We start from the raw sequence: 72,089 nt of genomic DNA on the forward strand, positions 1-72,089 counted from the left end.
ATTTTGGTCTATTTTAGTCTCATAAAACCAGCACCAAACTAGCATAGACCAGCACAGAAACTATGCTGGTTTTCCCAGCAGGGTACCCTCACCTAAACTCATCCACCTGTAGAGTGACATGAAACTTTGATATAACAATTCAATGTATATATTTAATTAGCATCGTGGCCCTCAACTCAATTTCTTTTTAACTCAACATTTTAATTTCAACACATTTTTCTCGACCGTGGCTCATTGTCTTCTAAACCAATTAAGATGTAACACACCTTCACTGGCAAGGTCACCGTGTGTGTGTGGAATCTACATCTGCGAAAGAAGATTTCTGAATAGCTAAATCACAAAATGGAAATAGCTAATTTGCAGTGAGGGATTTAATAAGCCCAGGAAAAATGTAATTGTTGTTGCATTCAAATGAAGCACATCCTCTGGGGGTTGGCTGTTTATCTAGCTTTGTGCCTCAAAGTTTGTTGGACTAATAGGCATTGGCCGTGGAGTTATCGTATATTGACAATATGAACAAGTACAAATAAAATATCTAAAACACAGAGAGAGGGAGTGTCTGTATCCTTAGAGAAATGACATGGGCCATTTTGTAAATGTTCAGTCTGGCATTACAAACAAATGTGTTTCCTCTTCCTTGCATGAAAAATATGAAAGATAATCTGAGTCAGCCTTTAAAATAGGGAACCAGAGTAGCCCAAAAACCTCTTCGGCGTAATATGCTTTCTATGGTTCTCTCTCCTCCTCCCGCCTGACTTCCCAGCCCCTTTTACCATCCTTCTCACTGCAGCCCTCTGATCATGTTTAATTCCCCACCTGTTCTCCCTAGATTAACGTCTCCTCATGTAATCCCATTAAGTGTCCTGTGTTTCCGCCTGGTGCTCATTACTCCTCCACCGCACCACAGTGGAGTCTGGAATTGACTCAGGCCTGACATCACGCAGTGCACAGGGCCATCCTCTGTTTCTTCCCCCTGCTATTCAACACTTTGCAAATCCCAAACTTCACCTTGTTGTGTCCTTTTGGACGCAGACAGTTTTGAATCACATCCCAGGCAAAGACGAGGGCAGCGATGCAGAGACTGAACTTGCCTAAGAACCTGCGTGAAGCCTGAATTTCTTTGACCGTAGTATCTCTCCAGTTTTTTCAGAATGACAGTACTGTAATGCCAGCTCCGCAAGGTACGCTTTACCGGCAACCTTTCCTTTACCATTTCACGTCCCTTTACAGCTATCAGAAAGCAGCAGGGGTCTAATTCATCTCCAGTTTCCAAAAGGAGTGATACTGACAATGTCAAGCCACACGTGTGTTGCACACATCAGGTCTACTAGTCATTATGTTGTGAGCACCTTTCGAGCACATCAAACTTTCCCATTGGATTCTGCATTCTACACTGTGAGCTCTAATTCCAAAGGCATATTGGAAACATTGAAAACATTTCACACCTACTACGTCAAACATCGTAAATGTATTCAGAGTTCTCTTTCCACTAATAAATCCCCCAGGAACCATCTGTTCCTTCCCTCTCCTCCAGTGTCGCCATCCAAACGCTGCATGAAAAGGGCTACGGTTAATCAATGGCAATATTCTTCTTAAGGAGTCTGGCCAAAATAACAGATGGAGGTCTGCATTTTTAATTGCAATTCAGGAAGGCGACTTCATCCGCGGTCGCTTTTATGTCGCGATGCAAAAACAAACAACCAATTCCTCACCAGATTGTCTGTGTGTATGTAGATCAGTATAATCTCGAATGAATTAATTGTTGAAATACCTTCAAAACCACCTCTCATTTTCGGACCAGTGCACCCTTGGGCACACGGAGAGATAGAAAAACACTCGCTATCATGCAGCACCGTGAGTGCGGGAGAGGAAAATGTGTGCTTTGGTGTTCACGCCACTATCTGCCACTTTGCATTCTAACTTTTTTTTGCTGAGGCGTGAAAGACCGCCACCTATTCTTAAGTTTGTTTTGTCTCAGTCTCTTGCTTACAGTCCCTTACAGATTTTAAATGTAATTTTTACAAATGGGAATCATTCCTGTTGTACAGGGAGAGGAAATTGCTCAATCACCAGGCCTGGCTTATTGAATAAATAGATAATCAACAAACATTTGCTTCCAGAAAGTGGTGACAAAAGTGATAAATTGCTGTCATAAACTCGTTCAGCGCTGCCGATGGTGACCGCACAGCTGCAGGACAAGCAGTGCTCAAACTGTTTTTTTTTTTAAAAGGAAAGATTGGAGTGTGAAGCCACCTCCACAGCTTCAATAAACTCCACATTGTGTAATACAATAAGCATTTATCAGCTTGTTTTCTCAAGCACTCTCTGTAATGGCTGACTGTCAACTCATGTTATCTCTCTCATATATCTGTCTATCTGTCTGTGGAGTTTTCCCCCCAGTGTTGAGAAAGGATTTAATGCGGACAACACCAAGATGGGTGACACAAACTTATCTCTTGGATTTATGGGGGTACGATTCAGATGTTATCACGACTCTCGGTTCGCACTCGGCGGCATGGTCATGCAGGACTTTTCTGCAGCCTCAATATTATCAGCGCAGCACAATGTTTACCGGTTAACGCAACACATTCTCCATTTTATTTAATATTCTCTGCGTGTCCTTGATGCTGTCTTCTCATCTGACCATGAAGGATAAGAGCTCTCTGAAATAAAGTTACTGTGGACCGCGGTTTCGAGCATGTCGACTTCCACGCTGCTCGGCGTTCCTGCCTCGCTATCTAGCGACATCATATTATGGGCGCACGAGAGTGAAGAATGCTGGGAAAGCGAGTCCTCCTCTGCGCACAAGTGTGATTTATGAGTAGCGAGAGACCAGTGAGAAGTTCATAAAACCTGACAAAAACGTCTCCTATGACGCGTTCAAGGTTGGCAGACAGTCAATGAAATAGGGCTCAAGGGTCAGTCACTCAACTTAAACACTTCAGATGAGTTCAGTCATACATATATATATATATATATATATATGCTGTATCTGCAGTCACACAATTCTGTCCTCTGCGCCTGGGAACCAGCAGAACTCTTTGAATGTTTTTTAATGGGTACATGCTGAAAAAACACATCCCCGCTGGACCAGCATCCAGTAACTAACTCCCACTGTCTTTAAAATCTTGGCCAGCAGGAGCACTCGTTTTCCCAAGCATCATTAATCTTACTTTTCTTTGGCCTGTCCTCCTCCAACCTCCTCCTCTCCTAGGGTGGTCTCCCTTGGGCACTACTTTACCTCCCTGGCTCCTTTTACTTTTATAAAGGGCACACATGCATGCAATAGCAGACAATAATGTCTTCTACAGTATGTAGACCAACCCCTTTGTCTCTCTCTCTCTCTCACACACACACACACACACACACACACACATACGTTTTCGGGACATTTCATAGCTCAACATTAATTTCCTGGAGACTTGCTTAACCGTTACATTTACCCTTAACCACTCAGCCCAAATCTGCCTTTGTCTCTAATTAGACAAGCTGTCCCTGATTAACTGGTCTTTAGTCTGAAATTTGTCCCCAAAGGAAGCTTCTGAATAGCGCGCACACACACACACACATTCACACAAAAACTACCTGTTATATGAGAAAGTACTGGGCCAGATGAGTATTCTCATGGACACAGACTGTGATTAAAAGAAAGTAGAGAAAAGGCACTTTATTGTTGCAGCTTCTCAGCTAAATTCAAACATGCACTTTACCACCTTTTCCAATCCCTTGATACTTTATACCACATGTGTCAAACTCAAGGCCCGGGGGCCAGATGTGGCCCGCCACCTCATTTTATGTGGCCCGTGAGTGATTAATTGGTCTTGAAAATCTGTGTTAAAATAGGTCTATGCTGGTTTAAGGCGTGCATTGACCATAAACTACATTTCCCACAATGCATGGTGATTGTGTTACCCACAAAGTGACGGCACCGCCACTCCATCGCAGTGTATCATTGTATATGCATCATGCGACGAGTGAAATGGAATAACTTATAAACACAGAAAGTTATTTAGCAATATTTTACGAGTAGTTACCTTTATTTTACATTATATGTGGTTACGTTTAGTTACATTTATTCTGTACGACAGTTACATCTGGCCCTCTGAGGGTAACAATTATGCTGATGTGGCCCTCAGTGAAAATGAGTTTGACACCCCTGCTTTATACCAAGATGTTTGACATTCATCTACTGCACAGAAGCCACAGTTTCAGTACTTGTTTGAGTGTAGGAAGTAGAGGATGTTGACAGTGAAGGTCCAAAAAAAGGTCTGCACTCAAAAAACACACCGCACAGAGTTGCCTTTTCCAAAAAAATAGAGCACATGAAAATATTTTGTAGTTATGTTTGAGTTGAAATATGTTTGCAGTGAAACTTTTGTGGATATTTAAGACATAATGCGTTTAAAAATGTGGTGAGTTCGATGAGTTAAGGCTACATCAAGCTGCACCTATTTCGAAGATAACCACCATGTCAAACTTAACTTCACAAAGCAAACGCTCGTGTTACTCCTCGTGAACTTTGCCGCCTCGCTTCTCTTCCCCCACAGCAGACGAAGAAAAACAACCCGCACGTACAAATTAAATGTCAAGAATTACATAACTACGGGGCTACTGTACAAATACAGTAATATCACAGCTAATGTATGGAGATTTAGATTCTTGGTTCCGCAGCGCTGTAAGATGTGCCCTTGCACTCACTCACTCGCTGAGCCATGTTGAAGCTTTTATTGGATTAAGCAGCCAGCAAGGATATGCACGAAGACAAGCCGCAGACATTTGCCTCTGCTTTTGATGCGTAGCGCGTATCATGTCACGTCATGAACACGGCAGAATTAAATGTGACTTTTTCTGTGATACTCTGACCAAATATTTTATCCGACACACTGATGAACTACTGTGCATTTGCTCTTGGGCCGGGGTCTGCAACATTTAGAATGAAAAAAGCCATTTGTAGCCCCCAAATAAAATTAATCTGTTGCCGCAAAACCCATTTGAACCATAAAATTAAGATAATATTACATGTAAGTTTATATATCTATATCTATGTATATATAGATATAGATAGATATCTATATATACACGAGAATAAAAGTTTGTTGCATTAATGCAAATTTCAGAAATACAAAAAGACAACGGTTGACATTTCATTACCCAACCTTTTGCAAATTGGAGGGAAAAATAAATCAAACAGAATTATGAAGACCTAGTCCTTCCATTGTTTGTGGAAAATGTATAAAATTAAAAGTAACCCACTTTGAAATAAATAAAGCATTTTGTGGAGTTCATGCTTGACAGGTTTCAGACCCTTGCTCTAAGGGCGTAACGTTGCACTGCTTTGACAAACACGCTCACAGGAAAGGGAAAAAGGGACTCGAGATTGAAAGACCTTTGCGCCATAAACAGATAAATAGAATGGTGGTTAAAATGCAGCGCATAACTTTTTAATATGAAGAATAAGTAAATGAGTGAGAATGAGAATACAATGCTGATTATCAGCTCCACACCTCTCTTTCTGTGCTTCTCATTGTAACAGTGTTTAGATCTTTAGATCATTCCCATGCTGCACATGAGAAGAGATGCACAAATACTATTAATAACATTCTTATGAAATACCTGGAGAGCTGCACAAGTAAGGCGAGGGAAAAGGGCTGAAGCTTCGGGATGGACAGAGAGAGTGTGATTGAGTTTTATTTTAAGTTTGGGAATGAGTTAAAAGATATTCTCAAAAGGCAATAAATCATTATTAGCAATGTAACCCCAACTCTGGCTCGCTGAATGCATCCAAGCTCCCACAGCAGGGGATATAAATCCAGTTGCTTTGTCACGATACTTGCAATGCAGGCTGACCTGGGGCATTCATATTTTTCCTTTTCAATGTTGAGAAGAATCATCTCATTGCCATTAAGGCTATTTTAGTATTTCTTCATGTAAGTGGTGTATATGTAAGATTTTTTTGTTACCTGTGGAGCAGCATTACACCTCTCACTTTAGAGCCTGCGGGAAATTAATGGAAGAAGAAGACGAATGTCAGGATTCTGTATAGTGATGATGTGCATCATTTGGTTCTGGAAATAGTTTAACTATAAAGCTTTTCTCGGAAAGAAATGAAAAGAAATCAGGGAGCTAAGACGCTTAAGTGCATTTAAAAGTTCATTTTGCGACGAGATGTGCGGCTTCCTCTTAGTGTGGACGCTCATCAGGTGCCACAAGGTGCTGAAATGAAAAGCAAGAAGTTCGGCACCACAGGCACGACGTACAGACGAGGACCAGACTGAGGCAGAATAATAATAACGTCAGCAACAAAATAGAGAAAGAGTGACACACTTGGGCTTTAATGCAGTATACATTCGTGCAAGTGGTTTGTGCTTTTACCAACAGAGGGTGAAGAGAGATCCCGTGCATTAGCATCCTCTCCACAACCATCTTAATCCACGGTTGTAAAATTACAACGTTAACTTTAGCCATCCCAAAAAACAATCTGTTGTATTTTATATGTTTTATTTACCACATACATAGTTATTGGGTCTTATTGTTCAGTCTAACAATGTTAGTGGATGTTACATTTGTTTATAAGTCCTGATTTATGGCCATGAACGCACACAACTGTTCAAGTTGTGGAGTCAAGCGGACCGAGACCACCTCTTTTTGGTGGTCTCGGTCCGCTTGATTTGGTGCGGACCCGAGTGCGATTGATGCTTTCACACCAACGAAAACGAAACGAACTAGAGTTTTTGGTTCGAATGGATCGTTAGATGCGCACCAACTGCTGTTGGTGTGAAAGCGTACTGAGTCATGCCCAGTTCAGGACCAGCGATCAGATTGTTGAAGTGGCTTTGACGCTGCTGCAAAATATTGTAGCAATGTACACTGGATATACCACAGCAGACTAGTAATAAAGTAGATCTGCTTCACGACGCTGCACACATCCAATTCTTCTTCTTCAAGAAGTACGGTCTTGCTTTTGTCCTTTTGTTTAAACAGTCACTGTGTTGTATGTTTTGCCTCGGCAGACACCACCTTTATCTCCTCTCCCAGAATGGACACCATAGTCCTAACATAGTCCGAGCTCGTTTGAAGGCCTGCCTTGGACCTTGGTCCTATAGCCAATGAGGAGGTAATTGTTCTACCACCGCAACCAGATCTTTTCCGTTGCCCCAGTAAAGCTCTTTTCTTCTTGTTCAGCTTCTTTTATTTTCTGGTGATCCAAGGCTTGTTAGTGCATTTAAATCACAGTGGCCTGATGGGGCTGCTGTTGTTTAAATAGACGTTTATGTACTCCATTATACAGCCCGCCGTGAGTGAATGTTGTTTCTGTGGGGCTCACAGAGCGCATTCCAGTCTGCGGCCTCAAAGCACATCTGCAGGAGTCTCATTAGTTTCCTGTGGTCCCAGCTTTACAGTCGGAGGCTGTTGCTGGATGATGGTTGTGTGGGTGATGCTGAGAAGCACCGCTTTGTGGTTGCAGCTGCTGAGGGAGAATCTGCATACAGGATGCAACCACAGTTTAGTTTACTGTGTGAACGTGTCCTGAAGGCGACCACTAAAGCATTTGGGTGTTGACCTATCAATCTAGACATGACCAATATGATCATGTCACACACTGACAGATATCAAGCAGCAGCAACAATAGTGGCAAACATGAACTCCACCATAATAGAGTCTGTTCTTTACGAACATTGCAATCCCATCCCTTTTTCTTACTGCACTGCCTGCAGTCTTTGTCAGCCCATATACTCTCGGAAAATAAGTGACGGTGGAGTCAAAGTACATAATGTCAACACCAAGCTTGTCCTCTTTTTTCAGCGAGACCTCTTCTTTTCCATTTCCAACCGTATTCAACTCTGAATTTCTAACTATGAAAGTCTTGTTAAGCATGGGCTCTTAGTCTTTTTCGCTATGAGTTGAACAGGTTCATCTTATGACCACTTGATGAGGTAAGGAAAACTAGTGAACTCAAGGAATCTGAGTTTAAAAAGCTCCCCATCTGTGCACATTTGTATTTGGAGTTGTGCTGCCAGCCTTTCCTTGTTGTTGTTGTTATTAAAGTTTCAAGAACCCCTATACATGATGTTCCTGTGTTGGATTTTGTAGCCTTTAATTCAGTTGCTGAGATACTTATTTACTCAGCTCAGGTTGCCTGTATTTCTTGATAAGTCATTAATTTGCTCATTCATTGATTTATCGGTCACTCTTCGCCACTTTAGCAGCTTTTGTCATGGTGATGATTGGTCTGATAATTCTTTTTTTAAGAATCTCAGTGAACACAGTTCCATTTCCAACAGAAACAACATCTAAAAGAGAAAGTCAATAGTGGATTCTATTGTACGAGGAATACTGTGGAAGTTGAGAAACCCGTCTATTTCTGTACAGTGTTCAGGACTACGAACCAGTACCGGCACTTGGCTTCTAAATTGAGATTTATTCCTGCGCTGTGTTGTCAGAAAGCCTCGCTAAAGAAGCAACGCATGAGAGCAAACACTGACACAATGAGATGAGAGTGTGAATCGCACGGCTCCCTGGGTTAATTATCCTAAACCGAGTGTTGTTTTGTTGTGCTGTAGGTCTTTCTTCATTTCTGTAATACAGCACTGGAGAGCGATGTAGCAAATATACGGATATAATTACAATATGACATTTATACACATTTTCATGTCAAAGACACGTCATTCTGATCATTTTAAATACATGTGCGATACGTCGCGTGTGATACGTCATATCTCGACACAAATGTCAACTTTTTAAACGTATGCGGAAACAGACTTTGGTGTTGTTTGTTATATTTAAGCAGGGTTTAAAATTTCGATTTATTTGAGTATTTTACACACATTTTTTTTTCATGGTGCCCTCATTAAGAATGTGAGTACCACAGTAATTACTGTATATCCAAGGTGACACAAGGTGTCAGAAAAATTGATTAGTTCACTACCTTTTATTTATTCTATTTCCTTAATGAATTTATATCAGTTTTATGTGCACTTAGATTACGGGGTTTGGTCGATAATAAGTCTTGGTCTCACATATTATCTGTACCAAAAGGAATCCTTAAAAATCTGTCACAATTAATTTATTCACTTCATAATTGTGCATGATTCTGTTCCCATTTGCTGGGAGGTGGCAGTGTCTTGATTTTTGGGTCATAACTCCCCTGCTAATTATCTCAATGACTTATGTGGCCTGGAGTCTTGTTACAAATAACATAAGCTCGCCAAAACCTATGCTTTAAAACATTCGGGTTGTTTTTTATTTCAGGGCCATATCGAAAGGCTAATTGATGCGAGCATCTATGCACTTGTTTGGTTAGCGGAGAAATGTGTTTTAATGGCCTCCTTAGGGCAAAGTCAGTTACAGCTGCACAATCACGATGATTATTAAAGAAAGTGAAGGTCACTCGGAAAGAAGCCAGATGACTGGATGTTTCTTAGAAAGCACAGTAAAAATTATATCCTGACATAGATTAGATTTGTGTAATACAGAGGATAAGGATTAAACCATTACGGATGAGTCATATTTTTCGTATTTAATGTTTTCTTTATTCCTATTTTTCTCTGAAAGTAAGATTAAGGTCCTGTATGTAGTCCAATAGGATGCAGAGACATCAGTAACATTTTTATCACAATATGATAAGATAATATTATATTATTATATTATACATACTGTCATTTGGTCAGGCAATCCATAATCCAGCATGCTCCAGTCCTTCACTGGTGTCTATATATTTTTTGAGGCATTCGAATTACTTGTTTCTCAGCCTATATTTTTGTTCCATTTGAGCTTGAGTTTTTATGTATTACCTCCAAAAGTTAATCAGTTAATCAGGAGTACGGGAATTTTATAAAAGAGGAAGTGAGCAAGGTTCCTTGAATACACCCAAGGGCAGAAAAACAACTTGACAGCTCGACATTTGCAGATCCAGATAAATCATTTTTTTAGAGTAAATATTCATGTGTGTATCTTGGCATTCTTCCCTTTCATCATTTCAGCAGCTTAATTTAACATTTGCAGAATAACATCCGCAGCATTCAGCATCCCACTGTTCCATTAATTACTAATAGACTACTTTTTCCTTTTTGAGTTGCAAAATATTTGTAGTCGTTCCCATCACCAAATACCTCTTTAATTAGAGGGGGGGAGGGGTAGGTCGATCATTAGAGATCCATTGTTTAGCCAAAGAGCAGCTTCAAAAGCCTGGAAAAATTTCAGGGTCTATTCAAATTGGTGCAATTAAAGCTCCCAGTGGCTCCCACTAAAACACAGTGGTGTACAGCAAACACAGAAGATAAAGATTTAGAGAGAATCAGATCTTCAGCACGAAAACAAGAAATTGCGAACTATGGATTTTCACACAATTTGATCGCCTTATAAGTCATTTGTGCAAAGCCTGTGGTGCTTTAGACAAGGACAAGAGCTTGATTGCCCCCAGATGAGAAGAGCCACAGGTACAGCATAAGCCTTAAACTTCTGTACTGTGTTTGTGTGCACTGCAGTTGTCACCCATTCACAAAATGCAGATACTCAGATCTGCACCAGATTGTCTGCATTCTTTGATCTTAGCCTGTAATAATCTCTGTATTATTTATCAACGCATTCTCACAACAAAATCCCTCTATGGCAATGGGAAGTTTTAGAAAAAAAGGTTCTCGACCCAGTAATAAATGACTTGGCTCACGGCCCACTCACCACAAAGTTTCAGGGGATTTGGTTAAGTGGTTTTTGAGTAATTCTGCCATACAGACAGTATACTGGTCTATCTATGAGGTGCTGTGTGTAACATTTTGCCACATCTAGCTTCAAACAGTGTTTAATAACAGTGTTGTGAATTCTTTATCGTCACCTTTTACTTCATTTACAGCAATATTTGTTAACTTTGAAATATATTAAATAGTTACACCCTAAATAATAAACGTAACACCTAAATGTTAACTCTAAAATCTGAATCTAAATGTTAAAACAGAATCATCGATGTTATATCTGCCCATTTTACAGTCTTTAACCAGTTAGTGTGCGCAATGAAGTTTGTGTGTTTTGCTAACAATGTTCATATAACAGTAATAATAAGACAGTCAGTCGTCTTTATATTCATAATATTACAACTTTATTTATTCTCATAATATTATGACTTTATTCTCTAAAGATAACGACTTTATCCTCAAATTATGACTTCATTCTTGCAAGATTACGACTTTATTCTCATATTGCGACTTGATCCTCGAAAGATTACGACTTTATTCTCATAATATATCGACTTTATTCTCGAAAGATTATAACTTCATTCTCATAATATTACGACTTTATTCTCATAATATACAACTATTCTCGAAAGATTACGACTTTATTTTCTAAAGATTACGACTTTATTCTCATAATATACAACTTTATTCTCTAAAGATCACGACTTTATCCTCAAATTATGACTTCATTCTTGAAAGATTACGACTTTATACTCATAATATTATTACTTTATTATTGAAAGATTAAAAACAAATTAAGTATGCCGCTAATACTCCATTGTACAAGTACATTATGTTCTGGTGATATTTAATTAAAGGTGCCATATGTAAGAATGTGGCCAAAAACGGCTATTACATTCAAATTCACAATACTGAGGTCTTTTAGGTTTCGTTTTCTGACGTAACTGGCAACCCGTGGTTGCTCGGCAGCTGAGACTCTACTGACTGCAATGATTGGTGGACGGCGGTAGGTGGCGCCACATGCCAAAACATGATTTCAAAACATAAACATGATTTGCAGTCTGCAAAATATTTTTTTTAATGCAAATATTTTGGCTGTACTGTTGTTGTTGGTGAGTTCAATATGTTATATGAACACTATTCCTCAGTCTCTGTGACATATTAGGAGGATTTTATGGCCAGTTGCTTTAGATTTATTACATAATGCACCTTTAACAATATGGGGAATAAACGATGAAAATAGATTCCCAGGTGTGAGTGGTCACCTGACTATACCAAAAGCCCTCGAATTGATACTATTTTAAGGCGGAAGTGGAAGTGATCTGGTTGGACAGACTGACGGAGGAGGTGGAGTAGAGTTGAGTGGAGTGGAGTGGTGTGCTGTGCCTAAACAGTGGGTGACTGAAAATGCCTGAAACTGTCTCGTATGAACACATCTGCCCCAAAGTGTCCACTCTTTGTTGCCGAGAGAGTCATTGTGGAGAGTGGGTTGTTGTACCTGTTACATGAGGCAAAGGGGACTTTGTGCACGCGTGTGTGTGTGTGTGTGTGTTGCAGCCACGGATGGAGAGAGATAGATAGAAGCGCGTGAGCTGAATACGCTGCATACAGTCAGTGACATATTTAAACGGGGTTTTCTGAATAATCTACATCTGTAGATTAAATATTTGCAAGAAGTAGAAGCAGCTTGACCAGAGTTGACTGCATTGTTTGAACAGTTCAAACTTTTTCTTGCATCAGAGGAGAGGGAAATCAAACAAAGGCAGAGTTAATTGGACACACAACAAAAAGGGAATAGAACAGCACCACTGAAAAATACATGGAGAGAAATCCGTGAAAAATACAACTTTAAATAAAGTTTAAAAACTTAAAAATAAATCAGAAAAAAGCCCCAAAAGTATCAGGCCGTGACGATATTCACAGAGTGAGGTGCAATTGAACTGCTTAACTGTCAGAAAAGCTCTTCAGCTGAAAATGATTTTGGATTTTAATCCATCAGTGTCAGACCGGTCTCCCATTTATGTTCCATTCACCGCTGACACATACATTTCACAGTCGTGTTCTGGCTGGTGGAACGGCATTGTTCTTGACAGAGTTTGAGATGTTTTTTACCTGAAGTACACTGTGTCTTACACTGATCCGCAGCATCTCGCAGATGCTCAATGGGTAACATTACAGGTCAGTATATGCAGGCCAAGGCAGGACAGTGTAAGTGTAAGTGGACCGTACAAATCAGTGCCCAACAAGGTACAGATGCACAGCTCACAGCTAACTGGAAGCTGAGGATCTACTGTATATTAAACGGCCTATTAAAGAATTCAGACAGCCATACGTTACAACCCATAAACTGAGCTTTAATAGCAAGCGGTTGTGAGGGATATAAAATGTCTTAGGGTATAAGTTATTGCACGGGGGATAAGTCATGATGTGTAAGTGAATAAGAGAACAGGTTTATAAGTGATCACTCATGCTGGTGGCACTAGTTTGCAGAGCAGGAAAAAATAACTTAATTGGCTGAATTTATGAGGCGCTTGAGTTTACAAGGTTCACTGTCGGCAGGAAAAGAAATTCTTACAAAAGTAAATAACACCTGAGGCTTAACCACAGGGAAAGAGCAAGCGATGAGCACAAAACGACTGGAATAATTGGTAGATAGTGACACATTTGCTAAAACAACACTGTTACTGTTCCCCAACAGCTGCATATTACAAGAGGAGATGGTGGAGCTCCTCTCTCTCACATGTAATGCGTAAACTGAAAACCTTGTATCTGTGAATTCTGCAACTTGGGGAATGTGGCTGGCAGTGAAACATTTAATTTCATCGCTGCTCAAAAAGAATGAATTGACTTTGTCATGTTCCTCACTGTAGTACATTCGTTAACCCTTTTGTTTACCTCCGGGACAAAGTTTTCCTCAACTTTAATAACCTTTGTACCGATGCTCCAGGTCTCACTGTTGTGTTGTTTTTTTCATTCCACAATGGTGGAACGATGGCGGGGATGAATAAATGACAAGTGCCGGCTGCTCATATCATTCCCTTCCATTCTTCCAGCTGTGGCTTTTTCACCTCTGACTGGATGTGCAATCCTAAGTGATAGCTAGCCAGGTAAAGGTATGGAAAATCAGACATCAGGCAGTCTGATTGCACAGCTCAGGGTGAGGAACAGGTGAAGGGATAAAGAGACGGAGCTGAGAAGGAAGGGTCGGTGGAAGACGGTGGGCAAAGGGCAGAGCGAAAGAAATCCCAGTGTTTCTGTCTGCTTGTCCTTCTCTCTAGTTCTGTCTTCACTCTGTTAGTAACAGGAAATAATCTCTACGGAATGATCCTTTCACATTCGGCACATAAAATCACTTGAAAAGTAGATGGAAGAAGTCAGAGGTGTTTTTCAACTGGATTTAATACTTTTTGCTGCTGATTCACTGAATTTGTTAATGCATTTTATGAAGTAAAAATGCAAAGACATTTTTACTTCAACTCTTCATCAACTGATTCAGGGGCTTCTTCTGAATGATGGAGGTTTGGAACTTATTTCAGACCAGTTGTTTTGGACGCATTGAAAAGTTTTGATATTTTGTGTGTGCACACACGTCTGGCACTCGCCACTGAAAACAATGTATAGCATATTATGTGTGTGCAGAAGACACTGTCTGTTAATGGCTCCTTGTTTTGATATCTGATACAGTACCACCTGCAACTTAGCTCTACTCATTTCCACATTAGCATAATACCATTTCAGTTAATCTTTGTTTACATAGTGATATGCCACACCTGGGCGTCCTTCATGAGCACATACTATATGTGTTTCCGATTAATATATTTTTGATGCGAAGAGACAAAATTAAACCCATGTTATTATTATTATTGATAATTATGACCCATGTCCCCTTTTTTAATTTGAATTTGAATAAATGCTTTACATTGTCCAGTTCTCTTAGTAGAGCTCATGACTGCTGATGTTGATGTTGATGTTGATGTTGAAGAACAACTTGGTTAACAGGCAGAACAGGGCACAGGGTGTACATGTCAAAACTAGTGTGTCAGTTTGCTACATAAAAATGATATATAAATAAAATGAAGTCCTGAAGTAGGAAAAAGCATCACAACGTGCAAAACAAGAGATTTTTCTACTTCAGTTTGATGCATCTCGGCTTTATTTTTAGATGAGTGGTGTTCTTCCTCCTCGAGATTTTGATGAAACCCGGAAAAGAAATGGACAAAGAAAAAAATCTGTTTTGAAAGCAAATTATTAATAGGGTAAGGGTTAGCAAAGTGTCTAAGCAAAATCACTACTTGTATGAGAGGCACATAAAATAAATGAAATTGATGAAAGATTTGCTGAAGACATGCAGTACTTTCCACAGTGAGTTCCAGTATGGCTTGGCCAAATTCAATAATTGTAACGCTGGTCAAGGTACAATAGTATATTGGGAATAAGCGCACACACATATGGCACAATAAGAAAGCAGCAGAATAGCATTCAGGAACAAACATTTTTTTTTTTTTGAGTACCCACACCTGTAATTAGAGGACATATTGGTTGACAAACCAGGCAATGCCCTTTTTTGGTCGTCTAATTAATGATAGGCCCACTGTTTTGGTGTCTTCACTTAGGGGCACAAAATGTAAATGAAGAGGATCATGCATTAGATGTAAAGTAGCAGTGGTACACACGTGGAGCACTGGCGTATTAGTCACCCTCCTCGAGCTACTCTTTTCCCTTTTTTTTTAACATTTCCCTCCATTTAGGCTTCCACAATTCTGGTGCGCACTAACCAGGTGTCCTTTGATGGACTGAAAATACACATTCAAGACATAATCTTCACTGAAAACCTCTGAATTGTTATATTTCGCCCATTTCATTTCGACGAGAAAACACTTTTGTGTTTACACGTTCCCCGGTGATGCAGTGTGTTTGTTTTTGCGTGTGACATTTCTTACCTCCGTCACACCAAAACAGTAGGCAAGCACCGCATTAATCAGGAAAACCTCATTTCACTGACACCGCTTTTTATATTAGGCAATTATACGACTTAATGTGAATGATGAAAATACGCTGCAACTATTCTCGCGGTGGTCATTAAGTGCTGTAATCTGTGCTTGTTTGTGAACTTTGTATTCACGTGAGAGGGATAGAGGAGACATCTGCTGGAAATAACACATAAAAGCCATCACAATCACTACTGTGCTCTATCTGGTATTAGAAATGATGAAACTGACATTTTGTGTGTGAAACTCCAGTGATTTATTGATATATGTGGGACAACTGGGAATTCTTTGGTTAATTGTGTTGTTTGGATGCTAGTTGATGATTTGAAACAACAGACATGAGCATTGACTCTGATTTCCTTGTGAGTACAGATGGCAATGCAGGACTTGTGCTTACAGAGTAGTCAAGAAAAATTAGCATTATTCTGTATGATTGAGTTGCATCCATTGTAACTCCAATAACTGTAATATGGGCAGTTGTAGGTGGCCAGTAGAGGGGGATGAATGACAGTGAAATGTGTCCTTTTAGGTTTGATCGAAAGCTAGATTCTGAAACCGTTTTAAGCATTTCAGATCAGGCCTAAATGTGCCATAGATTGAACCTTGGATTCAATTTTTGAAGATATTGAAATACTGGTTAGGATGACTATCTGTAGGTGTGTTATCATCATGGTTCAGTTCAGTTTGGTGCAGTACAGTACAGTTTGGAAAGGTAAAGCCCTGGGTCAGGCTGATGCTTTGACTAAGAACAGTACATTTACGGGGTGTGCATTGTGCCTGATGGCAGTGTCAGTGAGATATGTTCTGTCTAACGTTGCATCGGTGCACCAACGACGAGCAACGACATTGAATGCAACACAATGGGCAACAATGGAGTACATCCTTCAGAGCTTTTTTTTCCTGCTCAGTTTGTGGCCGTTTGTCTCAATAAGACGTCAAGGTTTGTATGAGTACAGACTGCATGTGTTAAAGAAACACATGTTGCAAGGGAGTGAGGCTTTTCTGTCGCTAACACCACCTGACATAATGTACCATTCCAGGGAAAGGGTACCAAAAACCAGTTATTTTGGTAATAATAAAAAAAATACATACTGAACCTGTTCCACTTGATGGAAGCACGCCATTAGATTAGTTTATTTGACGATGGTTTTCATTTTTCCATGTCATTGTGTCTGAATGACGAACCAAAATTTGGCATGTGACCTGGCAGAAATCACAGATATCGCTGGGTATCATCTGCATATAGCAGTTATATGTGAGGCCATGTTTGCAGATCATTAAATAATAATTTAAGATTGCCCTATAGGTTGTGCAAAAAAAAAGGATATAAGACACTCTATATTACATGTTCTTATAGCCTCTGTATATACATTTTAACATAGTTATGGGGGAAAACACCCTAATTGCTCTGTGATCTAAGGGTTAATTGGCTTAAAAGTTAACCTTGAAGGGCAATTTGCCCTTAAATGGTGCGATAGACCATTGATTGATTTAGAGGTACAGCTACAAGTGCCATCTTACACAGTACAATATCTCTACAAAAATCTGATTTATTTATTCTGTCAAACTGAACATAAGAGCTTGAGGATAATAAGTATGCTGACATTCATATGAAATATATATATCGATTTGGACAGTGGCACAAGGAGAGCAACTGACAAAGACAATAGCACAAGCTCAAACTTCAAGAATAGCAAGGGTGAGGCTGCGAGTTCGACAGTGAGGTGCGTGTGCTGTCAGGAGACAGTAAGTCAGATCGGAGGAATATTTTTATTCCTGAGGAGCAGGGGGAGAAGGAGAGGTGAGCCACTGTCATAGACCCTTCGGTATCATAGCCTTCGCAGACACCGGTGGTTGTGATTAATGAGGCGGGGGTTTGCAAATGTGCCTCTGAGAAATATATGTTCGTATACAGTGTGTGGTTGTGTGTGCTAGTGTGGGTTCATGTATTAGGTAAATATGAGCGGGGGAAACAGAGGCAATAATAACTAATAAGTTAACTGACTATAACGAGTGCTATTATATCAGATTAAATCCACGTATACCGCATGTAAAAGGTGTCACTCACATGACAACAGATAATTAACACCCGACTGCAGAGTTCTTCTCAACTAAACAGGGTATTTTTTTACGTATTTTTCAGCTCTTCTTCATTCTGAGAACTTAACTCATGTGTGTCTTTCGCTGATCAGCATATGTTACAAATGTTTTCAATTAAAAAAAGAAAATGTACAAAACTCTTTGTACATGTCGTGCCCAGTTGTCACAAAAAGCTTCACAGTCAGATTTGTTTTCGAAATAGAGTCGGTTGGATAGGTCTTGGTCTTGCATTTGCCAGGTCCTTTATCTGGCATTCATTAAACCACAGTCTACTAGAAACCATCCTATAATTAGAAGCCTGGAGAGCAATGGGGGGTTGGGTACCTTGCTCAGGGGTTCCCCAATCCTTTTTTGACCTGGTGGGGACTCGACCTGGCAACCCTACAGTTACAAGCCAAGTTCCCTTTCCACTTGGCCTTGGGCTGTGCGCAAAATACCGTGAGATAAAAGCCTTACATGCATATCTTCACTGTGTTTCAGATTGTTTTTGCTACACCACAGGCCTGATATAGGTTATTATTCTGATCATTTAACATAGGCCAAGTCAGTTAATACAACAATAGTAAAATAACAAACCAGTGACGATGCTTGAATCTCCAAACCACATGCTGTTTGTAATAAACTGTTGCCCCTGAAACATGCAAAGTAGTAAAATATTACTGTAAAAAATGTGACAGAAGTATAAGGACTATGGTGTCACTGATAAATCAAATGCCCTCCACTATATGCAGGTACACTCCTGTATACTCATTTGTAACACTACTGTTCCCATTTATATCATTTGCACCCATGCTGATTCTGTTGATGTTTTCTTGTTCAGTTGATCATGTCTTGGTAACCACATGTCACATGTTCATATGAACCTTACAGACATTGATGTGCATATTGCATGTGTGTGTGTGGCATACTTCAGGGACGAATCTCAGACGAAAGACCGGTTAATAGGCTGATTTACATGTACACCTTGCTGTGCTGGTCTGCCAATTTAGGAGATGATTTACTGGTAATTTTCACAAGCCTGTTGCATTTACTCCCTATTAACGTGGCATCAATCGTGCCTCACATTGGATTTCTTGTTATGTCGCTGTTCTGTTGCTCTTGTCTTCCCTGAGACGCAGCTACAAAAAAACTAAAGTGAGTACAGTGAAGCGGTAAAAAGAGAATAAGATGCACACACACACACACACACACGCGCGGAAAAAGTGTGCGCCCGTGTGTGTGTTCTTGTTCAACACAAGATCGCTTGACCTTGCTGCCGATATTTTCACACAACAGACTCACATGGTCTTCACTCACCTTGGAAAGTACAAGCTTAAAAAACTGTACAATAGAAAGCAATTTATTTATTCAGTATGCACGACCGACACCATTTTTATTCAGGAAACTACCGTCAAATACTAACTACACACGTCAGTCTGTCAGACATTTGTTCATATGTTTATTGCATGTTCTCCTTTTTTAAAGAATGCACAAAGCACCGTGCAGTCGTCCTTATTCGCAGTAGCAGCTGCCTTCATACGTCGTCAAAAACTCAACACACACAACAAAAAATGTCCTTTAACCAGCCATCCATCCGTTATCTACGACTTTTTCCTCCCCCCCACCGAGGGTCGCGGGGGGGGGGGGTGGTTCTATGCCTATCTCAGTTGACATAGGGCGATAGGCGGGGTACACCGCGGACAGTTCACCAGTCCATCGTAGGGCCACACATAGAGACAAAATTAATCAGCCATTATGTTAATGTCAACGTGTAATTGAGACAGACCTTTCGGTGTGCTTAATAGTGAACGATAACATGAAATTAACCCTGCGCAAATAATTAACGAGTACAAAGTTCAAAGGGAATAAATGAAACATCTAATAATTATATTACTTATATACTTTTACTGTATAAATATAGCAATAGTATAGTTAAGTGTAGATATATAGACAGAAGTCAGGCTCACAGAGTCTGTATTTGCTCTTTTCTCTTCTACCTATACCGTCCTTCAGATGTTGGAAAGTAGCCCAGCACTGAACATTCAGTGAGTAGAGTTTTGAGAAATGCTACTTTCTTTTTCTCCATCTTTCTATTTTATTGCTTCTGCTCCCCTTCACATCTCAAGATGAAATACTGTACTTTCTACTCCATTACATTTATATCATTAAGAAATGTACTTGAGATGGATGGATATTATGATTTCTTTTTAAGAAAACTGTCATTTCCAACTTTTGGGCCTTTTTCGACATTCTATATAAAAAGCAGTGTCGCATTTCGAGTTGTGTGCAGCTCAACCACAGCCGTCGCCTTCTTCTTCTTCTTCTTTTCGGCTTCTTCCTTTAGTGTCGCCACAGCAGATAATCCGCCTCCATCTTAATCTCTCCCTTGTGTCTTCTTTTGTTACACCAACTGTCCTCATGTCCTCCATCACAACCTTCTCTGTGGTCTTCCTCTTTTCCTCCTGCCTGGCAGCTCCATCTTCATCTCCTCTGCATGTGATCTCAACCATGCCTCTCTCACTTTATTTCCAAACCATTCAACCTCAGCTGTCCCTCAAATATGCTAATTCCTAATACTGTCCATCCTGGCCACTGCCAATGGAAAGCTCTGCATCTTCTTCTCTGCCACAGTTTCACCACGGTAAGAGACATTTTTTTTTTTTGCCACAGTGCTTTTTCCATGGTTTAATTTCAAATGGTCCAATATCTCGCCAAAAAGAAGCACAAGACAAGGGAAAAACGTTGTGTACTTTTCTATTTCATCTCCCATTCATCATCTCAAAACCCTTCAGACTCATAATATAAAAACTGCCTCCATCTCCAGCAGCTTCAACTCAGATATTCCGCTTAACATGCTGATGCTTCAATATTTATCACAGTTCGGTGTAGTTATCCCTGTAGTTATCGTATAGTACTGAAACGCATGCTTATGAGTAATTTTGGCTTGTGGCTGGCTATTCTTATATCTTGGTCAGCCATTGCTCTCTTGACCACAAGTCACATCATTTCTAGGGCTGTCAATATAGATCATAGATTACAAATTAACTAATTAATCTCACATTTTGAAATTAAACATTTGCTTTTCTTCTAATGACTAAATGAATGTTCAGACAGTGTACACGATCAGTGCCTAGAGTGGTTATTTTGCTGCTTACTTTCGATGTATTAGTTGGCGATGTCAAGAAATTCCTCTGCGTAGGTCCCAGCAATTAGTCGCCCATCTGTTCTTTTGACAATCAAAGGCAAAGGATCGCAACTTCCACTCACTGTCAATAAATTGTGCCATGACACTTTTTGTTTTATCGATGGTTCCGTCGCTAAACTTCTTAAAATGAAACTGTCCGCCCAATCTGGTTGGTGACTGTTAAGCCCAATTTATACTCCTGCGTAAAGTGCTCTACGTAGGTTACGCAGTGTCCTCTGCGTCAAGGGAGAGCCTCTCGGAGAGTCTCTGCGTCGTCTCCGGCTGCACAAAATATTTTTTAAGTGTCCGTCACGTCACTCCATCAAGGGACAACGGAGACGGCAAGAGCTGCGATTGGTCCTCAGGACAGGCCGAGCGGAGCTGCTCTGTGCCGGCTCACAGTGAGCACCGAGCGTCCACAGAGGCAGGGCTGATCACCGCCGACAACGTCGCTGCCAAACTATTAATACGTCATATAACACACACAGCACATGTTTAGAGTCTAAATGGCCAATTTCTCGCCGCAAATTATCTTAAAACTGCGTTCCGTGACAGAGAAAAGTGATAAACGGCCACTTCATCAACAACAACAGTCTTTCTCTCTCTGTCTCTCTCGGACGCCATTGCTCACTGTAGCCAAAAGCACAACAACCTTGCGCAGCGACCTCTACTGATTGTGAGGGAAATTGCAGTATGTAAGTATGAAGGCTCGAGTGGTCTCCGTGGTTACGCAGTCGGAGAAGTATAATGTGGCCTTTACGTGATAATTCCCAGCTTTCATGTCAGAAGTCAGCGCACACCAGAAGTAAACAAACCTGCGCCAAATTATTTCATCCTGTTAATCTCGGTGGTATTAAGCGCATCGATTAACTCGTTAACTTTGACAGCCCTACTTATTACGTGTGACAAATAAACCTGATAAATGAATTGCTTGATTAGTGAAGATCACATAGGTTACGTCTCAGTGTGTTGCACAGCTTTGCAAACTTTATGAATGCTTCTAAAACAGTTGCAGACCAAACGTAGTAAGTTCCTGTATGTTCCAGCATGACTTTTACCTGTGATGAAGAATTTTTATTCTGCTGTTTGGGCAGTCTTACCTAATTAAAGGATCTGAATCCTTCTTTCACCACTGCCACTTTTTCCCTGAAGCCCAATTCTTTACACTTCTTACACTTCTTCTCTTCCCTTCCTCCCACTCCCACTATTCATCTCCATTGTTACCTTTATCTCCTTCACACCCTGTCTGCTATATATATATATATATTTCCCACTCAAAGAGTACATTGGTGATGCAGATAAATGTAATGGTCTGCTGGCTCTGGGCCCGGACTTGGCAGATGCTCCTCCTACTGTATAAATATACTGGGCTCTTTTTTACACCTTTTTTTTTTTTTTTTTTTTTTTACCTTTTTCATTTTTCCTCATGCAGCGGAAAGATGTTAATTCACAGAGGAATGGTCACCATCCACTGAGGCTCTGCAGGTTTGAGTGACAGCTGTGGACACATAACTTTCACTTTCATGCAAAAAAAAAAAAAAAAAGACGTGGACCCTCTCAGTCTTCCTGTCAAAATGGGGAGACAGGGTGTTTTAGGGGAAAGTTAAGAATAAGAGAAGAAAGTTCACTTTCCTTAAATTTTTTAGGCAAAATCATTAATATCTCAGACAGCAGCAGGGTGGTGTTTTACTGAGTTTTGTGCATGTGTGAGCGAGCCTGAGAGAGACATTTTGGATAGTCCTCACAACTTCAAAGAGTATTTTAAAGGTTTGAATTTGAGTTCGGAGTTAGGATTAAAGAATTAGATTTAGCCTAATGGTTTCAGTTTCCCCTTCATTTACTCTTGTAATTATTTTTCGATTAATTTCAATCATTTTATTCTATTTCTAAAGACTTGGCAGCCACCAACAGTCTGTCACCTTTATGGACTTTTCATGGAGCAAGTCGGAGTAGTTCACATTGATCTTCAACAATCGATCTGTAGTGGGTGTGCAATGATAGCTGGCACCACAGTTCATCTTTGCCTGTGACCGCCATGAAAAAAGAGTGGGAGGCACATTGGATCCACCTGATGTCCCTTTATTGACCTTTATTCTGTCAATGAAAATGTTCCTTGTCGCTTAATGCATTTTGGCAGGGTTCTCAATGTACCTTTTTTTTTAATAATGTCTCCTTATCTGTGGCTCTTATTTAGTCTGTAAGGCTGAATGTAGTGAACTTTTGCCTCTGCAGATATAATCAGCCAAAGAAAGTCAGGGTATTTCAGTGTTAGAATAAAAATGATCCTGTTCTTTTTAATAATTCATTATTTTTCAAAGAGTATTGCCTAAAGCATACCTAACAAGCACCTGTAATGTAGCAAAGACTCTCTGAACTATGGTTTGACCAGTCCTTATAGAACAAATATAATACATTTTTGCACTTGATATGTAAGCCTAATTAAGGAAGGCTGTTGTTCATTTTTGATCCTCCCTAAATAAGCTTTATTTTATTTCTAAAGAAGAAAATAATGTGTTTCATTTTAATGGCCTTGTGAGCCAAGCAAGCATGCACAAAACCAGGGCCATGATTGTCAATGTGCATGTCATGTCGACTGCTAAAAAACACCACACAGCAAGTGGGACTGGTTAACAACCTCACCTCAGATTTAGACCTGTGGGTGATTTAGATTCTCTAACAAACACGACCTGCACGTCTGTGTGCTGTGGAAGGAAAACGAGACCCTGGAAAAACCCACACAAAGTTCAGAGAGAACCTGTAGACTCCTTACAGGCTTTTGCCAGCCAGCAGGTTCGAACATCCAGACTTGTGTCGTGGTAACAGAGCTAACCACTGCACGACCATCGCACCAGGTACACTGCTTCTTTTTGTCTGCCGTTTGACATTTCCACATTTTTTGTGTGTGTGTGTGTGCACACACTTGCACCCGTGTCAGTGCTGCAACCAGTTTTGCTCCGGTGCGCACAGGAGAGCCGATCTTGTCTCTTTCTGGAGTTTAGTCAGAGTCCTTGGCATTTCACAGATGTCATACACTGCTCCAGATATGGGTGCTCTCAAGGTCGCCCAGTGCGCATATTCATGTGAATCCATCTCAAAAATAAGCTCCAGAAATGATCCCCAATGTTTATTTGTATTTAACAGAGCAACACTGATACAGATGGCAAACATAAAGAAAATAACTCTCACAGAAATAATAGCATATGTATGAAAAATAATTAATTTTGAGCCTTATGTCGCAGTAACCCTGTCAATCACCCCTCCTTTTTTTTTCTGCCTACCCCTTTCATCACGCTCGCCCAATAGTTATCACTTGGACGGATTTATTTCTGTCACCGTGCCCAGTAAATACAACAACAAAAGCACAAAGTGGCTTTGTTCCAGTAAATGAAATGTCTCACTGATAGGAGGAGGAGAATCAATCGCTGTTAGTTTTACTGTCCGTAGCCAATGTGGAGACTCTGTGACAGTGGCCATGGAAGAGCTATCAGGAAATGTTCAAGATCAATAGCATCAGGATTCAGGCGAGCACATCAGTGACAGCGCTGAAGATGGAATGGGAGCAAGTGTGTTTGCGCGTGTTTGATCCGCCTCCAAACACACTGAAGGAGTGTGTGCGTGTGTGTGTGTGTGATTCCCCAAAACAGGAGTCTGCTGAGTCTTCATATTGTTTCAGAGAAGTGAATGAACCCCCGTCTCTGACACTGATGGAGACATGACTAGAACCTCAGTTGGTCACTTGAGATTCACATTATTCATGATTTGCTTGGATTCACACATCCAGCTTTAGAAATACACACTCGCGAGTATGCACTGAGACACATAAACAAGTACATGGACAAACAGTTTTTCGCAGAAAAGTTAATTTATTACCAAACTGTGCACTCATTCTCACTAGTTATTTTATTTTCCTGAATATTTTAACAAACATGCCTCCTCTCTCTGCTCGCCTTAACCTCTAATTCCTCAAAATGCTCTGCCCCACGGCTCTTCAGCAGCATCTCATCTCTCTCCTGCGCACTGTCTACACTGTGCATGCTTTAGTTGAATTAATAGAGCTTTCGCATGGGCTCATCACAGTGAAATGGGTGCCATGTGCTGTGCTGTCTGCCCCCCTGTAGTTCATGTATAATGCATCCTGTCTTCCCCTTCGCTCTTATTCAATGGAGGTGAGGAGACGTTCGCTGAGTGGATGCCAAGTATGACTGCATAGCAGATGTGCAGGGGGTCAGCCAGTGGGAGTGAGACACATACAGCAGATTAAGTAAATGGGAAAGAAACAGAGAGGAGAGGGGGGACAGGTGGATGACAAATAGCACATGACAAGGAATGAGGTAAAAGCAAGTAAAGGGAGAAGAGTGTATGAGGAAATTGCAAATCCCCGAAGAATAGAGAGGGTTGCATCACGGTTGCGTAAAGTCGATGCCAAATCAACAATGCATTAAGGAAAGAGGACCTATCAAAATAAAATAAAAACTGTCTGACATTTATTTTGATAGGTAACATAATTAAGGTAATTTACGTAAACCTGCATGCTTACCTGTGATGAGTTACAATAGCGATTTAAACCAAAGATGGAAAAGACAAGAGTGAATGCAAGCAGTGGTTCTGATCAACGTGTTTGGAGAAATAAAAAACCCTATGAAAATCTCTGAAACATTTACAAGACTTAACAGTTTATGGGAGTGTTAAAAAGAAATGATACTGTTCATTTTATTAATTCATTAGTTTCAGTATTGCCTAAAGCATTCCTAACAAACTCGAGAGACGATCTTGTCTCTTTCTGGAATTTATTCAGTTTCTTCTTCAGAGTTGTTGGCAGTTGTTTTCCGTGTACTGAATCATTAGAATCAGTTCATTAAAAAGATTAGTTGTAGTACTTCCTGCATGACTGGAGCACAGACTCTGACACAGTCACTGAGCGAAAATATGTCAGACCGGGTTGTGATTTTTTTGCTTTTGGCAGTGCTGTCGCAAAATATGCCAGACTCCTCTGTTAAATGTTTAGATTTTCGAAGTCGTTTAGAAGTCGAGCTTGAACTGTAGAGTATAAAATGCACGATTAGTAATTCTGCTCTTGCATTCGTCTTGGTTTATTATTCCCTCCTCCTCAAAAACCTAACACCAACCATCATAACTTGGATACTTAAAGGTGCCATATGTAAGAATGTGGCCAAAGACGGTTACTAGATTAAAATTCAAAATACCGATGTCTTTTGGGTTTCGTTTTCTGACGTAACTGGCGACCCGTGGTTGCTCGGCAGCTGAGACTCCACTGACTGCTATGATCGGTAGACGGCGATAGGTGGCGTCACATGCCTAAACATGATTTGCAGTCTGCAAAATATTTTTTTAATGCAACTATATTGGCTGTACTGTTGTTGTTGTTGGTGAGTTCAGTTTGTTATATGAACATTATTCCTGAGTCTCTGTGACATATTAGGAGGATTTTATGGCCAGTTGCTTTAGATTTATTACATACTGCACCTTTAACCCCAGTTTCATTCTCATGTATTGTCATGTCATTGGTGATAGCTCTCCTCACCTCTTGGCTTTAATGTGTCACAAAGGTAATTTCTCACCAATTATGTGTAGTACTGCATAATGATCTTGGAGTCACACTTTGTGTTGAGGATTTGCGCACGCCAAAAAAAAAATATTTTTGCATACAGCTACATTCCATATTAGCTTAGCTGAGAAATTGGTGCACTCATGAAATGTATGGATTCAAAAATAGGAGCAATAAGCAAGTCATGTCCAGAAGGTATCACTTAAAAAAACATATATAATATCCCCAAATGCCACAAATGCTGCCTAAGGACGACATTTAAATTTAATAGAAAATGTGCCTTATCAGGGATTATGTAATTCTAGCAGCAATGCAAGTAAACAATAGCCTTAAAAGTTACAGGTGACTTTTACAAATCCTGACTCTGTACAAAGTCAACGCTGGAACAAACTGTGTTATACCCTCACAGATAATTAGCAGTGTAGATGTAGTTCTGCAGGAAGTATTGTATGTTCACTTCACAGCAGAGAGTCTAATTGTAGCTTCCTTTTTATAATGAGGGGGAACAAAAACCCCCAGAAGTTGTTGTCCGTGCAATCTGCTTTAAACCCTCTTCACTATACTGCAACACCCCGACCATGTTTCTCTCCATTTCCTCGTATTGAATATTCCACGTTATCTCGTGGTGTTGTTTTTCTTTTCTTATCCTGCGACTTGAAGGTTTCTGTCCAGTGTTAGGGCTTTTTATGTGTTTTTCCCTTTGCAATTGATTTGAAGATTTACCAAACTGTAGAGCTACCACACTCTGGTATCTGAATTTACTTCCCCACTTTTCTCACATTTTTTAGACAGTGCTGTATATCAAGGTAGCCTAGAGAGGGGATCGTTTTTCAAGTTATTTTTGTGACAGGCTCTATTTTTTTTATATATTACAATCGTGATTGCAGCCTTGAGGGCACGAGCATGAGACATCTGTACATCAGTTTTTACCAAGCATGTCTTGAAGTACTGTATTCGAAATGGCCTCATTCACTGTATTTGACATGATACTGTGACCATGTTACAGTTTTGAAAATCTCGGAATCGTTTTTTTACACATAACACATTCAGTCGCATATTGACGGAAAGTTAGAATCAATCATGGGTGTGAACCGATGATGTGTAATATGACAGTAACAGTGGGATGTAATGGAAAAGTGTGACAACGAGAATGAGCCAAGCGATGACCGTGGATCAATTACTTTTACAGAATGCAATTTATTCCATCATGTTCAGCAAGAGCTTTCATGACACAAGCTAATCAGAATAAATAATAGACCAACGCAACAAGTAGCTCCGGAGGTGTGACAAGATTTCCACACATCAACTCCAACTGAGTAGTGTGTCATTGTAATTGTACTGTAGCTTAGCTCTGTAGCCACTCAATTAAATACAAATCGGCCTGTGATATGACCCACATGGAAAATCAGGATTCGAGTGCAGGGCAGGGGTCTGAAACGCAGACGACCTGGGGGCCAATGAGGGTCCCAGTCTGGTCATGACTGCGCAGTCATGGGGAATAAAGGTTCAACTGTGTTGGAAATCAGCAAAATATCATATTTGTATATTGTAATCATGATATTCATGATGATAGTTTACAACATTTTCAAGTAAAATTGTTTGTTATTACATGGAAGATACACAATTCACAATCAAAACACATATTTTTGATTCAAATTCAAATCAAAAATGTAATAGTAATTAAATGTATAATTATACATTAAAGGTGCCATATGTAAGAATGTGGCCAAAAACGGTTACTACATTCAAAATTCGAAATACCGACGTCTTTTAGGTTTCGGTTTTCTGGCGTAACTGGCAACCCGTGGTTGCTCGGCAGCTGAGACTCTTCTGACTGCAATGATTGGTAGACGGCGGGAAGGTGGCGCCACATGCCAAAACATGATTTCAAAACATAAACATGATTTGCAGTCTGCAAAAGATTTTTTTTAATGCAAACATTTTGGCTGTACTGTTGTTGTTGGTGAGTTCAGTTTGTTATATGAACATATTCCTGAGTCTCATATGAGTGACATATTAGATTGTATGATTTTATGGCCAGTTGCTTTAGATATATTTCATAATGCACCTTTAAATACATTAAAACGTTTAATTCATATAACCTTTAATAACGTTATTAATTAAAAATTATAAATAGTGCTCACTGTTCATGACAATAGCTAACAAATATGTTTTAGTGTTATATTCTGTCTATAATCTAGTTACAGGTGGAGGAGGGCCGCATGAAATCAAGTGGGCGGACCACATGTGGCCCAGTGTCCACGGGTTTGAGAAAAAACATTTTGTGTGTTTTCAGTGTTTTTGTACATGTTGTTATAAGGTGGCGTACACAAAACAAATTACGTCCGACCTTCATCGTGCTCTCTCGGAAGCTCCACCCCCACATTCACACACATTAATTAATCTGAGGCGACTTCGTCGATCCCTTTATTGATAGTACATGGTGGAAAAATTGTTATCTTATTTTGTCTAGAAAATAGACATCCTCTCTTTCCCTAGTTTTCATACCGTAGCTGTTTCCCAAATAGAGAGCCAGGGGTTTTGTATGAAAACCAAAATATTTTTCTGTTTACTGGAAACAGTTAGTGGACCTTGAGGAGATAAGAACAGAGGTAGACAAAATTACACAATTGCAATTACATTGTTGGGGCACATTTTCTAACTCATCTTATCTACTTTTCTTTCTTTCTTTTTTTTTAGTCTCTTAAAATAACTCACGTACATCTGACAAAAGCAGAAACTGAGACAGCGAGTGAAGAGAATAATAACAATGTCTAGGTAAGTAAAGTGCAGCAGAATGCAGCGTGTACATCTCACTCCGTTCGGGTTAATCACAAATTGCAAACCGTTTGTCAAGAAAAATACAGTTTGTTGATTGTTTTCCAAGTTTGATGGTCATGAATGTATTAGCATTCCTCGGGAAGTCGCTGACCTTCAGAAAAGTTAAACTTCATAACACATGGCTGCACACATACGTACAAGTCTTGCAGAGGGTGTTTTGTTGCATATTCAGTGTATTCATTCAAATTTAATAAGACTTAGTTGACCAAGCAAGCATCATGTATAATGCAGAGCAGGTTATGAGGGTCAACCTAATTTCAGTCATCTAACTCATCTCCATACCATCACTTACTGGTAGGACATACAAATTTCTGGGGGGGGTTTTTTGGAGAACACAGTGTGATTTACACAGTGTAAATCTGCTCATTCATGCAATTATCCACTCAGTCATGTAGCAGCAGCAGCAGCAGAGCACTTAAAATCATGCATATTTGAGTTGGAAGACTCTGCGCACCATAAACATAAGAACGGGGGAGAAAATGTGATCTCTTTGTGACAATCGGCTGCGACAGCGTGTTCACAGCCAATTACCTGTTACCTGCGGTTTGATTATTTCTCTGACGACTGATGCGATTGTTAACGCGTGACAACAACATAAACAGAACAGAAGACATCCAGCGACACAGGGGTCAGAGTGAAATGGCCAGACGAGGTCAAGTGCACAGTGCATGTGTTTTTTTTTTTTTTACCAAACTGTAACGTAGAACATAAGGGGCGGGTAAGAAAAGGAGCAGCAGAGTTTTTCCAGCTGGTCAGCACTGAACTGAAATCTGAGGTTGCAACTAACACAGACTCAACAAATGTAGGCAAGTTCTCCGTGTACCTAAACTGCGTCGTGTGAAGATGTGGAGAAGATTTTCTTGACATGCGTTTAACAGCTTTGTCTGAGAATTGTTGTTGCTGCTGCTGCTTAGTGGACACACTTTTATTATCCTCTAATAAGGGATGCTAATGATTAACTGTTAGTGGATTAATTGCTGTAAGAATTTAGCACATTAAGAAACGTATTCGTTAATTAAGCAACTGCGTCTGTTTCGTTTTGGTCTGTGCGTCATTTCTCCGGGACTTCACATAAAGTGGATTAACGGCAACATCGACCAAAGCACTGACATAATTACCAGGAGAGCCGTTGAACTCGTTGTCCAACAGTACTGACACAAAAGTAAAAAAAAAATTAAATGAGTCAGCTGATATTTGTGTCGTCAAAGAGAGAGTTTCTCTGCAGACTGATTTAAAGGGGACATATTATGCAAAATCAACTTTTTAATCATTTAAATCCTTATATTTGGGACTCTGGAGGTCCTGTCAGTCGCCAACGTGTGAAAAAAGATGACTCACTCATGTTTTTGTGGTCCAGTTCCAGGAATGTTGACTTCCTGGAACTGTTATTGTTGGCGAGGGAACTAGGTTAACTTGGAGAAATAGGCTATAATATGGCCCCTTTAAAACGAGTGGCCTTTGCCCTTTTAAACAACATCCTTGTTGTTTTATGTTCAACCAACGTTTATCCCTTTTGTGCTCGCACGGCACAGATCAGTCAGAAATTCAGACTTTACAAAATGCACTTTTTTGTGTGCTGTTGAGTCAAAGTTGAGTGGATGGCGTGCTGAAAAAATCATTTATCATGTTTTCTTTTTGGAGATCTCTCCCCTCCCTTTAAGTCCAGCATGATAACGGATCGTGCTGCTACGTAAAAAGTCTTCACTAAAGTGACGATCAGTTGTCTGAGCTTCATTGACCTCTATTGTCACGAGAACACCCGAAAAATATGCAGAAATAATGCAACCATCTGAGTTACTAATGATGTCCTCATTGGATGAAGTGTGGCCGACTCTTCCCCCTACATTATTTAAAGTCAGTGAGACAGAGCTATACAGAGACAAATTAAAATTAAAAATTGCAAATGCAACCACCCTTTATTTTATTTTATTTGTTTAACTAATGCAACGAATGTGGGAGAATTGGCACCGTTATCAAAACAAAATCAGCCAGAAGGCCATCGTCCTCCTACTCACAAGACAACACATAGAGGTTAATACACATCATGCCACATGCTTATGGAGGAGAAAAGTGTGAAAATATGAACTACTCTTTTATATCATGTTTCACATTTCCTTTGGTTGAACTCTTTTTAGTATTTTGTCACCTGTTTGAATTCATAGATTCATTTATAATACTCTATTGGAAAAGGTTGAAGCAAGTATAGGTCTTTTTGTAGTTCTGTGGCTGCTGCCGAAGTTGCACTAATTTCATTAACAAAACAGAGTACTTAGGGATATTTAAGTCTTAGCTTTCTCGTTTTTACTCGTTTTTTGTCAAATTCTGTGATCATTGGAATGATGTGACTCAAGGTTGGTCTTATTTATTAGCAAACTGACAATGAATTAAATTCGTATAACATGAGGATGTAATGCTCAAGCGTATCTTTCGGACAAACACATTTTACCAATAACGATAATAATGAAACGAAGAAGAATCTTTATTGCCCGCAGATGTGGAAATGTGCCTCTGGCTTCACAGAATTGTTTCAAAAGCTACAAACAAAATGAAACAACACATATCCATACAGAGAGGTCAATTTGGGATCCACTGCAAATTTTAAAGAGTCGTTCTATTTTTCAAGTTTAATTGTGAATACTTTAGAAGCTGTTGTTTTTTTTTCTGAAAATACGTTATTTCAAAACTGCATACATGTTTCCTGGACGAGTTCCAAGAAAGTGGCTAATTACACTGTATGATCATTATAGCATTGTTAATAACAAAGTGGTGGGCTCAGATTTTTCACAGTGCTGTATGTATATACAGTATTTTACACCGACCGTGTGTTCATGCACTAGGAAAAGATGGCAGGTGGGCGGAAAAGTATATAATTAACTCACACTTCGCACACCATATACACTTAAGTTCCTGTAGTCGGCGTGAAAAGAAACCCTGCGCAGAACTCTGTCCGTCAGTGAAAACCTTTGCGGTTGAAATGATTCATGCGGAATTCGTGCATTATTGAAATAAATTGAGAGATGGAGGTAAAGTGGTCCAGCATGTCAGATCACTGACACCAAAGGGAAAGGAAGGAAAAACGATCACGCAGGCGCCGGGCTCACATGCGAATGCGTTTTCTCTCCACTCTCCGCTGTCGGGAAAGTGACAAAACACATTTAATTAGAAGCTCGAGTTCCCAACCGCTCGCTGGATTTTGGACCACATTTCCTGCTGAAAACTAATCAGGCTGTGGTGTTCCTGTGCATCGTGTGAATTCTATAGAAATGCAAAGTGTGAAGAGCTTTTTTTCCAGTATCAGTTAGGAAAGAAGGTCTAGGGGCCATATTACAAAAAAAAAATTTTGAGAGAAGATCATAATATATATTTTTTTATTAATTAAGTGATGGTTTGTGCTGTCGGAAAAATTCCAAGGGTTTCTGAAAGCTGAGAAGCTGCACGTCAAATCAACCCAACATGTGGTTTTTACAACATGATTTCACTCGTGGGCCAACGGTTGGTGTAGTGGTTAGCACTCTTGCCTTTGCAGCAAGAAGACCCGGGTTCCTGGGTTCGAGCCCCGTTTGGAACAACTTCGGAACAAGGGCCTTTCTGCAAGGATGTTCTCCCCGTGTGTGCGTGGGTTTCCTCCGGGTTCTCCGGCTTCCTCCCACAGTCCAAAAACATGCGATATGGGGATTAGGTGAATTGGTCACTCTAAATTGACCGTAGGTGTGAGTGTGTGAGTGATTCGTTGTTTGTCTCTATATGTGGCCCTGTGATGGACTGGCGAACTGTCCAGGGTGTACCCTGCCTATCGCCCAATGTCTGCTGAGATAGGCACAGCACCCCCCGTGACCCCGTGGAGGATAAAGCGGTAGATAATGGATGGATGGATTTCACTCGTGCTGTTTCAGGAAGAAATTTAACACAACTTTTGTTTTGACTTTTGTTCATGTACAACTGCATGGTTTTAAGAGATAAAACGTTTTTATTTGTCTTAATTTTAAATTGTTAAAACGGTATTTTAACATGCAGTAAATTGTACTGCCAGATATTGGAAGTTATTCTGCAAAAAATGGACAAAGGCACTTACATTCTCTGGTCCTTTTGATGGTTAAATTAAGCAAAAGAAAAGTCCAGACAGACATTTTCAGTGTTAAAATTCATTGGTATGCGTCTCACGCTGTGTAAGTTTTATATCACGCATCATTGGTCATCTGTTGAGAACTGTACAATAAAAACCCATCATATGCAGAATTAATTTAATTTTGCAGCTTGTCCTGATTTCGCTGGAAATGTTACAGGATACTGTACGAAAGGAGACAGAACATTTGCAAAAACGGGGGGAAAGAAAGTTGGAGCTGAGAGCTGGAACGGAGAAGTGGAGCTGATGTGTTGTCAGATGGACCCAGAACCTATTTAAGGCTGATCAGAAAAGGAGAGCAGGAGGGGGAGAGAGAGAGAGAGAAGGAGGGTATGTCATGCACAGCACAGAGCTTTTTCTTTTCCTCTTGTCAATTAAAGCAGGCGGCTCTGCACCTGCATGTGGATGCCAGGCCGGTGCTTCCAGCCAGCGTTCACCTCGGCACCGGGCCCACTGTCGAAACCAGCATTTAATGAGGGGCTTTGTGAGGATAAAGGGGGCTGGGTGCGTTCACTCACTCGCCCATACATGTCAATTAGGGAATACCAATCCTGTAGAGATCAAGGTCTCATGCCTCTCCTCTGCCTCTTAGATTCCTCACTGTTTGTGCTTTCTTTGAGTAACAGTGCCGGACAGACATGTAGATACAAGCCCCCGAGGGTGTTTATGTGCGGGTGTATGGGAAAGACTAACTGTAATGCTCACTGAATGAGTTACAGCTGATGTCTTTCTTAATGGAAATGTTGGGTAAAGAATTTTCTTCCGACATGAAATTTACATTTTTCATCAAAAGGCAAAAAGAAGTGCAATCGTGATTTCCTGTGACAGTTATGCGATTCAACTGTCATTACTGAGAACGTTCTTGTATACACGACAGTGTTAATCCATTTTTTTTTATCTCGTGGCACAAATGAACATTGTAGAAGTTGATCAGGAGAATTACCCCCATAATGTGACAAGTGAGTTTGCTCCAAGCTTGACGCTGTGGCGTAAAACTAAAATGTTGGGAGCAAATGAGCCGCTGAGCTGTCATAAATGCAAATTCAGTTGAATTCCAGCTTATCACTAAAAGGGGTCATATTATACCCTATTTCTCCAGGTTAAACTAGTTCCCTGGTGTCCTTATGAACATGTCTGTGACATGATTTGGTCAAAATACCAAAAACAATGAAGCAACACAGCAGTTCAATCACCCTGCCAAAACAGCCCTGTTCAGAACGCTCGGTTTAGTAGTTTCTCTTTAGGTCCACCTTAAAGGTCCATCTTAAAAGAAAGTAAAACGAAACTTAAGGGACAGGAAATGACATCAGCCACAGAGGCTACTGGGAGCTAACAGCAGTTAGCATTTGGAAAAGTGATCATTTGCAGGCTCTAGCAGGCACATTGTCGTCACATATAACATGTATCCACTGGACACATAAATCCTCTGAGGCTGGAAGTTTGTGTAGGACTCTGTGCTGCACTGTGGAGCCAAGAATGGAACTTTTTGCGGACTTCCAGTTTTCGGATATTGTTGCCCTAGCCAGCACTCTTGTGTGGTTTACAGACAAAGCAGAGCTCCACACGACAACAATTCCAGGAATTTAGCACATTGTGGCGTCCCAATGAGCGCGGAAGTCAACATTGCATGTTTTATCTCCTGTACTTAGACTGAGGACCACAAAAGCATGAGTGAGTCACACTTTGCTGACTGATAGGACCTCCAGAGTCCCAAATATAAGTATTTAAACGATTAAAAAGTTGATTTTGCATAATATGTACCCTTTAAAACATGACCCGAACAACAAAAACCGTACTGTGTTTAATTTCAGTGTTCCTTCTTCATATCAGGGTTTGCGATTGTCCCTGCCGCAAGACAGTTTAAGATCTGTGCATTCGGCACGTAATGCATGCAGAGTCTGAAGACTACGATGTGGAGTGCACAATTTGCTCATCAAAAGATTTGAGGCAAATCACCCGCCAAGCGACTTTCAGTGCACGAATTAAAGCTGAAGGCACTGAGAGACGTTTGACAGAGAACTTTTACAGAAATGATTGCTCATCACTCAGAGCCGAGTTTGGCGAGACGATGAGATGAAAATCTCTCAGGTTTGCTCTCTTCATATAAAGCCATCACCGCCACGCTACCGCCCCTCTACGGCCTTAAAGCAACGGCGATTTTCTAAATCGCTTGAGGTCTTGTCACTCACAGGTCTCGCCGTGTCAGACGCCTGCTGAAACGTCTTCACAGGATCAATCCGGCGTTTTTTCCTCTCATTTCTTATGCATGGAAGCAATCTTGTTTGTGTTATTACATGGGCTATTTTTACATGCACGGACAGTGATGCATAATATATTTTTCCAACCGGTTTTGCCATACCTGCCAGGCTCCAAAACGACTTCCGCTGCGTCTAATTCGGTTAGCGACGGTGATCCATCACTCTGATTGAGAAGATAACAAACATGTTTTGTCAAGCTGCATTAGACCATTACAGTATATCTTGGTGCGCTGACGCCCAGCCTGTGGTTATCATGTTTCTAACCAAGCATGTAATTGTGTGATTGCTGCCAAGCCACAGTGACACTGAATTCTCTTTTGCACTGCAGTGTTATCATTGTGCGTATGTTTTAAGCGCCTGAAGAGATGCTTTATTGCTGTAATTGTAAAGCAATCTTGAAATTTTTTCCTGTGTTTGTAGAAAAAGACAGATTGTTGTGATATTTGCATGACACACAGAACCAACCTCCTACAGTGATCTGCATTAATAAGGAAGAGCGCGTTTTCGAAATGCAGCCCACACGCAACGACACACGCTCCCAACCCAGTTAGGTGTGACGGGGTTATATTATATGGCGCTTTCCCACTATACATTTCCAGCACGGCTCGGCATGGCACGGCTAGACTCTCCGCGATTTGGTATGGTTTTTTATTACTATAGTACCTCCTCAGCGTGGGCGGACTCGCATGAAACTGCCGTGACATCATTTTATACGCGACACACACAAACTAGTAACTCGTGACTAGTAAAGTAGTTATTTTCGGGTGTACTTAGGAATGGAGCTGAGGTTTCTTGCGTTTCTGCCAAGACCTCTTGCCACCACTTTGCCACCCCATGTAGAATTTTCTAGATCCGCCACTGGGTGTACTGAATCATTGGAATCCGTTAATTAAAAAGATTAGTTCAGTACTTCCTGCATGAGAGCAGAAGTTCCATCTGACACAGTCACTGAACTAAAATATGGCAGAAGGGGTGGTGATGCGCCTCGCCTGCTCATGATCGCCACTTTTAGCAGTGCTGTTGCTAAATACACCAGACTTCTCTGTTAAATATTGAGTTTTTAGAAATTTCCTTGCTACATGTTGGAGATTAACACGTTTTTAGGATGTTTAAGATGGGATTTGGGTTATATAGTGTTAATTTTCTGGAAATTATATGAAACTGTGTCTTTAAAACAAACATCTATGTTATAGTTTATGGATTGTCACATAAAGGTAATGACACAGTTGTCTTTTTTTTTCTTTGGATTTTTTTGTGGATTAAACAGAAAATTAAATAATATTCTGGTCAGGAACAGTTTTTTTTTTTTTTTGGCTACAGACATCGCAGAGATACGGAGCCCCCGAAGTGACATTAGAAAAAAAAAATGACGAAAAAAAAAAATGTAAATCTCGAGTTTCAAAGTCGAGATCTCGAGTTTCCCAAAAAATATGGAAAAAAAAAAACAATAATTTGAAACAATATTTATTTTTTTCAAAAGTTTTTGGAAACTCGAAATCTCTGCTTTGAAACTCGAGATTTAAAAAAAAAATTGTCTTTTTTTTTTTTCTTATGTCACTTCAGGGGCTCGGTACAGAGAGGTGTTACAGTGAAAAATGTCCCCCAGTGTTTCTGCTTCACTCGTTGAAACTCTGCAGAGAATTTACCTGAGGCTGACACATGTAACAAATTCCATTTACATGGTACTGTAGTACGTTTTTTTGGCGTGTGTACCTCATTTTACTTTGACTTATGTATTATTTTGTCATTGTCTATGACATAGTGCCCCTTGAAACTGATAATGCAAAGGTATTCCTGCATGCATGTAAATGAGTGATAACTTCCAGTGTGTCCCTGGCATCATACTTACACAAATATACAGTAAAATTGTGTTGAAAAGTTCTGCATTCAAAGGTGCAAAATGCAAAGCTGGGTTTCAAGTTGTCAGACCAAAGCAAATGTGATCATTCTTGCGGACAGAAAAACAGACTTGTAACATTATGTATGCATCGAGTTGCTCAGTCCAGGAGTAGAAGGGCTTTCTTTGGAAGTAAAACCAAAGAGCAGCCTTCAGCGGAATGCTTTGAACTACCGTCTGCCACTACAGAGCAGCTTGTTGCTCTCGGTGTCTATTGCTGTGTTCAAGGGAAATTGTGAGGTCTTAATTACAATTTGAGGAGTCGTGTCAGGACATCCTAAATTCTGAGCTTTCTGAAAACTTAGTTAGTTAACAGCTTGTGACTATGACAAGCGAGAGTTCAAATGTTGCCTGTCGCTCTAATTGCTCGTGAATGCTTATTGCTATGGTTGATGTGTCTTGCCGTATTCAATATGTTGTTATGATTGTTGCACCATGTTTGGAATAACGTCGGCTGCCGATCGTGTTCTTCTTCACGAAACTTGTTATTTGCTTTGAGGATATGGTCTGAGCACAGCGGTAGCTCCCTCTTATTTTTAGCTCGGGTCACAACAGGGATGCTAACTCTTTCAGTCAAATAAGGCAGGCTGGACATGCTCTGTACTGGTAAATGAAGTTAAGTAGCAGTTCTGTCAGTTCGAACTTTTCTAACATTTCCTGAACGGTCAGGATGTGTTGCTTCGGGCCGACAGCTGTTCTATGGGGGGCTACAACAACAAGCACTTTGAAGTCTGCTGCAGCCAGGCTCCAGAGAAATCTGTGGATGTGAGCCAACAAGGAGCTCCAACACGTGAAAGGTCCCTATGTCCGTGACATTTAAACTGGCAGTACTGATGTGACAGCAAAACTGCTTCCTCACTTTTTTGTTTGTCCACAACAGACCAATAGTCTATCAGTATATAAGGCAGCGTAGGACGGATGCACAAGGTGATGCATGGCACACTTTCTATCATTTGACGGCAGAAGAGACACAGGATTCATTAATCTGTCATATGCTGAGAAAACAATGCCTGTATTTGTATCATTATTGGTAGTTACTTTATAAGGTTGTTTTTTTTCTGTGCTCGATGAAGTTTTAAAGGTCCCATATTATACCCTATGTCTCCAAGTTAAGCTAGTTCCCTGGTGTCCTAATGAACACCTGCTTTGGTCACATTGCCGTCATATATAAAATGTATCCACTGGACAGATAAATCCTCTGAGGCTGGAAGTTTGTGTAGGACTCTGTGCTGAATTGTGGAGACGAGAATAAAACTTTTAAAGCCCAATTTATACTACTGCGTAAAGTACTCTACGTAGGTTACGCAGAGCCCTCTGCGTCGACGAAGAGCCTCTCGGAGAGTCTCTGCGTCATCTCCGGCTGCACAAAATATTTTTTAAGTGTCCGTCACTCCGTCAAGGGACAACGGAGACAGCAAGGGCTGCGATTGGTCCTCAGGACAGGCCGAGCTAAGCTGCTCTGTGCCGGCTCACAGTGCACATCGAGCGTCTACAGAGGTGGAGCTGATCACCGCCGACAACGTCGCTGACAAACTATAAATACGTTATATCTTAATACACACAGCACATGTTTAGACTCTAAATGGCTAGTTTCTCGCCTCAAATTATCTTAAAACTGCGTTCTGTAACACAGAAGAGTGAGAAACAGCCACTGTTTCAATGTTATTCAGCTGCAACAACAACAACAGTCTTTCTCTCTCGGACGCCATTGCTCACTGTAGCCAGAAGCACAACAACCTTGCGTGGCGACCCCTACTGATCGGGCGGGAAATTGCAGTGCGTATCCATCACCACGATGGAGAAGTATGAAGGCTAAGCAGTCGGATAACGCATTACGCAGTCGGAGAAAGTATAATGTGGCCTTTAGTCTTCACGGACTTACGGTTTTTGGATGCCATTGCCCTCGCCAGCACTCTCAGCTAGACAACAATTCCAGGAATTTAGCAGAAGTCAATATCGCGTGTTTTATCTCCTGTACTTAGACGGAGGAGGACCACAAAAACATGAGTGAGGCATCCTTTTTCACACTTTGCCGACTGGTAGGACCTCCAGATTCCCAAATATAAGGATTTAAATGATTCAAATTTTTTTTGCATAATATGAGACCTTTTAGTCATCTCTACTTCAGGGTTCCAGAGCGATTCTTCCAGTCATAGTAAAAATGTGCCTGACCATCTATATCTCCCTGTGAAGTCCGATGCTTATAGTAAATATATGTTTTATCTTGCAAAACAAACAAAGAAAGAAAATAACCTCGACTGTTTCACATAATTTGGTATAAACGTAACATTTAAGTTCCCTTTCGTTAATATTTTTAATTTACTGGCGACGTAAAAATAAAGTAAACCAGAAAAACATAATCACTGAACGTCGATGAGCTGCAGCGTAATATGTACAAAAGGTCAAGAACAGGCAGAATTTATCTACAATGCCAAACTGATTTCAGTACATTCAAGAGATACATAATTAAGGTTAGGATGTCACACTTGCAAAAGCAAACTTGATGGAAAATGGTGGCAGCAAGTACAATTGGTTTCGAAGAAGTCCAACACTGAATCCATCATGTGTCCTTGCTCCTGCACTTCCTGACAAAGTGTTATTATCAACTCCGAAGCAAAACAGAAAAAATCTCTCAACAAGCCATAATACACACAAATAGGTCTGGGGATGAATTTGAAAAGGCAATAGTTACTAAGTGGTTCAAGCTGGCCTCCATTGAATATTGTTTGCATGGTTATCATGAGGGAACTTTGTCATTTTCTCTGTCTCGCACCACCCACATGGACTGGTAGGAATGATGAAGTTGCCACAGAGAGAAGGAAATAACATCTCATTATGTTGAACCAATAAGCAAACTCAGATGTGAAATTACTAAAGGAGAAAACAGCTTGGCTCATTAGCCGCGTGGCGGAAAATCACATGTTTGTAACAACCTGACTGTAAACTAAAAAGAAAAAAAGCTGTAAAAGTAAAAATGTTTAGAGAAAACCGAATTGGTGAATAAACCCTTTTTAGGACATATTAGACGTCAGACAATGTAAGTCTGCTTCCAGAGAGAAGAACGTAGAAAGTAATGAAATACATCTCCAGCGACTAAGCACCACTTCTGCCTTCTTTGACACAGCAGGAGGGGATGTGAGGGTTAGGACTCCAACATGGAGGTCAAAGTAGCACATTGCCAACGCAACAGTGAGCTGGGCAGTGGATGCTTTCACTGGCTTCAGGCACAATCACGCATCCGTTGACCTAAACGTGTATCAGTGGGTGGAAGAATATCAATGCTGCATTCGCCGCAGATGCCCAAGGTTTTATGTTTGCACCAATTACCGATCTGCATTACCTGATGTTTGATCCAAGGTTCCCCCAGGAAATGCACCCAATCGGGGCAGAGAGTGTCCATGTGGTTATTTATATGTTGCCTCTGATTCACATCGCTATCATTTCCATTTGTAGATGCCATCTATATGCATATACTGTCAATGTTGTAGTAAAAGCAGAGGTCTAATGCCTTGCAAATAAGTATTACTCTTGGAGCCACTCCTGTTTGATGGCTTAAAACTATACGGCTGCATTCGCAATGTGACCTGAGTAATTTGTCAGTGAAAGTCACAGCTGCGTGTGTGTCTTTGTTTGCACATGCTTGTGTGACACACGTGTGAAAATCTGTATTAATTCACACCCTTTCGACACGTGCTGAAAACCTTGCTAAATTTCCAAAGCTAAATAAAGAATCGCCTGCTGTCGTCCTGTGATGTTTGGGTAAAAATCTTGACTTTTTATCAACAAGCTGGGATGAAACATAAATATACCGGACTAGCAGCACATGCATCGAGAATCAATGAATGCAGGTCATTTACCAATTAACAGTAACTGCTCAAAGTGAAGCCAACATGCAGTACTTTAGACCTGGTGGAGAAATGTGTAGTTGACCCTGAAATCCATATAGAGCATTTATGATTGCTCCTAGACAGCAAGGGAAGCTCAGTTTCCTCTATAAAATGTTTTCAAAAATTTGCTTGGTTGTATTTACATTTCAGTGCTAAATGCTTTAGAACTAGCCTAGAAATCTAGACACCCCTAGCGGCAGCAAATGTAATTTGGCTGGCGGGGCAGTCTAGCTACGCTCCATTGAGCTTAGGAGCTGAGAAATCGAGAAACGGACGGCCCAATCACATCGCGGTAGGCGGGCTTAACGTTATGACGACCATAAGTAGCGACTGAATTCCGCATTCTGCTACTCGAAAACAAGGAAAATGGCTGCAGCTGGCGAAAAAGTTTCTTTCGAGTCGGCTTTGAGCGCAACTCTGGACGATTTGAAGTTGAACTTTTCTTTGCGAAAAGAACAGGAAATATCACTCACAGTCTCTTTTATCTGCACGACCTTCTGCTGCGGAGGCTTCCACGTCCTTTTCTTTCTTTTTTATCCCACCCCTCCGATTGAGCCCTGCCTATGGAGAGTTCCCAGACCCTACATCATGATGTGGGTCTGGCTCATCACGCTAGTCTAGAACGTGATTGGAACGTGTCTCTAGTTTGTTCAGAATCAGCTGTTGACTGATGGCGGATGGCCTTACTTGATTTCCGCATTCCTGCTGGAAATACGGAATATTATTTGCTTGGTGGTATAGCCCGTTGTCGTTACATATACATATACATATACGTATACATATACTTATACAGTGTAAATAAAACATTATTATATTATGTAAGAATTTATGTCAAAATTGGCCAGAAATTAACTTCCACCGCCACTGATTTACAGCAAGGTATACATTCGGTATCCTCTATTTTAAACACAAAATGTCTCACCTTCTCTCTAACAGCCATTGAAATGGTTCCCAGGATGAGAATACAACTTTAAAGGGGACATATTATACCGTATTTCTATATAAGTTAAAGTAGTTCCTTGGTGTCCTAATGAATAGACACGCTTTGCTGCCCTGTTCAGAACGCTCTGTTTAGTAGTATCTCTAAAAAAAAAAAAGTAAAACAAAACTTAAGGGACAGGAAATCAGGACAGGACATCAGCCACAGAGGCTACTGGGAGCTAACAGCAATTAGCATTTGGAAAAGTGATCATTTGCAGGCTCCAGCAGGCACATTGACTGGAAGTGTGTAGGACTCTGTGCTGCACTGTGGAGCCAAGAATATAACTTTTTTTGGCGGACTTCCGGTTTTGGGATGCCGTTGCCCTCGCCAGCACTCTCGCATGTTTTATGGACAAAGCGGAGCTCTGTGAGACAACAATTCCAGGAATTTAGCGCATTGTGACGTCCCAATGATTGCGGAAGTCAGCAATGCGTGTTTTATCTCCTGAATTTAGAATGAGGAGCTCTGGATAGGACCTCCAGAATCCCAAATATAAGGATTTAAATGATTAAAAGTTAATTTTGCATAATATGGGACCTTTAAATCCCTTTACGCCAAGATTAAAACACAACAATAATTTTATGAATATGTTCTGGAGCACTCCTGCAAAAAAAAAAGCACTCTCTTCAATTGAAAGAGAATATACTTGGATTTGAGAACGATAACTTTGAGATAATTGGTGAAAGAGAGCGAGCCTATTAACAATTCAACAGATGGACTTACAATTACAGTCAGACTGAGCAGAAGTTTTGATCATGTTTTTTTTTTTTTTACAGAGAAACCCGAAAAAGAATGATCACAGTTTTCAGCAAGGACAGCTTTTGTACGACCTGCCCTTTATCAAAATAAATCATCTCTATAGCTGTGTCCCAAATCGGGGGCAGCCGCCTTCTTTGCCCACATAGACAGAGGAGGTTGAACCATAACAAGATGGTCTAGTCTATAGGGATCTCCCCTTTTGTGTCACTGCTGTCACCTAGCAACAAACTTGCAGCTGGATGTGGTGCCTGTCACAGACAGAATGTGACACAACATCTGACATTTTGTTGTTGTTGGCTGCCATTATCTCCTTTCAAAACATTCAACTTAAAGGGCAATGAATCCCAGGATAGGTTCGTCCATGAAGGATCCACCAAATTTGTCCAAATGTGGACAGTGGAGACATCACGGCACTGTGATGACATGTAGCCCATATGGAGACCATGTACATTGATTCTGAATATTATTTTATCATTTTGGTGGGTGGAGGGGTTAGTTAAACCAAGCCTTTAAATAAAACCTTGGACGTGGAAGTGCTTTTTGTGAAGGATAGATGCAATCACTGTTCAGATGCTCTGTGTTTATATCAGTGCCCCTCAGTTTTATAAAAAGCATCTGAGCATTTAAGCTTAAGTGTGCGTGGAGCAGGGTATATGGGATATTTGAAGTGGAGCTTGCTGAAATGGATTTATTATAGACAAATCAAAAAAAATAACGTCACAAAAAAACAAGTGGAGAGATGTGTTGTCAGTGCAGCTCCCTGTTTCACTGCTCTGTTCCTTTCTCTCTCAACTCCTTCACTTTTTATTTCTCTGCTATACTGTGGCTTTTTCTCTGCCAAGGTTCTGTTTAACATATCTCATTCACTTCTGACCATCTGTCTCGCTTACAAAAACGTTTTCTCCTCTTTCCCTACTGTTTTAACAATGATCCATCTCTCTTTGATGGATACGGTTGTTGAGTTTTCTTTTTACTCATTTCAATCTGTAAAAATGCAGACGATTAAAGCTCCAGACATAGATGAGACTATCAGGACTGTCGACTAACTAATGTCACCAAAAAAAAAAAAAACAATTCCAGAAAAGACAACTCAAACGTGATTTGCGAATATGGCAGTGAACGCACCATGACCTTAGAGGTGATGCACCAAAGGCAAACGTCTCTCTTGAAAATACCTAGCCGAATATGTCATTATTCTTTGATGATTCCATAAAACTCAACATTATTTGAACATGCATGTGTATTTAAAGATTTGACCTATGCTTCAGTCTGGCATAGGTGTTATGTTCTGTCTCCGTATGTAACATGAAAACCCACAATTAAGAGACCCTGCTCCTGACATATAAACATTAAGGAAAGCTGCATGAACATCCATCTTTTATTTTCACAGTGTTTGTGTTGAATGGAGGTTGTTCAGATGTATCAGCGGATCCCAACGGGAGAGCATGGCTTTTCTCTAACAGACAGAGACTGTGACAGATCTTTATTGTAGCCGGCCTTGGAGGTAATAAGCAACGTTCATCACCCCATTGGCCTCCTACTAAGCTCCCATTTCCATTATCCCTCCGCTCGTTCCAATTCATTAAACCTCCAGTGAGATTGGTCAGCATTTCACTTTGTTTAAAAAGATTGTTCCTTCGATGTCTCCCCTTAAATGTATGCTAATTGACAGAGTGACGTTAATGGCCTGAGAAATGTTTGTGAAGTAGTAGGGAGCTCCATGTCCAAGACCTCAAGACCTGCGTTGTCGTCGAGGTTTCTGCTTTTTTCCAGATGATCATTCCCACGCTGCCCTGTCGTACGTGATGATTGGAGCTTAATCTAGTGTTGCCCTCAAGTTATCACTGGACTACATAATTGTGATGCACTGTACATATATTTCAAAAGCGCTTAAAGGGGTCATATTATACCCTATTTCTCCAAGTTAAACTAGTTCCCTGGTGTCCTAATGAACATGTCTGTGACATGCTTTGGTCAAAATACCATAAGGATGAAGCACCACAGCAGTTCAATAACCCTGCCAAAACAGCCCTGTTCAGAACGCTCTGTTTAGTAGTATCTCTTTAGGTCCACCTTAAAAAAAAAGGAAAACACAACTTAAAGGGACACAGTGTAGTATTTATGGGTTTATATGACCCAAAATCCACATTTTTATACATATTACGTGCTCCTGCATTGTCTTGTCGCTGTATAATAGTTTTTGTTTCATTTTCGTAGTGTTTCAAAAAGGCATGCTGTTGCATTGCCACTTCGTCTGCTACGGCCGCGGTAGCTCGCCCTCTCCCTCGCCAGCTTCTGACAGCTCTACCGCGGCCACGAAGAGCTGTCCCTCGTCCCCGTCCTCGCCCTCTTCCCCTCCCTCTTGTTGACACGGAGAAAGACGACGAGGACGACATTTGACCGGCTAAGGATACCGTAGCGCTCAGGGAAGGGAGGGGGTGAGCAGAGGAGCAGTTCGTTGTTGTAAATTTCAGCCTCTCCTCTAGATGGCACTATAAACTACTTACTTTTCCTTTAAGGGACAGGAAATGTCATCAGCCAGAGAGGCTACTGGGAGCTAACAGCAGTTAGCATTTGGAAAAGTGATCATTTGCAGGCTCTAGCAGGCACATTGCCGTCATATATAACATGTATCCACTGGACCAATAAATCCTCTGAGGCTGGAAGTTTGTGTAGAACTCTGTGCTGCACTGTGGAGCCAAGAATAGAACTTTTCACAGACTTTGTGGACTTCCGGTTTTTGGACTAAGCGGAGCACTGCGAGACAACAATTCCAGGAATTTAGCACATTGGGACGTCCCAATTAGTGCGGAAGTCAACATCGCGTACTTAGACTGAGGAGGACCACAAAAACATGAGTGAGTCATCTTTTTTTCACACTTTGCTGACTAATAGTCCCAAATATAAGGATATAAATTATTAAAAAGTTGATTTTGCATAATATGTCACATTTAATAAACCTATAATGCCTATTTTCCTTCTGGATTTTTGACCTTTGTCTCTGGTGGAGCCAGGCGGGGTACACCCTGGCTAGATCGCCAATTAAACCTCATGTTTTTGAACTGTGTGCGGACACAGGATTCCCCCCAGTGACTTGTCTTAGAGTATTTTTTCTTTTTGCAGGGTATTGGCATGTTTGTGTGCGTGTGCGTTTTTGTGATCTCACTTTATCTCAGGTAAAATCCTCACAAGAAAACATTGGCTGAAAGCCTGAGCCGTTGATATGGGCTTTGGTTCTGAGCTAGTCTCCAGTGATTTCAAACCCAGATGCCTTTGTTGTTCAAAGATGCCTCTTCTCTTCCTCTATGCTGCTTTTTTTTTTCTCGAGGCCTCAGAAGATGCAGAGTTTTTTCCTCTGAATGGCCATTTTACTTTGTGCGGCTAAGAGTGAGAAGCTGATCATTTAAATTTAGAGTGTGATAGAATTAGAGGGACCGACAATGCTGCCTGGGGGAATTAAACCACAGGAAATTATTTTTGCGGGATTTTGGATACTTTGGATGAACAGCAACAAGGCACGAGGCAGATATGTGCTTTCAAACTAAATAAATAAATCAACAGTTTATTATAATAAAATTCAAAGTAATGGCTGGACTGTAGCTGAAAAGGAAATAAATACATATTAAATTCAAAACTTAACAAGCAAACACATAAACCTCAACTCGACTCAATGCCTCCTGAGTCTCGCTCATGTGTTTCCCCACACCAATAATTATGTTTATGAATTTAGAATGTCATATTGTTTGCTCAAAGATAGGGAAGGATAGAGAGAGAATCTGCCCTTCAACATATTTTAACCCACATAGGGTTTCCTGTTATTGTAGCCTCCACTTTCTCCTCCACTAAAAAAGTTATCAAATATTTACGTTTTTCCTGAATTCAAATTCAGCCTAGGCACTAAAACTACTGTGAAAGGTGTCCGTTTTATCTAATATCATTGGTGGAATGTCAATACCTTTAATGCCTGATCTTTTCTCTGTCTATTGTTGCGGGGAACCACACGACAGAACCAACATTCATGCAATGCGTCTGGTGTGAATCAGGCCTCCAGTCGGAGGATCAATCTGCAAACCAGGCTATTGTCTTTTACACATTACACATGGATGGATGGACATTAATTGAATGTAGAGCAGCAACTACTTCCCACACTCTGATACAGTATTTTATGGTATTTTTGTCCCAGTTAGTGTATGTCCTGTTTAGTTAGGCCCTATCCTCGACATGAGGATAGCTACCTATATGTACATCGATAGTCTGCCGTTACAATCGAAATGCTTCGGGTGCACTGTGGAGTGGGTATGAGTGTTTTTAATGCCATGCTAACTTGTATCATTGACTTGCGCTAGCCATGGCATCAGCGAACTCGGCAACTAGAAGAACTGAATTAAATTTCTTGAAAACGTCTCCAGACGTCTCCATCACACCGGCTGAGTTGGAAAATAGGTTTTATGTCCAAAATTCCGGACTATCACTTTAACATAGAGCACTCTCACACCTACAGTCAATTTAGAGCAGGGGTTCTCAAAGTTTTGATACCTGAGGGGCCAATTTAGGAACCCAACATTGGATTGAGGGCCAGGAAAAGGAAAGGAAAAACAACAGAAAGAAATCCCATTTGTAATAATTTTAATGACAAGATTGCAGTTCTACAGTTTACACTTAATGGTCTGTATCCAGTAATGTCCAATAAACAAGCTTAGTACCTCCTGGATTTAAACTATCAACTGTAATTCATTGCCAGAAATGTTTCTGTGGGCCGCCATTGGCCCGCGGGCCGCACTCTGAGAACCAATGATTTAGAGTGTCAAATTTACCTAATACCCATATTGCATGATTTTAGACTGTGGGAGAAAACTGGAGAACCCGGAGACAACCCATGCACACACAGGGAGAACATTCAAACTTGCTGTAAAGGCAAGAGCGCTTACCACTACACCAACCGTGTGGCTCTAACTGCATAGCTAAACTTTCATAATACAATAGCGATTGCAGTGTGCCGCAAATAACTCTGATTCATCATCACCAATTGTGTGGTTAATTTAGTACCACGGAGAAAATGGTGCATCTCAGACTGAAGTGCATTTGCAGTAAGCTGCTTTAGCACCTGTGATCCCAGCAGTTGCCCGACGGCACAGTGACTTAATACCTGGCAGCTCTGGCATCTGCAGGGGACACAGCACACAAAACAAATGCCTTTACTATTTGCGTGCAGAACGCTGTGGCTCATAACACTGTGTCCAGGGACTTTCCTAAATGACTCTCTCGCTGAGTTCAGTCACAGTAAGCATTATGAAAAATCATAATCAGGTCCCCGCGCAGCACTGGGGGGGGGGGGGGGGGGGCCAGCAAAAGGAAGTGCTCCATCTTGGTTTTCCTGATGTTAACTTGCTTATTATTTACTTTTGTTCAAAGTATCAAAAGTATCTCTTTTTTTTTTTAGATAAGAGGGAATAAGCAAGCTGAAAGCCATCCTGAGAAAAAACAGAAGCTATTACCGTGGTGCATTATTTCCTCACTGCCCTGTGGTGGCTAAGATAGGACTCGCCATTCTCAGAAGAAAAAAAAAAAACATTACAAACATTAAGCACTCCTTGCTTTCCCCTTGTGCAGCACTGTCATTTTCAAGACAGGAACATTTGCTCAGTCATGCTCTCCCATTCTCTCCCTCACCCTCTACTTTCCTGACACTGTCAATTTGGACACAGTATTTGCTCAGTCACTCTCTAACACCTCCCTGTCTCTCCCTTTCTCCCTCCCTCTGTCTTCCACTCATCCATTTCTCACCCGCTCGTCCTTCTTGCCTCCTCCCCTCCCATTTTCATCCAGGCAGAACACTGGCAAGATAACGTGCAGCCGTTTCAGTCTTGGCCACATAAAGACTTGGCTATTTGTGCCTTTTTTCTTCTTCTTCACTGCTCTCATACACTGCAAACAATATGAAGAAGTATACACCACAGGCTCAGCTGAAAAGGCCTCTGGAGTGTATCGTTCCTGAAAGTATTAAAATGCAGCCAAAATATAAATCCTTTTAATGATGCCACTGGGGATAAAAAGCACTAGAAGGTCAATGAACTAAGACACTTTATAAATCCCCACAGCAATAGCCATTACAACGAGCTCTCCTCAAACTCCCTGAGCACCCTCACTCCAAAACAAGCACAACACGCGCTCCCTAAATCATTTTAACAAAGGATTATATTCATTCCACCTTTTTGTGGAGCGGAAAGCAATAAAAAAAATCCTCTCCTGGAAATCTCTTTAGGCTTGAACTGGGTGCGCTTTTGCGCGCGGCCGCGTGGTGGCAACCTGCGCTGCGCCAGCTTCCACCACATCTCATCCAAACGTTTCCTCATAAAGAACCCGGGACTCGTCATCCGTCGCACACCGGCAGCCGGGCTCTCCTTCACGGCAGGCTCCGACCATGACTGTGAGACTGTGCATGCAAGTTTTCTCCCTCATCCTCTGCGACCTGGAGCCGTTTAACTTCTCCTCAGTGCTTCTGTCAAACTGAAGCGCTGACCTTGGCAGCGCGCTGCTGTGCGGAGGAACTTTATTGGCACGGGTGTGCGTCTCTCCCTCTCTCTCTCTCTGTGTGTGTGTGTGTCCGAAGGATTTGTGGGGGTGAAAAGTGTGTTTGCTGCTTCGGGGGGAACTGAGAGTGCTGCGAGCAGAGACGCTCAGGCTCGAGTTGAGCGCAGAGAGAAGGAACAATACGCGTAGCAGCATCTCAAGGACGCGCGAAGTGTTGGCTGAGAAAGTACGAGGTGCCGCCTGCTTTCTTACAGGTGCACAGAGAAACGGACCATCTTTGGACTAAACCCGGATTCATCTCACTGACTTTGATTCAAGAAACCAAACTCTCGGCTGCTTTTTGTTTATACACTTGCAGGAAAAAAATAATAATCATAATGTCCTGGTGAGACGCGCGGAACCAGAGCGCATCTGAATGTTTAACTGCTGACCAAACATCGACTCTGTTTGACTTAGCGTGATCTGCAGCAGCAGCAGCAGCAGCAGCTGCGGGTGTTTTTTATTTATTTATTATTTTGTTGTTTTATTTTCGCGCTGAGGTCGCTTTCGCTCAGCCCGACTCGAGTGGCACGTCTCCACGCATACAGGGACCCACCGCGAGTGGAACCAAACAAAACGAGGCGCAGCAGCAGAACCACACACGGGGGGACAGCTGGGACGCGGGAGCATGTCGTCGCACCGGGCACTTGTTGTCCACCACCGTGCACGGTCTGGGACCACGTCGGAGAACCACTGGAGCCGATCGATGCGGTGCTTCGCATGGATTTTACTCCTTCCCTTCCTCATCCACTCCACGCAAGCTCAAGGTAAGAGGGAGCACTATACTGTCTCCACAGAGGCCCACTGTGGTGTCTGTCGCTCCCCCCTGCTATGCTCTCAGCTGCGTGTTCACAGCTCTTGGCTCCCACTCTGTAATTTTCTCGTCACTTTTTTCCTCCCAAATTTCACGAATGACACGCACAGACACACACACAGAGTCACGGACATTCTGTTGAACACACTTCTCACACGTGTTTTCTTCGTCACCTGAACTTCATTGAGCTGATGTTGTAAATTAATCCCATCTTATTTGAAAGAAAACACGTGCTTTGGTTGACATGCATTTATGCTGCGAATGTGTAGTCAAAAGCCCAGCTGTTAAAGTAAAAAAAAAAAAAAAAAAACGTTAAGCAGATTAATGAATACTAATTATTTAATCAAGATCTCTTCAGGAAATGGAACGTTGCGCGCCGAAAATAAACATACATATTGACTAATGCGGGTGTTGATGCACGCGGAGCATTAAATGTTGGAGATTAATTGCTTCTCGGAGAATTCTGCAGCTCATTTCGAGCCAGAGTCAAGTGCAGCAGTTTGCAGTGACTCAGTGACAGTATGTTTTCCCCTCTCTCTCTCTCTCTTTGCGATCTTGAGCTGGAAGTCTGTGCGCAATGATCCCCACAAGATCTCAGTTATGCTCCTGTGGAGACTTGGAGACAGTCAGTGGTGTCCAGCAGAGTCTTCACATTAACCCCAGGTCTTCTTCTGTCTCCTTTCATTCTGTAGGATAACTGTTTGTTTGTTTGTTTGTTTGTTTTCCCCCCCCCCCCAAAGAGAAAAGCCAATCGAATTGGGAAATGAATGCCTGTGATTACAACAGACACAGTATTCTGTTGATCCATTCACACATTTACATCAGAGTAAGGGTATAATATTGAAGATATGTTGCGTCTCATCGTCAAACTTTGTGTTTGACCTGAACATGCATGTGGTTGAAAACAAACAAAAGAGACACAAAAACACTTTTGCTTTACTCTGACCGACCGTCCTCACTCAGGTAATTGGGATTCAGGCGTTGCTGCCAGAGTAAGGAGAGAGTATTACCTCTTAAGATGGACTGTAAGCCCTCTGTGGCACTCACTCAATAAGAGAAGATGAAAAAAACAAACAAGGCAGATATCCATCATTCATGAGGGCATATTCTAGTGCCTGACATTTACTGGAGGATTGATAACTCAAATGTCCAAGGGATTAAGAATCCTGACATTGTGCCCCCCCCCCCCCCCCCCCCCACCGTCTCTGTAACTGTATCCTGGCCTCCCGTCTGTATTTGATTCTGGACGGTTGGTCCCAGTCCTGTCGCTTTCCTGCTCAATGCCTACTCAACCAACCAAAGTTAAACAAGAGCACAGTATTTACAGCAGCGGGCCTTGGGAGAAGGCTTCGGCTGGGATTTTGGGATGCGTGCGGGGTGTTATGCACGCATGCGACTGTGTACGTGTGGAAGCTGGGTAAAGACTGACACTCTCGCCAGCTTCCCATTCAATCCATCAAGCAGTGGCCCTCAGATTTCATTACACTGCTGCTCCTGGGTCACAAAATGTAGGATTTAATTGGACTCTCTTCAGACTGTTCGGAGTGCGGCTTGTGAAATTGACCCCAGTGTGGGCTTCTCTCTCTCCAACTGGATGATTAAAAAACACGATGAGTAGAGTGGCATGTCTCCGGACGGACTTGTAAGCCGTTGCTTGGCACATATTAATGACTGGTCTATTAAAACTGCCTTTTAATAACAGGGGGGAACTGCCTTTGTCGAAAAACAAAATGGAGTAGCTGAGCACAGAGAAGTCATTTTCAGTTCTTGTATTGTATTGTGCAGGATGAAAAAAGAAAACCGTAAATAAACATACTCGAGTACATGACGGGGATGGCAATCACAGTGTATCACTATGCGATACAATGTCCACAATAGAAATAATATCACGATACAGCGATAACCAATATACTGCGAGACAATCGTAAAGCGATTACATCAAGATATTTGCATAACTGAAGAAAAGAAAACATTTGTGAAAAGTAAAAAAATGCAGGATTTCGTTATTTATTTACAACACAGAGACCGATATGTTTTTTTCTGAGCCGATACCGTTTATGAGTCGTCAAAAATGGGGGATAACCGATACTTGTCGCGATATTCATTTGCAGTAAGTATGAAAATATAGGCGTCAAAATGTTTAATTATACAAACACCAACACTTAACTCTGTTTAAATGCCTTTAAGCAGATGTTTATTAAACCGCTTTTCAGATTTGCAACATGTTTTTTTTTGCTTTTTATCTTAGAAAATAGGCATCTTTTAAAAGTTCTAACAAAGTGTAGGAAGCTCCCAGGCTCAGCAGCATGTGTTATAAAGTTCAATGAAAACTTAAACAAATAAATAGCTCCCTAAAGTTTTCTACAGTGAATGAAGTTTTCCGAAAATCTCAATGTAACTTAAATGTTATTTTATCTTTCACTTGTCTTTGTTTTAAAGTTCAAACAAAAAGTACAGTTCCCAGGGTCAGCAGCAACTGAAATTTTAAATAAATATCGGCGCAGATAACCGGTCTATCCCTAATTAAAATATCAATACTGGCCCTGGCGTATCGATTATCATATGGCACGTCGAAGGTCGTCGATACATCACCGATTTTATATTTGGACCTACGTCTATTATGTGACATATGGCCAAAATGGTACACTTTGGCTGTCCGTAGTTTCCTTCTTTTTTTTTCTATCACCGAAAATATTTCTTCTCTTCTAGACTCTTCCTTGAATCATATACTAACCAGGCCATTACCCCAACTCACCCTGGATATTTTGCTTTAAGTGACAGTTATAGGAGATCTCAGCCTGTCCCACTGTTCCCTTCCATTCATTTACTGAGGTCATGCTGAGACAATGCTGGGCTTGCCTGCTGGTTTTGTCAGTTCTAACATGTCTATTTTGGAGCTCGGAGCAGTGGGGGAGTTCCTTTATTGGGATGTCATGTTTGGCATAAATACTTCCGCATCACTCAACGTCTCCGGATTAGCTTGACTGGCTTGCAGCTCAACTTTGGAGAGAGTTAGGACTTCATTCTGTCAGAGGCGTACCACTCAGATTAACCACTGTAGGGATGGCGATGACAGTGCGCTGCGACACTGCTGCCACACGAATCAGCCATTTTTCCTGCTGTTGTCATGTCGAGGACACACAGTATGTTTAGAACGGCAGTACTGGACCTCGAGACAGTATGTGAAGTCAAGGACATTAATTCCATTTTGGATTGAAATAGTATGTCAGCGATGAAACACCCGCACTTTAATGATAGCACTTGATTGCCACCCAAGAAAGTAACATTGAATGCATTCTTATCACAGGCAACACAATAGGGCACATTATATAAGATTGAATGAAGGGCTTGATGATGAAGAGGTTGGAATGTGAGACTGATGGGATTTCTTTTTTTTCCCTTCCTTTTCTTGCCTGAATTGTCAGACACTCGACTTCACGACAAGCTGTTTGTGGGCACATTGTGTATATTTGAGACCCTGAGAAGCCAATCCCTGGGAGGTGGCAGATAACTGAAGTGTATTAAGAGGAAGGGACTTATTTAAAATCAATAATACAGGATTATTGATTTTTTTTTTTCCATTTTTTATTATTATCCTTCAAAGCCAACTGTTGCTTCTGCTGTGAATCACTCTAAATCAGCAAACACCTTCACTTGTATTTTTTAGGATTATTTGAAATTGACATGATGGATTTGTACAAAGCTGAACAAAAACAAAAAAAATGACGATTTAGATTGAACTGTGAGTGATTCATGGAGTGGGCTTGAGAGAATATCTCCAGACCACAAATGCCCCACTTTGTCAGTCATCTTAATTGACAGACTGGGAATCCCTGTTTCTTTGTGCAACTGTGTTCTATGAGAAGATTTGTAAAAAAAATAATAATAATAATAATAAAAATAAAGGAAGGCTGTACAAGATCCCTGCAGACTGCACTTTGGCAAAAGGGTCACAACATATTGTTTTTAGTATTCAGGGTTGGAAAGGAAACCCATGGTCAAAGTCCACTGATAGAATTCTCACAGGGATGTCTACTTTCACTGTGTTGTTCATAAAAAAACAAAAAGCAAAAATACAAGGTCTCCAGTAGTGGCGGATGTATTTGTTTCTCTCTTTCTCTCTCTCTGGAAAACTCTTCAATATCTCTTCAAAGTTGGACTGCTTTTAGTGCTTTGGATCTTGCTTCCCATCACCAGTCAATTGGACAGTTCAATTAAAATGACTTAACTCATGCTTTACTTCCTTAACTCAGACATCTACTGTTCACTGTCTAAAAAAAAAAAAAAAGTTTATTCATTTGACTTGAGTTGGACGTTATTCACAAATTGTCTGACGGAGTGTTATATAAAATGCGAGCAAACGCCTGCGTTACAGAACCTAATACTTGACAACTAAACGTTAGACACAGTGGTGACACACCGAAAGGTCTTGACAGTGACATTTTTATTTAGATACGCAAATATGCAAGCAGCACATTCCTGAAGTCATTAACCAAACTACTTTTAGTACATCTGTGGCCACAGGCAAACCCCCTGGACGATTAGAAGAAATAAAAAACACCCCCCGCTAGTGAACGTCTCACCTTAACAACTCAGCACTTGTCACACCCACTCTCTTGCTTTTACACCCATTCCCCCGTAAACAACTTTTATTAAGTGTGCATCGCTGTGTTCAGATAGCGCTATCAAAAGCCTATTTTATTCATCGTTTTAAGCACTTCTGCCAGGGCATGCTGTGTGGTACGAAAACGGTTTGGCAATGATTCAATAACGATATAAATTGGGATATAATCATTATTCAGTACCAATGGTTTGTTATGTTTTTGGATTTTACACAACTGCCCTCTGAGTGCTATTTTGTGCCTCAGATTTGCTAAATGTTAGTTGTAACTTTTCAATATAAACAAACGCCTGTTGCATTCAAACCATTGTCAAATTTGCATAATGCAGATTTTAAGCCTATCAGCGCCACGTGACTTTCCCAGTGTTTCTCAGCAATGGAAGCAGCACTTTGCTTTCTTGTCTGTGGTGACACAGGCTGATGTGTTTTTACATCGTGACTGATGGAGGCAAGGCGGAATCATAACAACTATGCTTTTAAAGTGAGTTGGCAGCAAATGTTAGGTTCACGAATTACCCCCTCCGGTTTTCTGAAACGAGAGCAAAGTGAAATAAATGTTGCAAGAGAACTTTGGGTTCAGGAAAACTGTTTAAAATAAGGTTTGGCCATGTTTTTTAGTGTATGTGTTTTAAATTGGTTAAATGAAGCGTAGGCTTTAAATAAAACACCATAATGAATGATAATGAAGTGGTTCCCGAATGAATCTTGTTTCTTTTATTTTTTTTCTATATAAGCTTAGACTGCCACATAGTTTAGTGTGGCCTTGACAGAGAAATGCACTCAACTGTGAATCATCCTAGTTACTTTTGGATAGTATGTTAACTGACAATTGCGCGTTGTGTTGAATAGTGACTACAGGTTAAAGTAAGGTCATATCAAAAGTACAGCGGAAGCTGTGGTGTGGAAACCGTGTCGAGCATCTTTCGTCTGTTGCTGCCCGTAGCCTTCGCCTCCCTTCTTTGTAACTTTCTTTGTCTGGTGTTATGTGAGGGGGCAACTATTCACGAGCAAACACTTTAAAAACCCTGAGCAGAAAAGACTGCCTCTTTGTGCACTGCTGATTTGGCAAAGTGTTGTGAGATATCGGAAAAAAGTTTCTCCCACATTTACCCATAAACCCCGAGACTCTGAAACCCATGCACATCTGTGTGATCTGCACTCATCGCAGTTGTAAACTGGCCTTTCTTACACGAGTGCTGTAGGCAAAATTGGGATAAATGTAATAGTTACATTCGTGCGCAGCTGGATTGACAGTAACGGTTTACCCGTTAACGTTGTGACAGAAGATACACTCGTCTGAGTTTGTTGGCAACAAACTAAAAGCCTTTTCTATTCATAAATCTGTTTTTCACACCCAGGAATGTACATCCATACCTGAAGCAACACTGCCACCGGTGCAGCTTCTTGTCTCTTTTTAATGTCAGGCTAATTACCATCTGAACTTCTCATAATGGAGCAAGTGACACACGATAACCCCTCGCCAGTGCTCGTACCCCATGTGTTCAGTGTGTTGACAGGTTGATTAAAGACTTTCAGCTTCATGATTTCAGGTTTATACAAAGCAAAAAAAAGGCATATTGACATATGGTACAGGCAAAAGCATAAGCTTTAAAAAAAATACTGTATGCTTTTGCGAGGACTTTGGATTTTGTGGATCTGCAGCTCCATAAAAATCCTCCTTTTTGCTTTTAATACTTGAATGCGGCAGGTCAGGATAAGGTCAGCCTAACCTGGGGCGAGATGGCATAAAATTGGTGCCATCAGCAACGTCTTGCTCCCCGAGAAAAAGTGCTTTGTCGTGACAATCGCTGCAATCTCATAATGACCACGTTTTTTCGAATCCAAATTTCCTCATTGCAATGCTATCCATTTTTCTCCTTTTCATCTCGGAGAATACATTTGAATGATTTAGGATTGTACAGTTTCTTCCCTCCGTTTTTTTTGCGTCATGCAATCCAGGCAGTCTTACCAGAACCAAGTACTGCATTACTGGGGTGGAATTGTCGCAGTGTTTTTTTCACAAATGGTTTCTCTTTTGATGCCACTGTTGTTTTGCCCACTGTCGGGAACATGACACAAAGTCTGGTCAGTATCTGCCAGGACTGTCCTATCTATCTTTCAATGGATGGTTAATTTGGGCTCTGCCCGCATAACTGGGTGAACTGGGAAAAGAGGCCACACAGGCCTGCTGGGAATTTTCATTATACACAGAGACGGCCAAGGGTCCATGTTGAGTGACCTTTGGGGCTGAAAACAATTCAGAGTTGTTGACAATAAAAAACAGAAGGTCCTCTTGTCTCCATTTAGGCTTCAGTAGTGGCATGTCGATTATCACTGTTCAGCCACATATCCCCTATTCTTAATTGGAGCTCTGACTGAACTGGATTTAACCGCATGGCAGTGCTGACTCTTTTTGCCCTTTGACTTAGATTCGAACAATTCCTTTAATCATCCTGCTGTGGATAGGGGAATCTGGATTACTCCCTAAAGATGTTTCCTTGTATCTGTGAAGGCATCTTGTGTGTGTGTGTGAGGGCATGTTTTCATGTCCCGTGTTGCTGATAGAGATAGAGTGATAGAAAGATTTTGTAGAGGCAAAGCCTGTCTCTTTGTGCTCATTAACTTACAGGTGGTAGTAGTTACCCCAAGATATACAGCAAAGAGAACTCTGACAGCTAGGATGTGTATTTATGTAAAATTGTTCAAATTTGTTGTGGCCATTCCATTGTGGCAGAGATGACTTTTGGGCATAACTTCACGCAAGATTTGCTTTGTGATTAGTCCCGAGCACTATTCCGTCCGTGCTGTGTGCGAAAAGTATACCAGAGAGCCTTTAGAATGGTCTGTTATACAGAAATAATAATATACAGACTGCTGAACGTCGCTATTGACTAATTCCAATCAGGTTGTCAAACAAGTGTAATAAGTCATGTTTGCCAATTTGCCAAGCGCAGTGAAGTATGATGGTAGCCGTCTACCCTATTTTTGTGCTCTTGTTAAAACCATTACTAGTGTTTATCTAAAATATATCTAAAAAATGATCTGCTGTTTATTCCACCACTTATGCTTGGCTTTTCAGTAAGAGCAACGGTGTTTTCCTTTTTGAAGCTTGTGCAACGTTTACTCTACTTTCTGTGAGCCATAACGATGAAGCCTTGGCCATGAACATCACTTTTGTGGTGAAAAAGGGATTGAAAAAAAAAAAAGAGCATTCCACTTTGTTTTAATATCACTGTGGTGAAAATGTATCCTGTGCTTCCATACATTAAAGGTCTTCTCCATTTTTAACCCACACTTCACATTCTAGCTGCACAGTGCCTGATAGAAAGCACATGTCCTTCAAAAATGACCCTTGAAAAATGCACAGACGTGATTATGGACTTGAACCTTTCCCCCTGCTCTTTAAGAGGGCCGTTATGCATGTGGGGGTCGACAGGCAGTGTGGGGGTCACAGTTGAGGCTTGTTTACTGCCGTCATCCCTGTCTGGTTTGATGAGCTTGAGCATGGACCTCAGAGTGACACTCGCTTCAGGAGGTCCTTAAACTCGAGTCACTCATGGGGATCCATGTGTGTTTATAATAGAAATGCACTCAGATTGGCCTGAGGCTTGGGAAACCACCTCTGAACCCTGTAATTGCCTTACCTCAGGGGAGGTGTTTTTGTGTGGAGTGTGTGCATCTGCTGCTGAACTGTGATTTTTTTTTTATGCATTGGTAAGCGGGTGTGAGCTTCTGGATGTGTGTCGTGTGTACAAGTGGTGGCCAGTGAGCAGTCCTTTAGGTATGTCATGTTCCCGACATGCTGCCACACACTGGGCTTCTTCTGGGAAGTAACTGTTTCCTTTCAGTGTTTCATGAACAAAAGGATAAGGAGAAAACCTGCAATTTTTTTTTATTTCATGGTATTTTTGAAGTGGTATTTGACTAAAATGGTCTCCTCTTTTCTGCAGTTTTGTACCACTAGTACCAGTTTGGTGTCATTATCTCTTAAATGTCTTAAATGACCATCAAGATAATGATGCTGCCTGGATTTATATTGATTTTATGGCTGTAGTATTGTCAAAAAATGTTCAACGACTGAGTGCTTCTCCCCCCCTTCTGCTCTGTACTCAAAGATAATTTTCACTTTCCATGTCTGGAAGTTATTCCACCATTTCGGTATAAGCTGGTGTCACAAACGTTGTCTCTGATTGGGCGGTCGTTCCGCGGATGTCCGGAGGGCTACCGTACTGACAAGTACATGGGCGCAAAGCTCTATTTTTTCTGCTTTCCGGTATCCATTCATCTGCCTTCTACCACTTTATCCTCCACATGAGGAACGTGCGGGGGTTCTGTTCCAATCTCAGCTGACACCCGAGACAGATCGCCACTCCATAGTTGTCCATAATTGTCGTGATATCACAAATGGTCTAGGAGTTCCAGTAATGAGAACTAGGCATGCCAAAGCCTGTCAGCTACGACAAGATTGCAACAGAAGGGTTAAAAATCCAGGTGACATGCTAATCAGTTTAATGGCTTCAATTGGGTTGGTAGAGGGTCTGATCGAATCTCACCTTTCCTAGCAGGTATTTCCTCAAAGGCCCATTCCTTTTCTCAGCATCCCATTACCGATCTAGCCAACACATAGACCTGCCGCATATTTTCCCATCCCATGCAGGAATAATTGGGCCTTCAACCCCAGCTGGATTAATCAGCCATAACCATATGCTACCATGTGCAATTACGATGCAATTTTGACCAAGGGAAACAGCTGTTGCCATTTGAAAGGACGGAATAAGATTGTAATTGCCTTAACTTTGATTTGTTGGGTGGTTTGATTTGATGAGGGAACACATTTTTATGCTTTACATAATATTAACATGGAATGAAGAGAACTATTAAAACATCAGAATCTTTTTGGCTTCCAGCCTCTGGATGAATTCAGTGGATAACCTTGCTTTTATGAGAAGGAATGAATATGTTTATTCATTTGGATTTGAGAGGGCTGCTTATTTTCAGAGGCTGTGTTTTAGATTCAGTCATCTAATGACATCTGATTATCTTTATGTGCGGCACTGCACTAAAATTTTGATACAGGAGGCACTGACTCTCTCTAATCCCCAAGGAAAGGTATTCACATCAAAAGGGATGTGGCCTCAAACTGCTTGAACTGCAGCATCGTATATCTTTCATCAGGCAGCCTTCTGGTTGACACACTCTTCATCAGTTTGCTGCATTAGACAAACATCTATCCACTGACCAAAGTATCATGTCTATAAGACAACTATTTGAGACATAATTGTGATCGTTATGTTCTTTTGGAGGTACAGTAGTATTGAGACGGTTCCGGGCTGAGCTGTATTAATTATGTGAGATTATTTCAGGTGGCTGTGAATTTTTCGTTTTCCATTTTCATTGGAAATATCCAAATGACTTTTTTCTGATGCATCTAATTTTAGCCCCACCTCACATTGAGATCAAGATATATATTGTTAACGCTTGTCATGAAAGGCATGAGCACATAATGTGTGCTGTTTGGAGGGTTTGTATGGTATAGAAGTCTCAGGGAAAAATTTACATCGACCATTATGTTTCATAAAGAGTGCGAGTCGAATAATGGAAACCACAGTGTGAGGATAATTTGTGCAATTGTCCACAGAGTAGTCACCTGTTTGAATTTCTCATATATCTGACAATTACCAGTTTTCTTTTTCTGGAGGTTAAAAAAAAAAATGGATATATGCGAAATGATACATGTCTTCATCCGCAGCTGGATCATTGGGTGTAATTATCTAAACAATTCATTTCACGCTGACTGAAAGCTACAAATTAAGGAAGCTAACGACGAGGTGTCCCTTTTATTGAATCAACTGTGCAAGGCCAATATTTCCCTCCTCTTTTAATTGTACAATAAATGACTTCTATCTGGCATTGCTCTCAAAACTGTACTCGTTAAAATTTCTAAAGTGTGTTCCTGGTTTTCTCGAAAACAGTTCCCTCAAAAGAAATATTTACAAAAGGAGCCAATTGAATGTTCTCTGCTAATATGTGCATGTACATCATGGACACTTAAGATATCGCTTTTGAATAGTTGCTTTTGACTTCCTGTCGTACGCCATGTCAACACACACTGTTCAAGTGATCTTTCGTGTCGGCAGATGTATTTCATAAATAGTCTAATGTGAGGAAAGCGACACACGTGGAGGTAGACGACATGGGGGAGGCTAATTGAATCGAGTAATTTTTTTTTAACCTTGTGAAAGTATGTGGCATTTATAGCACTTGAAGACTGACGAGCTACTGTTTGCATCTGTAGCCGACTGCTCCTTCATTAACACATCGCTGCTCCTCTAATTGCACTGTATCTGCTTAACATCTGATATCACCAGCTAATTAATATTCATTGTGTTGGCAACCCCCCCTTTTTGTTTGGTCTTTGCACTTCCCAAATGTAGATTTATTAGCTTCTCTTCTTGAGTCTCCTTTTTCTTCTTCTTGGACGCACGGAACACATGACCACGTCAACTTAACGGCCAATGACTCAGTGATAATCGGAAATGGCGGCGTGAGATGGATGCTGCGGTGTCGCTCGCTTTGACCCCCGCAGCATTACTAAGTGGTAGCCATACAGTACCAGCTTATCATACACACCGGCGTTACACTTTCTGTCCCCTATACTGAATGTATTGGTCACATGGAGATAATCACTCACAAGGTAAGAGTTGAGCAGAATAGGCCGAAAGTGCTCCATCCATCTTGATTTGTCAATAGGTACAATTTTAATTACACCTGAGTGCTGTCAGCCTGCCAAGCTGGGCGGGGGAGTATTGATCCGATGTGACTAATTGATTAATTGCAGTGTTCAAGGGGGGCGGGTTTCCCCACACCCTCATCTCTTATTTTGTCATACTCGTTATTTTCCTCTCTCCGTATGTTGTGTTCACTGAACGATATACGATTTCTTCCGAAGGGAGAGTGGCGTTGCACGCGAAATAAGTGAGGCGTTTGTAAAGATGAGCCAGTGGCAAACCGAGAAAGAAGACCCATTCTCACTGTGGAGGAGGCATAGGCAGCAGTTGAGTCCAGAGCAATGCCGTACATCACTGCAGCCTTTATGTGACAGTTAAAGGGGGGCAGGAGATTTGGAGGCATGGCTGCAGACGGGAGACCTTTTGCTCAGCTTCCAGTCGTGTGGCTGTTTTTCAAACCACTCGCTTGTCTGCTCGAGTTGAGCTCCTATCTCTGTATTATTCAAATCAAATGAAAGAAGCTTGGATAGCCCAGTGTATCGTCGTAGCGCCGCTTCTCTAAATCTTCTTGAATCTTTTAGATTTCACCGACGTCTGGAACTGTCATATTTATTGTAAAAACTAAAGGTGTAAAGGGATTTTACCCCTAATACCCAAACACGATATGCACAGTGTGCATTTCCCATTCTCCCTTTTCTCTTCTTCTCTGAAATTCAATCTTGTTTATTTTGCCTGGGTCAGCTCAACAATAAATTAAGTGTGTCTCACATGGCTTTGTTATTGTATCAATTAATAATACAATACAAGTTGGATTAAGCAGTTGCAGTACGCAGTTGGATAAGCTTGTTTATGTGTCCTGCTTTTTTAATTTGCTCAGCAAATGTCAGTTCAGCAGGATTGCATAAGTCTCAGTCTCAGTCTTGGACTGGACCAAACCAGCTCTACTTTGGTGGATTGAACAGATCTTCTAAAAGGGCTAATTACATTGTTTCCTATAGGAATTAGTTGAATTGAATACAACTCTTAACACCCCAAGCCTTAATGATGGTAAGCATTATTGTTTGACACTACTGAAGAACAATTAAATATAGATTTTCTTGAAAGTTCTACATATTGTATGAAGCCGAACACCGCCTTTGAGACTTGTGGTTTCTGACTGCCGTGGCAATTAAATTGTCATTTTGTAAATTCCAGGTTGGACTTTTAAATATTTATTCTTAGTGTGTGGTCCATGGATAATTGAAGTAGCTAGTGAATGACTTTACAGAGTTTGTTTATTGTTGTTGATGGAAGGGTTTTTTGCAGTTCCAGCAAACGCGATGACTACTAGAGACTTAAGTGGAGAAGTGCAGGAAATGACGTGGCCGCCGGGAGTGATTGATGGAGTCTCGCAGCTTGCGTGGTTAAGCAAATGATTCAGCAAAAAGCACCAGAAATCCAAGCCTGCATGCATGGATAAGGGAGAATTGAGTGTGTTGATTCTTTACTTGTTTTTTTTGTTTTTTTTTACCAAAATAGTGTTTTTTCTGAATTGTGGATGTGACAGGAAGAGAATGCACCTATGATTGGTATTTTGTAGCTAGCTCTTTCAGAGACAGATGTGTATCGCAGGAATAAAATAATAAAAGTAACTGCATTACATTTATGAAAGACATTTCTAGTCTTAATGGCCACTCAGAGCACCTTACACCAGGCATTACATTAACATATTTACACACATTATTACTGCTCTTTTTTACTGTATACTTTAAATCAACAGTTCATTCATGCACTGATGACGCATTCATTAGGATCGACTGGGTTTCAGTGTCTTGCCCAAGGACACTTCCCTGTGTGCACTTGAGAAGCTGGGAATCAAGTCCCCGCGAACCTTCTGAATGGTGAAACGACGCTTTCGCAGACAAATTAATAGTACAATTCCAGCTCATGAAAGTGAATTGGATCCTGCGCAAGGCCGCAACCTTGTTAAGAACCTGGCGATCTTCAGCTTCAGATTGTTCAGTCGAGTAGAGGTTACAAGCACTTTCTGCAATAGTCGAGCACAATAGAAAGAGTTAGATGTCAAAAATATGTTTTTATTCTACAAAATGTCCACTGACTGAAGGAAGGAAACAACAATAATGTATTGGTTTGACTGTGCTACTTCCATCCATTCTCTCACCAGTTTGTCCTCCAAATGGGGGTCAAGGGCAGTTGAGGTCAAGTTGGAGGCTGTGCTACTTTTACCTGTCTGAAAAAAAACACACTTTGGCTGTGATCCATTAGACCTAGGGCTCCGTACATATTTCCAGCATCTACGTACTGTACGGTAACCTGTTGCTCAGGTCCGAGGACCACAAAAGTTGAAGTAGTGCCTAACGAGGGTTGACATGAATGTACATTTACAAAAAACAAATCTCCATGGCAGTTTCACAAAGCAACTTTTATCAGCCTGTATAATGAGGAAGACCAACTTGCGACTAGTAGCTGGAAGCAATAACAGTTAAAGAAGGACTATGTAGAAATAAGGGAAAGTGGGCTTATCCGCCGAGTGAAAAATATACACCACAATGCAGTTATCAAACAAAATGGAAAAGCTGTTAAAAAAAAAAAAAAAAAAAAATAGCATAGGTAGTCCCACACTTTATTACATTATGCACATAATATCTCAAGTCAATGAAATAACATCAGCTGTAACACAAGGATAGAAAAAGGTCCATTTTCTGTTCACTTCAGCCCCTCATTGCTCAGTGGCAGTAAAATGCAGCCAAAGATAGGGTGAATAGGTCCTTTTTCAGTATGAATACAACAGTGAAGAAACTGTTTCCTATGCTGGCCAATTACGTCCTGCTTTATTTGTTCTGGAAGCTGCAGAACACAACACATCCCACGCACAGGTTTGCTATCCTTTTGGTCCCTCACGGTTGTCACTCACATAGTCATGTAAAAGCAAAAAAGCAAAAAAAAGGAAATGGCACTGTGTGCCATGGGGGTTATTCCTGTAAACACTACTGGTGGGAAGAAAAAAAAAAAAAAACAAGCAAGCAAACAAACATACAAAGTCGCACACAAACACACCTCGACAGAGCTTTTGCGCAGACGAGCCGCGTTGTTAAATTCTCCATCTGTTTTCTGTTGTCTCCTGTGGGATCCAGGAAAAAATGATTGTATGAGGATACACAGCGGTCTTTGCAAGACACACACTTACAGGGGCAGTGAAAAGTAAGAAACACAGAGAAAGCACTTTTGTCGACGAAAGCTAAAAGTGTGCGACTGCAGCTGCCCATGGTGAGGCACTTTTCTGCCGTTTGACAATGATTGTAAGAATGTCCCACATTGAAAAGATGCTCTTTTTTATACTGTATTTGTCAGCTGGAATTGGCACCAGCGCCCCTCCCCCGACGCTTGTGGAGGATAATTTGGTAATGGATGGATTGATTGGAAAAAAAAATGGTATCCTGTTGCTTGTGAACTTTACTGTCTGTCACTCTGGCACTAATGTGTTCTCTGTTTTGTTTTGACAGTTGAGACAGTGTGCATTATCGTTTGTACGATGACATCCCTATATTATAAACTCCACCTATCTACTCTTACGCCGTGTTTCTCTTGAGGTCAGTTGGTTGTCTCGGCGATGCACGTCCATTCATTTTGTGAGCGCTGACTTGCAACAGTCCTTCAGAATAGCTTACTTCTCCTATTAGCAATATCATTAACTGACCCTATAAGAAGGGCTGTCGCTTAAAAAAAAAAATCAATCCATGTTAAGACACAAACAGTAAAACCATATTAAGTTAATGCATGACTCAGTGCGTGAGTCTTACTCTGTCCCTCAGCTGGTGCAGGGTGAGAGATTCAGTTCCACGTGCAAATTGCTCTTTATCATAGTTTCTATTTTTAAACGTGTTAACGCACAAGATCCAGCATAAACAGTGCAGGAGATGGAATGTCATCCAGAGCTGCTCGAAACACATCCATGCACCTAGCTTGATAAAATCAGCATCGATCTCACTGTCCTCGACCACAAACAAACCTGAGTGTTCCTTCAAGATGACTTTGCTGAAGGATTTTTATGTTGTTCTCTCGACGGATTGTCTCTATCTGTAAACATTCTTCTTTGCTCAAACGTTGCTGCTGGTGAACAAACAGCAAAAGGAGATTTGATATCATTCTGTTGTAGGATACTGCCTCTACCTTTCTAGTTTATTTATTAGACATTGCACTGATTAAGATGTGGCGCTCTCCACATAGGAGTCATTTCTTGGCTTCTGCAGCTGCTGCATTGCCCTACAAGTACACACACACACACACACACACACAGGCCCTGATCCTTTGACCCACAATGCCTTGTCAGATCCCCCAAAATAGATCCATATACCCATGATCTGTCATGACCAGTGAAGTCAAACGAGCTCGCTACCCCGGAAGACACCTTTCACGTCAAAATATGTGCGATGATGTATCGGCTGCCAAACACAAACGGGCTGTTTGATGTTCTTCTAAAGGAGCTCTTAGGGGACTTCTCCATTTTGTGCTGTTCTCTCCTTGACTGACTGATGACTTTTTTTTTTTTTTTTTTTTTTTTTTTCTTTTCTTCGTCTGTTATCACAGAGGAGGCTTTGAAATTTGAACGACAGCCGTGATCAGAAAGTGCCTGTCTCGGTCTGTCACGTGATGAGGCAGATATGCAGGAGGCAGAGGGGTTAATGCCTGCATCAGGCAGCTGGTCTGACATACCAGACAGACATGCTGTATTTGTCTGTGGCTGATTGTCTTTCAGAGCAGACAGACAACTGAGGCATCTCTGGACAAAATCCAGGCCTGTTGTTCAGGACGGACAGCTGTGAGAGTGGTGGGCTGTCAACTGACCCTTTCTTCATATATATACAGCTTTGCAATAAATACTGTTTTAGTTTTTTATGCCTGAAGATTCAAGTCTTTCTCATCCCTCCTTTTTTCTTTCTTTCTTTCTTTATGAAGAGATTTTTCCGATTCTTTTCTCTCTTTTTTTGCCCATCTGTCTTTGTTGTTCTCTTATTACTCTGCTCAGCTTCTCTCTTTGCAACAAGGTTTTACGGGTGAAGAGTGAAAGAGGGAAGATCAAAAGAAAACCCCCACATTCTGCCCTCCAATATCATTAGGCGATCTCTGAAGGCTTTATTAGTCGCTGCCATGTGCTCATGTGTGATTTCTTTCTGTATTTTTTATTTATTTTTTTTTGGTTTGAGTGATCTTTGCTTGTCTCTATTACGTATGCGCTAGAGGTCGACCAATTAATTGTTTCAGCAGATTCATTGGCTCACATTGGACATTTTACAAAGTCGGCATTGGCAGATGGACATTATGAGTCAATGGCTGCATTTGCTCATTTAACCCATTGATGCCGGGAAAGCATTGCCGCATTTCTACCATTGACGCCGGGAGAGCGGTACGAGCGTCAATTTTCGGGGTATAAGGGTTCCTCACGACATTGTTTTGAAATTAATTTGCGCAAACATGGAGGACTTTAACAGCGGAGAGGTTTCTAAAGGGAGTGATTTTGAGGAGTTTCGTCTTCGATGACGTCATCGCTGATAACTTCGAACGCGCTGAAGAAATCGACCGGGATTTATGGTTAAGACATAATTATGTTTGAAGACAACGAGGTCGGGGATAATGGGGGTGACAGTGGATTTACCTGCAGATGCCACAGCGATGTAACCACTATCACCGTCACATGTGAAGCAGACTGTTACAGTCATTACATGCTTTATTTGTTCTTCACACTCCCATCAGGACTAAATCAAGGCACTGAAACAAGTTGTTATTACTTTATTTTCTTACTGTTCTTTAATTGAAAATAGTTATTCACTTTAATTTTACATTTATATATCGAAATAAACCAACATTCACAGGTAAGCCACCGGTGTCAGCTCTCAAATACTTTTTGAATTGTGTTCCTATATCTGCTACAGAGGCTGAGAAATCAGTCATTTAGTCGGCATTGAACCTCAGGTTTTAGAGACATTTTTTCCAGGCGCTTCAGGCCTTAATGGAATAAAAGCTATGTTTGCCACGTGTGGACATGAATTTCGGTTTAAAGACTTCATCAAATGAAATGATGCTGGCTGTTGCTGGAGATTCCACGGCATGTTTCGCTTAGAGTTGCATTCAGTGAACCCCCATACATTCTGTTACTTCTGCAAACACACAGTCCACTAAACAATATGTTTTTTTCTTTTCTGATGGTTTACTTACTTAGGAGGGGGGGTAGGTGGATATGGATCGATTTAAATGGCTCACGCTTCGAATAATGATTATTCTACCAGTCTTCCTCTAACCACTATCGGTCGACCTCTGGTGTGCACATGTAGTGCTCGCATGTAGCCATGCATGTCTTACATTCCTCTGGCACGTGGCCCGGGGCCGCCTTGCCATCAGCCCTTCCATATTGAGCGAGATGTCCAATCCCTCCTCCAGTGCAGTGCACGAGGAAGCTGCTCTGCTGTTTGATGTCACTTCTTCTTTGCTCTGATCTTCCTCGAGCACAGCCTCACACCAGTGCAGTCATATACACAGTAGATCAGATGTTGGGGGGGGAAACAGAAGTTTCAAACCACGTTCTGAATCAAAGCTTTGATGTGCTGCTGATAAGACATAAGGTTGGCGGTATTTGACAGTTTAAATATAAATACACAAATCATATTAGCGGCCAGAATTAATAGTTAAAATTCCATACAGCCCCACGCTGTCAATCATGCTTTTATAACACCCAAAAGAGCCACACGAACGTATGCTCTCCTTCATGATGCTGACTGCAGGCAAATGTTCTTTCTACTTCATCTTAACTCATCAAACTAACCGTGGTGGCTACACTCTACACCTGCTGCACAGGTTCTCTTCAGGGTAGACTGAGATATTAAAAACATAATGCGGGTGTTGTGCTTTGACAGCAAATCAGTTTGAGTGGCTCCACGCTCAGCAGAGCCATCTGTGTGCATGAACAATGTGTACACTGATTTATACATAGTATGTAAAACATGGCATAATCTGACAGATGGCTTCCCTGACTAATAATGTGATTCTAACACCTTTTTTTTTTTTAATATATACACACAATGCATGTATGTGGCAGAATGTATACTGTTCCTTTATACCTGATCTTTGTGAAAATATTTCATATTATTTATACCATTGTCTTTTATCCTCCCTCTTTAAAATGGTTCCCTGAAGAGATTGGATGTAATGACTTGCAGAACTTGTCATATTATAGAATGCCTTTCCACTGCTAATCTTTTCTTGTTGAAACCTGAACCCACCTACCAACCCTCTTCACATCTATCCTAACACCTCAGGGTATGAGAATAGAAGTCATATAGGGAAAATACAGACGTCACTGGGGCCATTAGTGCTCACCTACTGCAGGTCAAATTTGCTGCAAACCAACGTCCCCCCCCCCCCCCCCCCCCCCTGTGCATTTTCTTGCCTTTCAATTCGTCATACCTCGTTGATTGCTTATTTCCAGTCCTGTGTAGTTTGTCCTCGCTGTGATGTGTGTGTGCGCGCGCGTGTGTGTGTGTCTGGAATGCTTAGTGGCTGCAACCCAGCAAGTACCACACAACCAGACTGTGGGCGAAAAGGGGGCTAGCGAGCATGCAAGATGGAGGGATTGAGAGATTGAGAGAGACAGGAGAAAGAGGGAGGGGGCAGGGAGACGGGAGCCTGCACAGTTACTAGATCCATAAAGGATGAATAGGTCCTTGGCAGCAGTCTTAAGGGGCTAATAAAATAAAGTTCTCTCAGATTAGTTAGCTAATAGAGCTGTAACATAGTGTTGCGTCTTAATGCTGAGGGGAACACGCATGACCCTCTGTGTGCCGGCAGTGATGTAGGGGACGTGATGAGGCAGAAGAGGGTAGGTTGGCATCTTGGCATGTGGGGGGTTAGGCACTAACAGAGCACCTGCTGAGAAGAAGCCCTCAGGGTCTGGTTATTCAGTGATGGGTGAGCGAGGAGATGAAGAGAGGGAGTGTACCTGGCATGAAATGACTCTCCCAGCAGCTCTAATGCTTACCGTATGAGATCAATGCACACGTCATAGTCGCTACATTTGTGTTTCCGTATGCTTGAGGAAATTATTACTTGCCATCATCAACTAGTTCAATAGCAAATGAAATCGCAAATGCTATACCTGTCGAAACAACAAGCAATTAGATATTCTAACCAAATCGGTCAGCCTTACACCCTTCCCACACTCGAGTAAAAAAAGGTTGAAGCAAATGCTGCGACATTATCTGCTGACCTTCCTTGATTGTCAGATCCAATCGTTTGGTGTCGCATTAATCTCCGTGTTCATTCTGTTCCCCTCTCACAAGGCCAGTGTTCTCCTTTTTAACTGTATCTCAGAGAACGGAGAATCATTCTTTTTTGTAAGGTGTCAGAGTACGGCTTTCTGTCGCATTTGGATGGGTAGCCTATTTCCAGATGACAAGACCATCCACTGTCTTTTCTCTTGACAGCTTCTGTGCCAGAACAGGAGTGACCATGCCTCTCAGACTATCTTCCTCTGTGTCAGTGCTTATCATAGTGAGGGCTTGTGACGAGTGTCGACTGTGTACAGCATGGAAATGGGGAGCGAGCTCCACATCCACACGCATAGTAGTCACAGTGTGAGCGCCCCGAACACCTACTGTGTTGATGGAGTTGGATTATTTATCACAACATGTAAATAAAGTCTTGAAGGTGTATTGTGCTAAGGGGGAACTGCTGCCTTCTTACTGCGATGTCCGTCAGACATTAGCAGTAACGGTAGGAAGGAAAACAGCAGGTTGACATGGCCTTCCTCTTGAGACAAGAGGGAAAGAGAGAGAATAAGAGAAAAACTCTCTTCAGCAACTGAAGTGGGGAGAAGAAAAGTGAAGTTATGAGGAACCTTGTCTTCAATAACAGACTGAGAATGGCTTCCTCGATGCTGCCATTATCGTGGAAATAGTTAATGAGAGGCCTCTCTGAGGTGAAGGCTGATTGAGTGCGTCATCTTTTATCATTCATCCCTCGAAACAAAATTCTCTGTGCCCCCTTCGTCTGATTTCCCTCGTCTCATTCTCTGTAGACCTCCATCTTGGCTTCCGTTCTGAGAAACACTCAGCTGCTCTGTGATGTCGTACTAATGATTGGTCATTTTTCAGCTTGTAGAAAATGGAGCTCATTCTAATCTGGCAAAAAAAAAAAGTCCATGTGTGATGCTGTGCAGGGGTAATACAAAGGTAATACAAAGGTGGACATGTAATTTGCTGTGTAGGTGTGTACGTTTTCTTAGTTTCTAATCTTTGCATCAATTAACTTGAAGTGTGTTTAGGGCTGAGAGACGGTAGATCAGGAAAGATGTAGATGAAGAGTTGAAGAAGTTGTGGTTTTAACTTTTAACGTGTGTCATGAAAAAGGAAAATCATCAAACCTTCATATAAAACTAGCAGTTTTTCTTGCAACATTTAAAAACAGGACCAAGACCGATGGCCGTCTAGACATACAGAGAATACTGCTAACAATGGACAAGACGGCTCTTGCTGAGGCATAATTGCCAATGCCTGGACTTCGTGGACATTTGCCCACACACACACTTGCAATATCCGAGCAGTGCAGCAGCAATTTCAACTCCACGCTCAAATCATTGCGTAATCACCCTCCTCTAGGCCACTTCAGGTTTTCTATTTTAACGCTCTTCAAATGGTCTCCGCTCACAGCGAGAGAAAACCTCCTCTAATTCCCTCCGTAGAAACATCAAATGATAAATGCCGCACCTTGAGTTGAATATATACAGCATATACGACACAATGCAAAGCGTAGGAGCGATGTGGTGGCATCGGAATCGGATGGACGTGACGCGAGGTGAGCAGACGCGAATTTGCCCCCGAAGTGTCGAGAACAGGCTTGTGATAGAAATGTTCTCAAATTAAGCGAGAAAAGTTGCTGTTGTTGCCACTCGCTTAATGCACAGAGACGGTTGCAAAAAGAGAAAATCACCTGCAAATAGCTCCCTTTCACTTAATCTAAAAAAAAGGTCACGACTAAAATATTGCGCTTGCAAAATATTCTGCATTAAGTTTTTAAAAGACAGATTTGGCAAAAAAAAAGATCTCTGAAGCACTT

The sequence above is a fragment of the Microchirus variegatus genome (genome assembly GCF_963457635.1).
Source record: "Microchirus variegatus genome assembly, chromosome: 17".
Lineage (NCBI taxonomy): Eukaryota > Metazoa > Chordata > Actinopteri > Pleuronectiformes > Soleidae > Microchirus > Microchirus variegatus.